At 39.3% G+C, this 72,089-nt stretch overlaps 3 protein-coding genes and 2 long non-coding RNA genes across 5 annotated transcripts; 3 read left to right on the top strand and 2 right to left on the bottom strand.

Moving 5' to 3' along the window:
- The first annotated feature begins 37,881 nt into the window (after positions 1-37,881).
- LOC145115216 (protein LNK1-like) lies at positions 37,882-40,898 on the top strand. The gene is made up of 7 exons (XM_079051460.1): positions 37,882-38,095; positions 38,618-38,737; positions 39,087-39,577; positions 39,667-40,156; positions 40,272-40,393; positions 40,486-40,576; positions 40,660-40,898. Exons 2-7 carry the CDS (start codon positions 38,714-38,716, stop codon positions 40,720-40,722), a joined length of 1,281 nt encoding a protein of 426 aa, XP_078907586.1. The 5' UTR covers positions 37,882-38,095; positions 38,618-38,713; the 3' UTR covers positions 40,723-40,898.
- Positions 40,899-40,956: 58 nt separating this feature from the next.
- Positions 40,957-42,718, bottom strand: LOC145115217 (plant/protein). The gene is made up of 4 exons (XM_079051461.1): positions 42,418-42,718; positions 41,664-41,787; positions 41,367-41,529; positions 40,957-41,288 (listed from the first exon to the last, which is right to left on the bottom strand). Exons 1-4 carry the CDS (start codon positions 42,634-42,636, stop codon positions 41,063-41,065), a joined length of 732 nt encoding a protein of 243 aa, XP_078907587.1. The 5' UTR covers positions 42,637-42,718; the 3' UTR covers positions 40,957-41,062.
- Positions 42,719-43,404: 686 nt separating this feature from the next.
- On the top strand, positions 43,405-44,618 carry LOC145117811 (uncharacterized). Its single transcript, XR_013712808.1, has 3 exons — positions 43,405-43,539; positions 43,641-43,717; positions 44,290-44,618. It is a non-coding gene; the product is annotated as an uncharacterized LOC145117811 (long non-coding RNA).
- Positions 44,619-46,272: 1,654 nt separating this feature from the next.
- LOC145112061 (uncharacterized) lies at positions 46,273-47,092 on the top strand. Its single transcript, XR_013710431.1, has 3 exons — positions 46,273-46,491; positions 46,599-46,709; positions 46,883-47,092. It is a non-coding gene; the product is annotated as an uncharacterized LOC145112061 (long non-coding RNA).
- A 464-nt stretch (positions 47,093-47,556) lies between these two features.
- LOC145112723 (RNA-binding CRS1 / YhbY (CRM) domain protein) lies at positions 47,557-49,602 on the bottom strand. Its single transcript, XM_079048858.1, has 3 exons — positions 49,333-49,602; positions 48,202-48,997; positions 47,557-48,098 (listed from the first exon to the last, which is right to left on the bottom strand). Exons 1-3 carry the CDS (start codon positions 49,401-49,403, stop codon positions 47,961-47,963), a joined length of 1,005 nt encoding a protein of 334 aa, XP_078904984.1. The 5' UTR covers positions 49,404-49,602; the 3' UTR covers positions 47,557-47,960.
- Between the last annotated feature and the right edge of the window lie 22,487 nt (positions 49,603-72,089).

The following is a 72,089-nucleotide window of genomic DNA, read 5'->3' as shown; positions in this document are numbered from 1 at the left end:
ACACATAGCACGTAATTTATATAAAATACTTCATATCTATGTGTAAGATGAAAGTAACTATGCACTCACTTGTTAAGGTGGTGACTCTGTACTCGGACAACGCTTCGTTTACTTAAAACAATTTCCGTTGACAAAACCTAGTATTATTACCACTAGAGTTTAGTCTGATATTCTCTGAGACTAAATAATCATCTTAGCATTATTACTATTACATAAGCGTTAAAACAATACTTTTCACCCAGTATATACAGACAAGGGCCAGACATGATGTCACACCCCAAAACTAGAACGACAGAAACGTTCGGGGGTGGAGGACGTCATGTTCAGTATCACAACAATGCAAAGTAGTAAACAAGCAACAACATCATCCTTTGCATTAATAATATAATTTAATACAAGTGTGTTCTGTCAACTTATAAAGACACCAAAAATATACATCAAAAATAAAAGATGAGTCTTGAACGAGCTCCATCTTCTCAAAACCTGGCACCGGTACCTGTCTACTGGTGACCTGAGAATACAAGTTATTTTGAAAGAGTTTATCAGCTTTAAAGCTGGTGAGATCATAAGTATTTTAGTGTCTGCATTTGTATGAAAGTGTTTGTAAGTCTTGTAATGTATAAGTTTTGTAAAAGTTTGTAATTGTTTGAACTCTCCTAGAATACCCTATGTTTCCTACTAAAAGTAGCCTTCTACCAAGGCATCTAGTATCTGTGTGTGCGTCTCTTGTAAGAGTGTGTATTTTCCCAAATCTGACTATCATTAACCAAAAATATAGCTTTTACATTATTGTTTATTGTGTGAATATCACAAAGTAAATGTAAAGGGAAAATGAAATAGTACTGTAGTGTTGTATTAAGTAACTACTGATGTACTAATTACTTTAAACTATTTGTTATTTAAAGTACCATGTGATCGGCCTGTATCCTGCTACCGACTCTATAGTAAAACGACGATGTAAGACGTCGTAAGAAATGACGTTTGGCACCCGTAGACTTGCAAGTCCCACTGTAGCGAGCAGCAAGGTGTAGGATAGTCAATCCAGTATAGATCTATACACAAACTCATACGCTCTCCACTTAAGGAGATTCTGGATACAAAACGGGTCATGACAGGTAATGCCATGCCCCCGTTAAGTGGCTCACATAACTGTAAGTAATGTATATGTATATGTATATGTATGTGCTAGCTGTATTGTGTGTTCTTTCTCTGTCTAGCCTGTATGTTTTGTTTCTCATCACTGTGTATTATGTTTGTTTCTCATCACTATGTATTATGTTTGTTTCTCATCACTATGTATTATGTTTGTTTCTCATCACTATGTATTATGTTTGTTTCTCATCACTATGTATTACTCATGAATGAACTGACTCATTGTATGTTTCATTGTTCTAGTAATAGTATCTTCCTAAACTATACCTATTATAGTTTACTAGTAATGTTGTTTGTGTATATGAACATGTTTGTATACCTTTGCTACCCAAAGGCATTGAACTGAATGAAAGAAGTAACCTTTTATATCTATACACATATACATGATATATAACTAGGATTCAAACGACCTTCGGACAAATAACCTGAATACCCTAAGTCCACAACCAAACAAGGAACAGGAAGTAAGGTGAGCTATCAGTCCTACGTCCTTTCAATCCTACTTATATAATTATATCCATATAGATACACAGAATATAAGTTAAAAGAGTTTAATAAAAGTATTTGATATGTAAAACAGTTTGTAAAACAGTTTGAAGTAAAACAGTATGATAACACAGTTTGAAAAGTAAGAAATCCACTTGTTTGGTAGTTATTAATCACATGTGATTGATATAATAACTATAATAGTTCAACTTGTATTCCCCCCATAAAAGCATTTAAAAACATTTAAAAGGTTAATTAAGGGGTATGAACTCACCTGTAGTGAGTGGTTTGGATGAACGGAATGTATAGAATGCTAGGTGTCAAGTGAAGACTTGTACACACACGATGATCCTAGTTAACATATAATATCACATATATGTATCCAATTAGTATTTAAACAACTAATTAACAAAGTTAAGACATCCTAGGACATGTAAAACACCTTATTTAAGTGATATAAGTCCTAAGGATTGCATCTAAGTGTTGTAGGACATTGCTATTGAGTTTAGGGTTCAAGGGAACCCTTTATTTGAGTTTACGGTTTTGTGACCATAACTCATTGAGTTTACGGTCGTAAACCCATGAGTTTACGGCCGTAAACTCATATTTCTTTGACCATCTTGTGTTTTGAAGCCTTAAAGATCACAAGAAGCATTCCTACTTCATGTTTAAGCCTTAGGAAGAGATTAGGGCACCATTTCACTCCTTTTAGGAGTTTACGGTCCTTGGACCATTTCCCTTTGGGTTTACGGCCGTAAACCCAAATGGTTTATGGTCTTTTGATGTTTTCAAGTACTAAGCACATCAAGGAATGGATCTAGGCTAGTTTCTAAGGCTTAGAAGGGACTAGGGCACACTTTGGCACCCTTTTTGGGGTTTACGGTCCAAGAACATCTTGGACCGTAAACACCCTTGATCCTTGGTTTCTTGGGTGTTTTCTTGATGTTTAGAAGTGTAACAAGCTCTATAATACTCTAGGATAGAAGTACTTGTTGGAGATAGTGTCTAAGTCCATAACTATATTTGGTATGTACTTGACCCGACCCGGCATGGTCCATTTGGGTTGCACTTCACCCGAACAATTTACGGATAATCTTTTGAGAATAGTATAAGTTATGATTTATTAATATATTATAAGTTCTAATATATTAATATAAAATCATATTATTTAATTAGTGTTGATCTATAATTAATTTAGAATTAATTTAGAGATCAAAAGTATGACTAATTAAATATGGGCTCTTGTATTTATATAGTGTGGGCTAATGCTTATTTGGAATGGGCTAGGCTTGCATGGAAAGTCCATGGATACTCCATGGAGCTTTAACCCATGGATCTCATGGAAATGAAAAGACATGGGTATTAGGGTTTACATGGATGTAACCCTAATCCACCACACTATAGAAAGGAGGCTTTGGTTCTTGAAATAACACTAGTTGATATGTGTAAACTAAGAGGACCGATTTCAAGAAGTTTGTGACTATTCTCTCAAGTTTCCAAGTTTGTGGTGATTTGTGACTTCCATTTGAGACATCCACATTATTGGTGCTAGGCTCTCAAACTCCAAGCAATCAACTACTACTACAAGGTAAGTAATTCTACTAGTTTTATTTGATTCAAGTACTCCATGCCATGCTAGTTAGGATAAGAACCTTGGAAAAATAATTATTTGCATGTATCTTAGTCAAACATAGATCTAAGGTTTCTAAGGTTGCATGTACACCATAGGAGTGTTAGAATGCAGAAAACCCATCAGTGGTATCAGAGACTGGCTTGTTTATTTGATACTTGATGCAAAAAAAAAAAAACTTGAAAATCGAAGTTTTGTTCAAAAGCTCGTATCAAAATTTCAAGTTTTGTATATGTTCTTACGATTCTTGAAATTTTTGATATGAACATTCATAAACATATGAGTTTAGAAGATCATAGAAATTATGTGCTAATAATTGATTAGATTAATTCTTGATCTTTATGTGTTTTAATGGAGTCCATAACTAGTTCTTAAGTTATGGATAACCAAAAGTCACATTTATAAATAACCATTAAAAGAACACATAGGTTACAAAAAATGAAGAGTCTTAATTTTTAATAACCATTAACTCATAAGTTATGAGAAATGAAAAGTTTTGAAAGTTTACAAAACTTGCCCTCAAGTTTTGGAACATGTAAAGTCATATTAAAAACTTTAGTTCCAACCCCTAGAATTTTAAAAGTTAAAATTCAACCCTTATACTTTATAATATTATAAGTTTAATAATATTTATATATGTATAAGATCAAGTCGTCTTACCGCTAGTACGCCTCATTCACGAAGCCGGTCTATAAGGGGGGTATAAGGTTGTTGCCTATAAAATGGCAACTTAATGGGTGTCCACTCTCACCCACCGCTTCCTTGATCGGTGGAGGGTCGTTAGCCGAACGGGTAGGACAAGGACTTATAAACTCTCATTAAAAGTATAATGATAATACTAAAGTAACTAAACTTTATTGAATTCCCAATCTTAGTTATTTTAGGAAAATGTGAATAAGGTGCTAATCCATGAAATTACACTTTACACTTTGTTTAAGTCGTTAGTGGAGCGTGTGTGGTTAACCGGCACACTAACTTGAACTTAACAAGGTAGGTAAAGTGTGACTTAATGTTTATCATAGTATCGATGGAGCGTGTGTGGTTAACCGGCACATCGATTGAGGGGTAATACATTAAGGGTACCAAGTAATTTGCATGGTTACTTCACACCTTGTTTTGTGATCCTCGGCATCCCAGTCACAAAACTTGAAGGGCACACTCGAGATTGAAACATGCCATTGAAGAAAGTTCAATGAATCTCAAAGAATATAGGAGTTTCTAAACCAATTAAAACCTAATTAAATATTTCGTTTTTCATGGTGGAAATTGGTGAATCGTCATTCACCTACCTTCAAATATCTTATAGCTTAGATTACGGCATCCCTCTTCTAAGTTATAAAATATTGTGTTGGGTCCTAGCCTTAATATTACATTTGGGTGTTTTGTTAAGGACTATCTCTATATCTAATCTAATCTATTCCCTCTTCTTTTCAAATGTCTTCCAATAACAATGCTTCTGGCTCAAACCCTACTAGCTCCTTCTCTCTCATGAATTTTTGTGGGAGAGTCATCTTTGATGGGTCCAACTTTACAGATTGGATCAGAAACATCAGGATGGTCACTCGGTATGAGAACAAAGAATATGTTCTCGACAAGGAGCTGAAGGTACCCGAGCCAACTGCTACTCCTGAAGAGCTTGCTGAATATGAGGTACATGAAAGAGATGCTACAAAAAGTGGCATGCATCATGATGGCCACCATGACAGCCGAGCTCCAAAAGTCCTATGAGGACTATTATCCTTTTGAGATGCACCAGGACTTGATGGACCGCTACCATCAAAGTGCTCGTCAAGAGCGATATGAAATAATCTCCTCCATGATAACAACCCGAATGAAGGATGGTGAACCCATCACGGGCCACATGCAGAAAATGCAAAGGTATGTGGACCGTTTACTGAAGCTGAATGTGAACTTCCCTGAGGAGTTAGCAATAGACATCATTTTGCACTCCTTGCCATCGTGTTATGATCAATTCCGCATGACATATCACATGAACAAGGAAGAAGTCACCCTCAGCAAACTTCAAGGACTCTTGAAGACCGCCCAAAGTGGTCTAAAGGGTAAGTCGGTTGTTACTACTCCTACTCCTACTCCAACTGCGGCCAATGTCTTGGCAATCGAGCATGGCAAAGGGAAGAAGAGAAAGAACCCTTCTAAGGGTACCAAGGGTAAGACCCTTGAAGGCTCCTCTTCAAGCAAAAACCAAGAAAGGTTTTGTCACTCCTTCTGCTAACCCTAATGAGGCTGAATGCTTCTATTGCCATGAAAAGTCGCACTGGAAGCGAAACTGCCCAAAGTACCAGCAAGATTTGAAGGATGGGAAAGTAAAACCCAACCATGCAGGTATATACACTATATTGTCTAATAACTCACCTCATTCTAAGTCTTGGGTCCTTGATACAGGTTGTGGTATTCACATATGTTGTGATTTGCAGGGACTAAAAAGAAGTGAGAATGTGGAGCAGGGAAAGATAAACTTGATCATGGGAAACAGGAAAGCTTCACCTGTCACCAAGATAGGAGTTTATTCCTTAGTGCTAAATAGTGGGTTTACATTAGATTTGAATAAATGTTATTATTCGCCAGAAATGGCAAGAAATGTTATTTCCTTTCATGCATTGTATAAACAAGGTTTTACCTTTTATTTTGATAATAATAATGGTAGTATTGATGCTTTCTTTAATAATGTTCTTTATTTTAAAGCATTACCTTGTGATGGCGTGTATGAAACTGTATCTGTTGTAGATAATCTAGGAAATAATGTATTGTGTATTAACTCTTCCACTAGCTTAGATAAAGCATCCTTATGGCATTGTCGTCTTGGACATGTAAGCAAGAAACGCATAGGCCAACTCCAAAAGGATGGAGTCTTGGAGTCATTTGACCTAAAGTCAGATGATAGTTGTGAATCTTGTTTGCTTGGTAAAATGACAAAGTCACCTTTTACTGGCACTTGTGCTAGGGGTGAAGGTTTGTTGGACCTCATACACACGGATGTGTGTGGACCCTTCAGAACCGCCACAAGAGATGCTAATCGGTTCTATGTGACTTTTACTGATGATTTTAGTAGATATGGATATGTCTACCTAATCAAGCATAAGTCAGAAACCTTTGAGAAATTCAAAGAGTTTAAGCAAGAAGTGGAGAATCAGTTGGGCAGGAACATTAAGATGCTTCGATCCGTTCGTGGTGGTGAGTATCTTAGTACTGAGTTCCTTGACCATCTTAAGGAATGTGGGATTGTCTCACAATTGACACCTCCTAGGACACCACAGTTGAATGGTGTAGCTGAGAGGCGCAATCGGACCTTGTTGGACATGGTTCGTTCCATGATGAGTCGAGCTTCGCTACCAATCTCATTTTGGGGGTATGCCTTAGAGACTGCCGCCCATATCCTTAATTTAGTCCCTACAAAGAAGGTTGCCAAAACACCTCACGAGTTGTGGACTGGAAAAGTTCCCAATCTAGACCACATCAAGATTTGGGGTTGCGAGGCTTTCGTGAGACGCGAGACTCACGATAAGCTCGAACCCCGAAGCGAAAGGTGTATTTTCATCGGCTACCCACAGAAATCCTTTGGTTACATCTTCTACAGACCCAGTGATAATGTGGTCTTTGTAGCAAGAAGAGGATTCTTTCGAGAGAGAGAATTCATGAGCCAAGGAGACAGTGGGAGGCAAATTGACCTTGAGGAAATTCAAGAGTCAAGTGGTGAAGGAACCTCAAACCCTAGCCCTCAACTTGAGGAGGAAACTCCTGTTGAGCCGACTGAAGAATCTATACCTCTGAGGCGTTCCACCAGAGTTAGGAATGCACCTGAGCATTATTATGGTTTTCATATTACTGCAGAAGGTGAAACACTTATCAGTGATAACACACTGGTAAATCTGGATGAGCCTAACAGCTACACGGAAGCCATGGCAGGCCCTGAGGCTGCTAAATGGAAAGAGGCTATGGATAGCGAGATACAGTCCATGTATGACAATCAAGTTTGGAACTTGGTTGACAATGTACCTGATCGTAAGATAGTTGGGTGCAAATGGATCTTCAAGAAGAAGACCAACATGGATGGTAATGTACACACTTATAAGGCACGACTGGTTGCAAAGGGTTATTCTCAAACTCCGGGAGTTGATTATGATGAGACCTTTTCACCAGTGTCCAAGATTAAGTCTATTAGGGTTCTGTTAGCCATTGCTACATTTCTTGATTATGAAATATGGCAAATGGATGTCAAAACCGCTTTCCTTAATGGAAAGTTGGCTGAAGATGTTTACATGGTTCAGCCAGAGGGTTTTGTCAGTACAGAGTACCCCAGTAGAGTGTGTAAGCTCGAGAAATCCATTTATGGATTAAAACAGGCACCTCGCAGATGGAATCTTTGCTTTGATGAGAAATTCAAAGAATTTGGCTTTCCAAGGAGTGAAGATGAATCTTGTGTCTATATCAAGGCTAGTGGGAGTATAGTCAGTTTTTTGGTACTGTATGTGGATGATATACTACTCATAGGAAATGACATCCCAACCCTGCAGGAAGTAAAGTCCTGGCTTGGGAAGTGTTTCGCTATGAAGGACCTTGGAGAAGCTGCCTCTATCCTAGGGATAAGGATTTTGAGAAACAGGAGTAAAAGACTAATTGGACTTAGTCAAAGCCCCTACGTGGACAAAGTGTTGAAAAGGTTCAACATGCATAACTCCAAGAAAGGAGAGTTACCCATCCAGAGTAACGCCAGATTGAGTAAGACACAAAGCCCTAGTACTGAGGCTGAGATAGCAGAAATGAGTCGAATACCTTATGCTTCAGCTGTAGGATCGATCATGTATGCTATGACGTGTACTCGACCTGATGTAGCCTTTGCTTTGAGCATGGTTAGCAGGTATCAGGGGAACCCTGGCAAGGCACACTGGACTGCGGTAAAGAATATCCTCAAGTACCTACGTGGGACTAAGGACTGGGTCCTTACCCTAGGTGGCAGTGAGGACTTGAGAGTTGTAGGGTACAGTGATGCTAGCTTTCAGACTGACAGGGATAATTTCCGCTCTCAGTCGGGCTGGGTCTTTACTCTAAACGGAGGGGCAATTACTTGGAAAAGTTCCAAACAGGAGACAGTGGCTGATTCCACTTGTGAATCAGAGTATATAGCAGCAATCGAGGCAGCAAAGGAGGCTATATGGCTAAAGAACTTCATCGGAGACCTTGGAGCTGTACCAGTTATAAAGGAGCCAATGGAGATTTTCTGTGACAGCAATGGTGCGGTTGCCTTAGCCAAGGAACCAAGAGATCATGGGAGATCCAGACACATTGACAGAAAATATCACTTCATCAGACATCGAATAGAAGAAGGAATCCTCGTGGCAAAGAGGGTATCATCGGATGAGAACCCAGCAGATCCCCTCACGAAGGGACTGACTCGGGCTAAGCATCTCCAGCATGCTCGGAGCATAGGGCTGAAGGATGATATTAGTTTTAGTAGTTAGATAATCTTGAAATTTGTAAAATGTAATTAACATTTGATGATAAATAAAAGCTGTTATTTATGAGTAAAGTGTTGCTATCTCTTGTCAATCGTTTACTATTATTTCTTTTTGCATGTTTTGACTTCCAGAATAATTATGTTATGGTTTATATCATATTATTCAAACTCTCCACAGTCGGTCATATGTTGGAAGTAGATATGAATCAAGACTGTCATGGGTTGGCATGTAGAGGTCTAAGATGTTAGACAAAGTGGGGCTACAGCACTCATGAGTGCTCATAAGTTCTGAGTATTGGATTCAACCCACGCTCACTTGTATCACTTCATGGAATTTATCTCGAGTGATCGTGAGACGGTAATATCATATAAGTCTTCAAACCTAGAGATATGATTTGTTGCCTATGAGTTGGTTATGCATTGATTGCACGAAAACGCATTGGTAACTCGATGTTATAAACCGTGCTTTTGTGTGTAATTCAACAAGTAGTAGAGCAAACATATGAGTCGAAGTTTATCTGTTCCTTCTAGAATTAGAAGCGATATCTGGGCCCCTCGATGATTTTGTTTTGACCTATGTACCGGGCCCGGTCAGAACTAAATTGATGTGTTCAGTTAAGTTCTATGTCAAACAAATCGGAAATCGGGAAACAAATGCTGGACAATAAGCAAGACCATGCTCCATGTATTTGTCCGGCTGATATCTAGAACAGAGGATTATATGATCACTTATCTAAAATGGCGCTTCATAGTTCAATAGAGTTTTAAGAGCTACGATTGCTGATCGGTTCCTGAAGTCATACTTGCAACTATAGTTATTAGACTTATCCAAGTGGGAGACTGTTGGAGATAGTGTCTAAGTCCATAACTATATTTGGAATGTACTTGACCCGACCCGGCATGGTCCATTTGGGTTGCACTTCACCCGAACAATTTACGGATAATCTTTTGAGAATAGTATAAGTTATGATTTATTAATATATTATAAGTTCTAATATATTAATATAAAATCATATTATTTAATTAGTGTTGATCTATAATTAATTTAGAATTAATTTAGAGATCAAAAGTATGACTAATTAAATATGGGCTCTTGTATTTATATAGTGTGGGCTAATGCTTATTTGGAATGGGCTAGGCTTGCATGGAAAGTCCACGGATACTCCATGGAGCTTTAACCCATGGATCTCATGGAAATGAAAAGACATGGGTATTAGGGTTTACATGGATGTAACCCTAATCCACCACACTATATAAAGGAGGCTTTGGTTCTTGAAATAACACTAGTTGATGTGTGTAAACTAAGAGGACCGATTTCAAGAAGTTTGTGACTATTCTCTCAAGTTTCCAAGTTTGTGGTGATTTGTGACTTCCATTTGAGGCATCCACATTATTGGTGCTAGGCTCTCAAACTCCAAGCAATCAACTACTACTACAAGGTAAGTAATTCTACTAGTTTTATTTGATTCAAGTACTCCATGCCATGCTAGTTAGGATAAGAACCTTGGAAAAATAATTATTTGCATGTATCTTAGTCAAACATAGATCCAAGGTTTCTAGGGTTGCATGTACACCATAGTAGTGTTAGAATGCAGAAAACCCATCAGTACTTACTAGGTAGAAGCTTGAAAAGGTGCTAAAAGTCCAAGAACACTAGTGTGTGTTCTTGGTGTTCTTGGTGAAACTTGAAGATCTACACTTTTGGAATGATTTCACGGATGGAATCATGTTAGATCACTAGATTAAGTAAGATATCAACTTTTTAGGGCTAGAAACACTTACAATGTTGAAGATCAAGAAGAAAAGTCGATGATACTTGAGAGATATTTGAGTTTTGGATCTTGAAATTGTGAAAAGTGATAAATAATGACTAAGTGTCATATTTATACCCTCTTTTAGGGTTTACGGCCGTAAACACCTTTGTTTAGGCCGTAAACTCCAAACTCTTGGAGTTTTGGGACATTATTGTTGCACAATAAACCCTAGGGCATCCTCTCTCATGTTATCTCCTGAAGTACTAATCTTAAAATACTCAAACTTATTCCAAAAAGCTTGAAAATTAGCAGAAACAGTTTTGACTCCTACTGAATTGAATGGTTGTACAGAATGGAAATTTCGAGTTGTCACACATGAAACACCGAGGGCAGGACCATTTTAGCATTATAGCACTTCTGAAATCCAACAACCCATGCGGCCCTTCAAATCAGATTCCCCATACCTCAAGTGGTTAAAAAGTTATTATAACGACACTTATATAACTCATAATAATAGCCCAAATATTTATTATAAGGTCTTAATAACATTACTATATTTAAACATAAGCTATACTTAAGGTAGGGTAAGTGTATCTCACTTACAACGGGTTTTTCTCAAAATCGGGCTTCGCTGAGGCAGAGTTTCCGAGCCAAAAGCTTTTCTTCTCGGAGCCTTCGGGCACTTCGGGGCTTCCTTCTCGTGCTAGGGAGGTACCCTAGGCTTTGGGGGGGGGGGGGGTTGGGGGTGTTAGAGAGATGTTAGAGAGAAGAAAGAATGGGAAATGTGTGAAGAATGAAGGGGATTTACGCGTCTATTTATAGGATGTCTGGGGCCGTTCCACATCGTGTAACTTCATTCCACGTCGTGGACTTGCGTGGGCACCAAGGCGAAGCCTGGTGCTGACACGTGGCACACGACGCAAGTAAAACAACCGATCTTCAAAAATTCATAACTTTCGCATATGAGCTCCGTTTTTGACGTTATTTATATCCACGCGTAGGTAATGACAAGATATACAACTTTCCTTTTGACTCCATCGGCTAATTCTCCACCGATTTTAAATTTAACAGTATGAGAAGATTACACTGTTAAATGATTGCGTAAAATTCATAAGTTCTACATACGGACTCCGTTTTCGTATGTCTTTTTATCGTTGAGCTCCTATTAATGAGATCTTCAATTCTCATTTAGGTTGCGTTGGCTAAAAATCGATCGATCTAAATTTCGAATTCCGGGCTGAATACTGCTGTGCCAAATCTTAGAAAAATCATAACTTCCTCATACGAAGCCAGATTTGGGCGTTCTTTTTATGAACGCTCTCAGTTTAATGTATACTACAACTTTCATTTAGATATCGTAAATTCACTATTTACGTCACACAGTGTCGTGCCAGTTTTGTCGCGAAACTTCGACAGGCCATAACTTCTTCGTTATAACTCAAATTTCGATGTTCTTTATATGTCCGGAATCATTGTCACGACCACTACAACTTTCTTCATCGATATCGGGTTTATATAACAGTTTATTTTTGACGCTTATTTTTATTATATCTTTATAAACAAGTATATAAGCACATAAAATCACATAATTCATATAATATTTGAGTAATTCATCTTTATTACTTCAAAATGAGTTACAATTGTTGACCTTGACTATTACATCATTATACTAATGCGTAGTCCAGAAACACGGGGGTTACACCAGGGGCCACGAAGATGTACATGGATTTGAGGTGGAGTTATTGGTGGCTTTGTATGAAAAGGGAGATATCTTGGTTTGTTGAGTGATGCCTAATTTGCAGGAAAGTCAAGATCGAGCATTAGAGACCCCATGGCAAGGTGCAACTGTTACCCATTCCTATGTGGAAGTGGGATGAGATCACTATGGATTTCATCACAAATTTGTCTAGGACGGCACGTGGTGTTGATTCTATTTGGGTCATTGTGAACAGATTGACCAAGAGTGCGTATTTTATCCCGATTGCCAAGTCAATATCCATAGAGAAGCTAGCTGACATATATGTAAGGGAGGTGGTAGTTCGGCACGGGGTGCCAGTTTCGGTGGTCTCTGACTGGGATGTTCGCTTCACCTCCAGGTTTTGGAGGAAGTTTCATGAGGATTTGGGTACTCAGTTGCATTTCAGTACATCATACCACCCTCAGACCGATGGCCAGAGCGAGCGGACGATCCCGACGCTCGAGGATATGCTTCGGGCTTGTGTGTTGGATTTTGGAGGGAGTTTGGATACTTACCTTCCGTTGGCCGAGTTCTCCTACAACAACAGTTATCATGCTAGTATTAACCGACCACCATTTGAGATGTTGTACGAAATGAGGTTCACGACCCCGGTTTGTTGGGGCGAGGTTGGTCATCGGGTCATAGGAAGCATTGAAGTGGTGCTTAAGACCACTGTGTTGATTCAGCAGGTTCGCGACAGGTTGCGGGTCACGCAGAGTCGACAGAAGAGCTATGATGATCGACGTCATTCAGACCTTGACTTTTAGGTGGGGGACTTGGTGCTGCTGAAGGTGTCACCTTGGAAAGATGTCATTCGGTTCCCGAAGCGGGGAAAGTTGGGCCCCCGGTTCATTGGTCCTTTCAGGATTACTACCCGACTGGGCAGAGCACAAAATTCACAAGGAACGTACCTACACAATTGAAAATATAAGGATCATAAATAAATTAACATAATATAAGGAATACATACCAACCACGACATCTGGAGCTGCACGAGCCTCCTCTGCTATCAACTGAAAGGCTCTCCCCCAAGCCCTCGGTGCCTTGGCCTTCCCCTGCCGGCCATCAGTGATACGCCATGTCGTTGGGGCAGGAGTCTAAACCGCCCTGGATGCAAGTTGTGGACAATTGGCGTTCACGTGGCCCGTCTGATTGCAGCTGAAACAAACTTAAAATCCCTTGGGGCGTTCCCTAGCCAAATGCCCCTCCATGCCACACATGTAGCAAGCCGACCCGGACCGACATGCCCCCTCATGAACCTTGTCGCACTTCCCATAAGTGCGGCCCTTCTGGCCTCCAAATCTATGATTAGCGGGCTTAGCCCGCTTAGTCGCTAGTTGCGACTGCACTAGCCTCCTATCCCTACCCTAGGCCTCCCTCTCCTCCCTCGCCCGAGTCTCCAACTCGATCTCTCTCCTCCTGACATTGATCTGAAGCTCAGCCAATGACCTATATGTGGTGTTCGCGACAAACTCCTTGATATCCCTCCTCATAACACTCAAATACTGGGCCACATGGGCCTGCTCCATCGATACCAGCTCACGGCAAAACAAAGCCCTCTCATGGAACATCTTGGTGATCTCAGTCACCGTCTCTGTCTTCTGCTTGAGAGACAGGAACTCCTGGGCTAACCTTTCCCGCTTAATCGTGGGCACAAACTCATCCCTGAAAATCGCAGTAAACCTCTCCCAAGTCATCGCAACATGCTCTGTAGGCGTGTAGTCAGCGGTCACAAACTTCCACCAGTCCTTTGCTCCCAAGCGAAGCAAGTTCAAGGCGAACCGAACCCTCAAATTCTCCTGACAGGAGCAGGTATAAAAACATCCCTTGACATCAGAGATCCATCTCATAGCATAAATCGGATCCTAGGTCCCAGCAAACTCGGTTGGCTTCGTGTTAGTGAACTCCATGTACCACAACGAATCACCCCCTATGGCCTCGCGGCAGCGAGAGTTTCGGTGGCTGCGGTAGCAGCAGCCTCAGAAACATCGGCATAGCGCTCATTAAAGGTCTTAATCAGCATGGTCTTGATAGACCCAAACATCTCTGGAATAGCCTCTTGGATTGTTGCGGCTACCTCTGCGACAATCATCCTGCAAATCTCGTCATGACAGGCACTCGATCTCTCAGGGTCGCTGGAGCTTGAACCTCGGGTAACTACCATACTGAAAAGCATAAGAAAATCATCAGCACAAGCTAAACACATATATATCGACATCTCACGTCCCTACAGGCTCCCTAGTCCCTCGAGGTTATTTCTTGAGCCACGTACGGATTCGATGTTTTTAGTAGTACAGGCTCAATACTACCTTCCACACCAATCCGTATCCGTCTCGGGTCGTACCCTCGAGACCCCAAGAACTCTACCTCCTCATAACAGCTATGGACTCGTCCTATTGGTTCCTGAGAACCTCAACATACGTCTAGATACTAGTTCTAGACCACTCCCAGCACTGCTATACCCCATGGGATCTCCGTTGCCCTCGCCATTTGCCTTGTGTATGTCAATTGTACATAGTACGAGACTCGATAGACATTCGAATAAATGTTCCTACCTCAAATATACAACCAAACAAGGAACATGAAGAAAGGCCAAATTAGGCATTCTAAGGCTATAGAATCCTAACTATGTACAAACTATAAGGTATACACCAAACAAATAATTAAGGCAGATTCGATCTCATAAGGAATGAACTCCTAGGCTAGGGCATCATTAATCATGAAACATTCATACCATCTTAGCAAGATTCCTTAGCCTACACCTAGCTAGCATGCAATTCTAACTGCTCATAATACCACACTTCTGCTCTGATATACTAAAAATAACAATGAGGTATTTTAGGAAACTGCCGCTCGATCGCTGGTCGATTGTACACACTGCTTCTCTGGGTTTTTCCTTTTGTAAAAAGTCTTCATTTCTTGTTATGTTCTTAAAAATGTTCAAACCCTCAATTTGAGTTTGGAATCAGCCAGAGGTTCATCCAAATCCCTCAAACCAAGGTGTTGAGAGAAAAACTTAGAGACACACTTGAACAAACGTTAGAACAAGTATATTGCGGAATAGTTAATCTCGAAGGATCTAAAAGCTCAACAATAATATTAATAAGTTAGAGTTAGATAGTTAGAGAGTTAGTTGTGGAAAAGTAAAGAAATAGAAATGACAACAATTGTTATATCAAGAATACACATAAGTTGATTCATAACGAGGAATGCATTCAATCCAAGTTAATAAGGAAGATCAAACTTAGTGATTAAGTCACAGAAGACTTGCTCCGAAGAGAGGTTATAATCACTTGTATTCTAGTAAGATTTGAGAGTAAGAGGTGATGCGTAATTAGATAGAGAGATAGAAAAGATAACTTGGGACAAACTCTAGTAAGATTTGGATGGCTGCGGTAGCTGAAGAGTTTGCGGTAGCTGAAGTTCAAGAGGGTCACTTTTTATGATTCAACAATTTCCCCCTAAGTGACCTCTTTAACTTTTGTTCAGCTATCAAGTTTGAGGAACTTGATCAGGATCCACCAAAACTTCCTGATGTTTTCCAGCCAGATGATTCTCCTTAAGATCTCGAACTTGACTTCTGCGGTAGTGTGCTTCGATCTTTCAACTGCGGTTCGGCAGATGTCAAGTTGCTTCTTGGTGAGGCGATGTATGGCAGTCATAGGAATGAAATATTTGACATTATCGATCTTCCTTTTGAAAATGACTCCAAGTTCAGGAAAGTTGGTTGCACCTAAGGATCTTTCTTGATAGCCTTCGGTAGGCATTGGTGCAGGGTCAAGTGGTGGCATATCAAATTTCTTGGCAATGATGGGGTAGATGTCTGCGTCGATCTTGGCAAAATCACAGACCGTTTCCTTCAAAAAAGTATTAGCCCTTTCAAGCGCAATCTTCATTTTCTGGTGCTTCTCTGACTTGTTCTGGAACACCTTGGCAATGAGAAAGATTTCTTCCGGATTCATACCAGGGAAGTCTGCTTGGGTGCGGACATAGCCATGCTCCCTTCTAGTGAGGGTATATTGGATGTAGTCAGCCTTCATGAACTTCCGAATCTTGTAGTTCTTGACTGCGGATGGTCTATCGTTAGACCATATTTTCTCAATGGGAGAGGCATGCTTAGCAAGAAAAAGACTAAGTCTCTCAAATTCCATTGGCAGTCTTTTGTGATCTGGAAGGCTGCGGTCGAATTGCTCAAATACTGTGAAGTATTTGGCATTTGGAGATATTGGGACATCCCAGTAGCCATTAGTAGGGGGTTCAGCATAGGTGAGGTGGGGTCTGTAATCTTCGTCCAGCAGTCTGCGGTGAGGATTGATCCAAGAGTTTATCAAGGATTCGTCCATCATAGTATCAAAACCGCATTCTTTCCATATGAGCTCTGCAAGTTTGGCTGCCTTCTAATCTTGTTTCCTTTGGGTGGTGGCAGGAGAGTCATTTGAGCTTGGAGATGACATGTGCTCAGCCAGGTTTTTGAAGTGAGGGGGAGTCTTTGGTTTCTCAGGAGTGACCTTCTCTTGCGGTGGAGTGTTATGAGGTGGAGTATGATGAGATGGTTGCGGTGTAGGAATTTTTTCTGTGATGATGGGGGGGATCTGATGTTGTGAGATGGAATGATTGGAGTGATGGACTTCATCTTCACTGTGATGGACTTCGTCTTCACTTCCCCCTCTTGAGGAATGCAACGGAGGAGCTTCCTCAAGCCATTTTCTAAGGCCATCAACCTTGGCAAAAACGTCTTCAAATTGGGCTTTCAGAGCGTCTACCAACTGTTGATTATTGGGAACAGTGGGGTTGAAGAGCAGCGTGTGAATGTCCTTGGTGAGCTGAAGAATTTCGGGACCATGGAAGTTGGAGAACAGGGATCGTTGCAGTCTGTTGATTGTGGCTTGAAGAACTGAGATAGTGGACTCATACGCAGTGTGAGTCTCAACTATCAGTTTTTGAGACTGTGTGGCTTGATCCGCAATGGCTGCTTGGAGATCCTTTTTGATTGCGGTCACCTCAGAGATGAGGCGTTCCGCAGCAGCCATGAAGTCCTTGTGATCTGCTTTGCGGTTGTTGTCAAGGGTCCGGATCCCCATTTCAACTTTGAGAGAAATTCTCTCAGCAGCCAAACGCTCACGTGTTTCCAGGCGTTCTATCCGTTCGATCAGTGACTGCGGTCCGGGGGAGTCTTCTGGTTGCGGTTGGGTTGGCTTGACCGCAGCTAAGATTTGATCAACTTTTGCTTGTAAGCTCAGAAACTCCTTTCTCGTGACCGCATTCTTCTTCTTTTTCTTCTTCTCTTTGGGTTTAGAAGTTGAATGGTGAGAGCCACTGGATTCCTCTTCTTCGTTGAACATCATGAGGTCATCATCAGAAGGAGAGGGCTTGTTTACTTCCTGAATGTCATCATCATCAAGACCAAAGGTGGGAGCAGAACTGACTTCTATTGTGGTTCCTTCGTCTTGTGATTCATGAACTGTTGGAGTTAGAATTGGATTTGGAGTTGGAGTAGGAGTTGGAGTTACTCTGGAGGTACCTGCACCTTCACCAGTTGCTTGAGCCTTGAGGATTGTTTCAGCCATCTCGTTCATCCAGTCTTGAACTTTTAGAATGGTGGCTACGGTATTGGCATTACTGATTACATCTGCCCAATACTTCGCCACTAACTGGATTTCTTGCTCCTTTTGTTGTTGTTGCTTGATCTGTTGTTCCTTGCGGGCTTGGAATGCCCTTCTGAAAGCGGCATATTTCTTGATTTCTGACTCAGTTACCGAAGTGTAACGTAACCATGAGTCGTTTGATTCATCTCCGTCAAATCCTTGGAAACGCACCGAAGTGTCCTTCGGGTCCACGGATCCTTGCACGTTTGTGTTCACCGTGCCTGAACCACCTACTGCGGATGTAAGCAGAGTAGGATTTCCTGAGCTTCCTTGGTCTCCTTGACCCGTGGTCAAGTTTGGCCTCGGCTCAGTTCTGGCATGGGCGGAAGAAGTGCCCTGCGGTTGGGGAGGTGTTTGAAGTGTTTGGGTGACATTCAAAAGGATGGAGTGCAACTCCTCAGGAGAAAAGAAATGCAGTCGGGAAGCCCTGGAGACCTTAGGGCGTGCACCAGTGTCATCCTCGTGGGAGTGAACTGGGGGGGAGTCTCCACGATGTGGTGAATTAGACTCACTTTCTGAGTCTGATTGGAAAATGATAGTAGTGTTGAATGGGTCTGCGGCCACCCCAAGGACTACCGGAGCCTTTTGAGAGGCTGAGGTATCAGTCCGGTCACGCATATGGCCAGTAGGATTGGTCTTTCTTTTCTTAAGGATAGCAATTGGTTGTCTATCCTCATCAGAATCACTATCAGGTGTGGTTGCGGTGGGTTTGGTTTTCCGTTTCTTTGTGGGTGCGGTTCGTTTGGGAGCATCCTTCTTGGGAGTTCTTTGTTTCTTCTTGGTGGCCAATTGCTTTCTTCTTTGAGAAATATTGGAGAGAGTAGTGGCAGAAGGGACTACGGTACCTTCAGGGTTAATGATTGCGGATGGGTTCTGAAGAGGCGGGGTAGGAAGGTATGGGGCAATACCTTCCGTAGCCTCAATATGGTCTGAGACATCAGCAGTCTCAAGACCAAGTGTGGAAAGAATGTGGGTAGGGAGTCTTTGAATTGGTCCAAAATTAGATTGATCAGAGGAGGGATTGTACCTTTTAAGATCCTTGGTGACAAAGAAATTGATGTCACTGCCCATGTCGATTCCTGCATCCGCATGAAGGTCTGAAATGCAGAGTGACCAGAACCTTGCAAAGGTGAGCTCGGTTGGGTTCTCCCTTGGGTTCTCCTTGGGAATGTATTGAATAAAGTCGTCCCATAAGATCTGCCCGTAGTTTACATCGTGTCCTGTGAATATACTCCATACCAACTCTAGAAGCTTGAGTCCCATATTGTCTGTGCCTCCGGTTCTGCCGGATAGACTGCGGATGACGAAGTGGCAAACAAATTGCCAGACCGCAGGCAATTGGTTTTTCTTGAATTCCCCAATTCCCCTTATCTTTTTCTGATAACCCATTTGGTAAAGGGCTGAAGTAACGTCTGCCATGGAAGGGGTGAAAATCTTGATGGAGGGATGAACAAGAAGGTTAATGGCATAAAGAAATTTTTCTTTGGACAGAATAACCAAAGAATCGTCAATCAGATTTAGGTGAACTTCTTGAGGGTTTTCGATTGGGCGATAAGCTGAGAAGGCACACTTGAAAAGGGTTGGGAGTGGAACAACATCTGTGAAAGCATCGAAGGGGCCAAACAGGGGGTGATTCTTCAGGAACTTGATCATCAGCTTGATCGGAGCATTATAGGATGGATGATCTTTGAACACAGCTCTGAAGTTGCTTGATGCAATCGTGGGAGAGTCTGAACCAGTAGGGTTCACTGATCCTGAAGCCTTGGATTGTTTCTTGGATGCACCAGATTTCACCATTGTAGGATCTTGAGAGAAAGAGTAGAAAAACGGAGTTCTTGAAGGATTTGAGAGTGAAGGTTCAATGTTCAGAAAGCGTAAAGTGATTTTGGGGAAGAAGAAGGGTTTATATAGGTGGTGAATTGGAACGGTAACTGTTTTTACCCTAGGTAAAAAGAAAGGATAAGGTAAATGGTCGTTTGGGGGGAATCTTTTGAATTGGCAATTAAATCTCAGCGACATAATATGAAACGGTTTATAAAAGTTTTTGAGATTTTACCAAAAAGGGATTTGCATTTAATGAAAAGTCAGACGTGCATCAACACGTCAGGTGATCGTGGGGTGAGGGGAAAGGAAGTTGTAATGGATGGGACGTTCTGGTTAAGCGGAAAAGACAAATTAAGGATGTGATTATGGAAAAACGTTCTTTTTGTCATCATACCTAAAAATAGGTCTGACACAAGGTTTATTCAGAAAGAGAAAGAGACAGTTTCTCAAGGAATGTTTTTTTTAATGTTTTATTTAATGAAGGATCATTAAATATCACACAAAGATTCAAGGGTTGATGAAACAGTTGAGAAATTATTGATGTGATCGTGGATGGAAACTTCATTGCGGATGGACACATGTCATTGCGGATGGACAAATGAATGTTTGCAGTATAGGAACTGAGGAGAGCCCTTGTACACAAAGTTAGTAACAACAAACAATAAGGACCCTTGAAAGATAAGTATGATATATGGTTGCGGTACATAGACTGCGGTACCAAAACCATCTAACATAAGTAACTTTCAGTTAGAACCGCAACGGAGACCAAGGATGGTCTGCGGTATCTATCAATTCAAAAAGAATTGCGGGTCAGGATTCATCATTCCTAACATTTGCAGGAAGGTGTTAAGTTTTGTGGAGTCAAGCGCTTTTGTGAACACATCAGCAATCTCTTCATGAGTATGGACAAAGATGAGTTCAATGTTACCTTTCAAGATGTGGTCTTTGTTGAAATGATACCGTAGTTCAATATGCTTAGTCTTGGAGTGCTGAATAGGATTATGAGAAATAGCAATATCACTTTCAGAGTCACAATATATCGGTATCCGCAACATTTTGTATCCGTAGTCCATAAGTTGTGTCTTCATCCATAGGACTTGTGAACAACAGCTGGCTGCGGCCACATATTCAGCTTCTGCGGTAGACAGAGATACGCAACTTTGTTTCCTTGATGACCAGCTGACGAGTCTTCCACCCAAAAATTGACATCCTCCTGAGGTTCTTTTGCGGTCTAATCTGCATCCGGCGTGATCCGCATCTGTGAAAGCTTGCAGGCTGAAGTCATTGCCTGCGGGGTACCATAGACCAAGAGATTTGCTTCCTTTCAGGTACCGTAGTATCTGTTTGGCTGCGGTCATATGTGACACTTTTGGGTCAGCCTGATACCTTGCACATACACCAGTTGCAAAGACAATGTCTGGTCGGCTTGCGGTGAGGTACATTAGAGAGCCAATGATACCTCTATAAGTTTTGTGATCCACAGGTTCTCCAGAGGGATCAGCAGAGATCTTATAACCGAAGGCCATGGGGACCTTAGCCAAAGAACAATTGTCCATAGAATATTTCTTTAACAGTTCGGTGGTGTATTTTTCTTGATGAATAAAAATTCCTTGTGGGATTTGTTTCACTTGAAGACCTAGAAAGAAGTTAATCTCTCTATTCATGCTCATTTGGAACTTGTTAGTCATGAGCTTAGCAAATTCATTCACCATTTCTTGATCAGTTGATCCGAAGATGATGTCGTCCACATATATTTGAACGAGCATAAGGTGGTTACCATTTGCTTTTCTAAATAACGTGGGGTAAATCACTCCTCTCTTGTACCCGAATGAGACAAGGAATTCAGAAAGAGTCTCATACCATGCTCTTGGGGCCGTAGACTGCTTTTTCAAGCTTGTAGCAGTGGTCTGGGAATTCAACATTTTCAAAACCTGGAGGTTGTTGAAGGTAAACCTCTTCTTTTAATTCCCCATTGAGAAAGGCACTTGATGTGTAAAATTCACTCTAGTCTTAAATTTATAAGGTCGAAATTACCGATGCTAGAATTTACTACACGACTTAGGCAAGTGTACCTAATTGTAATTGTAATATAGCAATGGTAAGAACGGATGTCGAACACTTGGGGAAACGAGTATGATTTACGTTTAGACTATTTGTCGCTAATTAACTTAAAAGATAAGAAACTTGGGGGGATTTTTAGTAACGAGACAAATAATGAGAATTTTAACGATTAAAGTGTAAAAACAAATATAGAACAAGAATTGGTTTTTAAGAATCAAGAATGATAAGGATGCTTTCACTTAGATTTAATTCCACCTTTTAATAATGAATGATTTATATTAAGTGCAATGGATATTATTAGTTATTTACCGATTTCTAAAATTGGTTAAAAATCATGATCTAATTTTTACCGTTTTGATAATAAAATTAATTAAAAACAATTGTCATGCAATTAACAATTTTATTAACAATATTTAATTCGTATCATGCAAACATTTTATCAAACTATTAATTTTAGTGGTCGTAAAACTAATAGGAAATCGTAAGTTGGTCGTACGATATAAAATATACATGTTAAATTTTTAGTATTTTATTTTGCCCAATTCCTAGAATATTGTCCTTTACTAGTCATAAATATCAATGGTTATGAAAAATTTATGATTCAAGATAATATAATTAAAGTGATCTTTTAAAAATATTAACTTAGTTATGGGAAAATTAATTACAAAAACTTAACATATACAAATAAATGATCAAATATGCATGATAAAATAAATAACAATTAATATCCGAATAATATAAATCAAATCATATTTTCAAGGTTTCATTATCCAAGTGAAAGCAAAGAGAATTTAGCTCATAATTAAGGTTACAACATACATAGAAAACATATTGAGAATGTTAAACATGTCGATAAAACAAACCCGATGTAGTCCCTAATGCCACTGCAATCTTCAATTCCTTAGCTTTTTGACTCTTGAATCCCCAATTGTGGTTCAAAGGTTGGATGGAATTTGGTATAGTGGTGATATGGTAAGAAATTGTATGGAGAAATTTGTGTATCAAAGTGTATGATTTAATCTCTTCTCCTTTTCTCCCTCTCATCCTCCTTTTGTGGTGAAAAATGGTGGTATTTATAGTAAAAATTGGGAGAATTAAATACCAAAAAGAAATAAATTGAGATTGGATCTAAGATCCAATCTAAATCTTATGAAAAAGAATTCAAAAGAAATAAAAAGATGGGAATAAAAGGTTGGAAAGTTTAAAGGTGGTGAATTATTGAGTATTGGTTGGAAAGGAATGGGTTTAAAATAGGAAAAAGTGGAGAAAAAATGGTTAAAAATGGAATGGAATCGGAATTGGCAAATCTGGAGCATAAAACGACGTCGTTTCAGCATTAAACAGTACCGAATCGAAATTGGGTCGAAACCGGGTCAAGGCGCGGACCTTGATGTGAGACGAAACGGATTCGAATCGGATCGATGACGTCACGGCTGACGTCATGGACGATAAAAAGCGCGGATCCAACCCGGGTCGGAGCCGGGTATGGATCGGTAATATCGGATCAGCTTGTGAGGTAAAATGGATCACGGGGCGGGGCGGATCGGGTCTCGGATTCGGCTCTTCCGGATCTGGGTGGACGGATCAGGCCTGTTTTTGGGCTCCGGGTTTGGGCTCCGATTTTGGGCTCCGGGTTTGGGCTCCTGGTTTGTTTCTTTTCTATTTTTTTTTTCTTTTTCCAAATTAAATTAAATTAAATTAATTTAATTAATGTAAATTATTTAGAAATTAAATAATTAATTCCCAATAATTTATTTTAATTAAACCTCATTAATTAATTTAAATTCTTTTTTTTATATTTTTTATTTTGTTTTCTCGTCTTTCCAACGCGGCTATTTTTTTTAATTCTTTGACTTTTTGATCTCGTTTTTCTTCGTGTAATTTCTTTCACTTCTTTTTGCGGATTTTTGCACATTTTCTTCTCCTTTTTCTTCAGAAATGATTTTTAGCTGTAAAATGGAATTTCAAACTTTATAAGTACCTTTTATCTTAAATCATACCAAAATATAGCTAAAAATACATAAATATCGCTCGAAATATATGTATAATTATTGCGATATCAAAATACCCCACACTTGAACTTTGCTTGTCCTCAAGCAATACTAACTTTAGCATGTCATCATATCAAAACCTTCATCACCAACATTGTTTAAGACAATCCAACTTGAACCCAGCCATTACATCGAAACCTCAATGCATACATTTGTGTCTGATGATTCCTAAAACTTCCCCAATCCTAAATAATCTTCAAGAACACTTGCTCACTTATTTTGAACAACATTCATTTTATGCATCCCTCCGAATATATCCTCAGAAATCTTTCTTAACCTCAAAGTATTTTTACTAAGTCCCCAAGCATACATATGGAAAAATAACCTAGAAATAAAAATTACAATAACTAATAACTTGGCAAATTGCCTTTATTCTAGAGTCTTCATTGATTTTTGGAATTTTTCTTCATGATATTTCTTGATCTTCATAGCTTTGTAGACTCTTATTCTCAAACTTTGTAATATTTTTTTTTTTTTTTTCAAACTAAAAATCCTAAAAAATAAAAACATATGCTTAAGCAAGGGAACTTAACTTCAACTCTTATTGGTTAGAGATATTAGTCTAGAGTGCAATGACTACATAAGCTCTCCTGGATATATTTCTGGTACACGATGCTAAACGTATTATGGCCCTCAAACTAAGCAAGGTTGTGTTTTTGTTCCATGATTTCACTAGGATAGGGAAGCCACAAATGTACTATAACATACTATTGGTTCAATTAAACATTTGAGTTCGCATTGAATCATCCCACACAACGTTAACAACTTAAGTTTCAACACAATAAAACTTTTTAATTTTTATCAAAAATGCTTGGTTTCCTTATTCGACCCCCTACCCCACACTTAAATCATACAATGTCCCCATTGTATGTAAAATTAAAGCACATAAAAGTAAAAAGGGAGAAAAAGGAACAGACTCCCCTGGGGTATTGCAGTGGCGAGGTCGAAATCCTGATTTGCGTAGGACAAGTGTTGAGTGCACTTTTCTGTTTGTAATGTTGAAGTGCATGTAAATTTTTTTTTTTTTTAACCAGCTGGAGATTTAGGCAAGTGTGGCATCTAAATCTTTTTCCGCATAATTTCTCTGAACAGGTGCATTTACGTGTCGCGTATAAGATTTGGACACGTCGCGTAATGCAATTATTGGGATTCTCTACGCGATTCTTGAATTTAACGCTTTGTATACTGGCCAAGTATACATTGCGTTATTAGATCAATTACTCCTTTTCGCTGAGTGAATTGGATTTGACTTGTGTCGGCCGAACACTTGCTTCATCCTTCGAATAATGCTCTCCCGTTAGTCAGTATCAGCTTCAGTTCTCCATCCTGCTCTTTGTGGGGAATCACCCCACACTTATGTGATGTCATTGCTCCAATTGTAATTTGCACTTCAGAAATTTACTTTACACCATTCTGACCATCACCTGTTTCTAAACTGAAAAGTAACTTTCACAGAAAAATAAAACCATTAAAAAGCACTTTTATTGAAAACAAAAACACAAACTAAAAAGAAAATTCACACCAAACATACTGAAAATAAACACACCAAATTCAAAAATCAAAACAAACATCGGGTTGCCTCCCGCAAGCGCTTCTTTTTAACTGAGTCATGAGCCAGACTCTACCCCTCACTTAATTGTTTTCAGTGAGTTGGAGGGGTATATCCTCTTTCCCTTTTTCTTCTAAAGGTGGAACGACAGTGAAATTTGAACTTCGAGTCATATATTAGGGAAATTCTATCTTAAATTGAATTGATTATATTGCAAAAATTATTTATTTAATTTTTGTGTAATACTTTGACTATCAAATAGAGAACAGACAAAGAAAGGCAGCCGGGAGGCAGGATCATTTCGGTGTATATTATAAATATAACTTTTCTGAAATCCAGCAACCAAAACCAACGTACCAATTCCAAACTCTGTTCTGGTAAGTAGAATTACTCGTATTACACACGAATTAAATAAGGTTATTCATGCAATATAAACATGGCTCTGATACCATTTTTTTATTTTTTTATTTTTAAATTTTTTTATTTTTAAATATATATATATTATTTTTTTTATAATATTTTTAAAATTTTTTTTTTTATAAGTAAATTTAACAATCTATAATTAACTAAGAAAATTTAACAACCTATAATTAACTTACAACTAAGGAAATTTATGCAATACTAAATTAAAAGAAAAAAAAATATAATAATTTTTTTTTTTATAAAAAAAAATTTTAAATATTTTTTTTTTTTTTTTTTTTTTAAAAAAAAATTTTAATAAGTAAACTTAATATTTTTAATCAATTTCGTTTTTTTTTTTTTTTTTTTTAAATTTTTTTTTTTTTACGTTAACTAACAAACAATAAGACTAAACCAAATAAAACCGTTTCCCCGGCAACGGCGCCAAAAACTTGATGTGTAAAATTCACTCTAGTCTTAAATTTATAAGGTCGAAATTACCGATGCTAGAATTTACTACACGACTTAGGCAAGTGTACCTAATTGTAATTGTAATATAGCAATGGTAAGAACGGATGTCGAACACTTGGGGAAACGAGTATGATTTATGTTTAGACTATTTGTCGCTAATTAACTTAAAAGATAAGAAACTTGGGGGGATTTTTAGTAACGAGACAAATAATGAGAATTTTAACGATTAAAGTGTAAAAACAAATATAGAACAAGAATTGGTTTTTAAGAATCAAGAATGATAAGGATGCTTTCACTTAGATTTAATTCCACCTTTTAATAATGAATGATTTATATTAAGTGCAATGGATATTATTAGTTATTTACCGATTTCTAAAATTGGTTAAAAATAATGATCTAATTTTTACCGTTTTGATAATAAAATTAATTAAAAACAATTGTCATGCAATTAACAATTTTATTAACAATATTTAATTCGTATCATGCAAACATTTTATCAAACTATTAATTTTAGTGGTCGTAAAACTAATAGGAAATCGTAAGTTGGTCGTACGATATAAAATATACATGTTAAATTTTTAGTATTTTATTTTGCCCAATTCCTAGAATATTGTCCTTTACTAGTCATAAATATCAATGGTTATGAAAAATTTATGATTCAAGATAATATAATTAAAGTGATCTTTTAAAAATATTAACTTAGTTATGGGAAAATTAATTACAAAAACTTAACATATACAAATAAATGATCAAATATGCATGATAAAATAAATAACAATTAATATCCGAATAATATAAATCAAATCATATTTTCAAGGTTTCATTATCCAAGTGAAAGCAAAGAGAATTTAGCTCATAATTAAGGTTACAACATACATAGAAAACATATTGAGAATGTTAAACATGTCGATAAAACAAACCCGATGTAGTCCCTAATGCCACTGCAATCTTCAATTCCTTAGCTTTTTGACTCTTGAATCCCCAATTGTGGTTCAAAGGTTGGATGGAATTTGGTATAGTGGTGATATGGTAAGAAATTGTATGGAGAAATTTGTGTATCAAAGTGTATGATTTAATCTCTTCTCCTTTTCTCCCTCTCCTCCTCCTTTTGTGGTGAAAAATGGTGGTATTTATAGTAAAAATTGGGAGAATTAAATACCAAAAAGAAATAAATTGAGATTGGATCTAAGATCCAATCTAAATCTTATGAAAAAGAATTCAAAAGAAATAAAAAGATGGGAATAAAAGGTTGGAAAGTTTAAAGGTGGTGAATTATTGAGTATTGGTTGGAAAGGAATGGGTTTAAAATAGGAAAAAGTGGAGAAAAAATGGTTAAAAATGGAATGGAATCGGAATTGGCAAATCTGGAGCATAAAACGACGTCGTTTCAGCATTAAACAGTACCGAATCGAAATTGGGTCGAAACCGGGTCAAGGCGCGGACCTTGATGTGAGACGAAACGGATTCGAATCGGATCGATGACGTCACGGCTGACGTCATGGACGATAAAAAGCGCGGATCCAACCCGGGTCGGAGCCGGGTATGGATCGGTAATATCGGATCAGCTTGTGAGGTAAAATGGATCACGGGGCGGGGCGGATCGGGTCTCGGATTCGACTCTTCCGGATCTGGGTGGACGGATCAGGCCTGTTTTTGGGCTCCGGGTTTGGGCTCCGATTTTGGGCTCCGGGTTTGGGCTCCGGGTTTGGGCTCCTGGTTTGTTTCTTTTCTATTTTTTTTTTCTTTTTCCAAATTAAATTAAATTAATTTAATTTAATTAATATAAATTATTTAGAAATTAAATAATTAATTCCCAATAATTTATTTTAATTAAACCTCATTAATTAATTTAAATTCTTTTTTTTATATTTTTTATTTTGTTTTCTCGTCTTTCCAACGCGGCTATTTTTTTTAATTCTTTGACTTTTTGATCTCGTTTTTCTTCGTGTAATTTCTTTCACTTCTTTTTGCGGATTTTTGCACATTTTCTTCTCCTTTTTCTTCAGAAATGATTTTTAGCTGTAAAATGGAATTTCAAACTTTATAAGTACCTTTTATCTTAAATCATACCAAAATATAGCTAAAAATACATAAATATCGCTCGAAATATATGTATAATTATTGCGATATCAGCACTCTTAACGTCCATTTGGTGTACCTTGACGTTCTTGTGGGCTGCGTATGCTAGGAAGATCCGGATAGCTTCCATGCGTGCTACCGGAGCATACGTTTCATCGTAGTCAATGCCTTCAAGTTGACTATACCTTTTTGCAACTAGCCTTGCCTTGTTTCTGACTACCGCACCAGATTCATCCAGCTTGTTTTTGAACACCCATCTAGTGCCAATAATGGTGTGACCACGTGGCTTCGGAACGAGCTGACAAACTTTGTTTCTTTGAAATTCTTCTAGTTCTTCTTGCATTGCATCTATCCAGTCCGGTTCGAGCAATGCTTTTTTGATCGTTCTGGGCTCTACCGAGGACATAAATGCTGCGTAGTGGCAGTGATCAGATAGGTCCTTGGAAGATCGAGTCTGGATACCTGCGGATGGGTTGCCAATGATTTGACCTGGTGGGTGGTCCTTCGTCCATACGTGTAGACGGGGCTGCAGATGATCAGCAGCTGCGGTAGAGGGAATATCTTGAATATCAGAAGAATTTGCGGTTGGAGATGGCAGTTCCCCCTGGACTTGAGAACATCCTGCTGAGTCATCTTGGTTTGTTGGAACGAGAATGGAGTTTTCTTGAGCAGTTGGGAGAGGTTCCCCCTGGATTGCTGATAGGAGTTCCTCTGGAACCTGAGAAGGTTCCCCCTGGACTGCGGATGGGAGAGTGATGATCCTTGGGTCTGTTCTTGTGTCAATGTTCTCTATGTGTTCATCATCTGAATCCGAAGATACGTTTGATGGTAATGATTCTCTCCGGATAGGAACTTGAGCAGCATCAAGTACTGGAACCTCGACGGTTGTTGCTAGATCCGGAGTAGAGCTTTCCCCCTCAACCGGAAAGGTGAAAGTATTGAGAGATGCTACTTCAGATAGAGATGGTCCAGAAACATCAGCGTGTTGTTGTTGAGCTGCGGGTGACACAAGAACTTCGGATAGTTTCGCCGTTTCAACAGGATCGAAAAGATCGTCATAATTGACTTCAACTAGATTTAAAGGACCTGAAGAGGCAGGAATATCGCTTTCCATGATTGCGGTGGTTTCAGTGGATGTAGGAGCGTTGTGGATGTGAGAATCATCAAATTTCATATCGAAGCTTTCAATGATCAGCCTTGTACGTCTGATGAGCACTCGATAAGCAACCTTGTTAGTGGAATAACCAAGGAAAATGCCTTCATCAGACTTTGGTGCAAACTTGTTAAGCTGATCTCGGTTGTTGATCACGAAACATCTACACCCAAAGATATGAAAGAAGCGAACATTTGGCTTGCGGTTGTTAAGGCCCTCATATGGTGTTTTATTAAGACGTTTGCACACAATGCTTCGGTTTTGAACAAAGCATGCGGTGGCTACAGCTTCAGCCCAGAAGTAGAGAGGAAGGTGTGCGAAGTTGAGCATAGATCTGGCTGCTTCTACTAGAGTGCGGTTCCTTCTCTCTACTACCCCATTTTGTTGCGGTGTGTAGGGAGCTGAGAAGTTGTGAGAGATGCCCTTGGACACCAAGAAACTGTTGAGGAGATGATTAGTAAACTCGGTTCCATTATCACTGCGGATCCTTCTTACTGGAAGCTTGATCTGAAGTTCGATCTCTTTGATGAAGTTGATGAAAATCTACGGTGTTTCTGACTTGAGTCTGAGGAAGAAGACCCATGTGAAGCTTGTAAAGTCATCTACAATAACCAGTATGTATTTTTTATGATGGAGACTGGCTACGGTAGATGGACCGCAGAGATCAATGTGCAATAGCTCCAGTGGTTCATAAATTGAAGAGTCCATTACCAGAGGGTGACTTGCTTTGGACTGTTTACCACATTCACAAGCCGGACAAAGAGTATCGTTGCTGAATTTGAGAATAGGGAGACCTCTGACTAGTTCTCCTGTGACCAAGTTGTTGATGTACCTGAAGTTGAGATGAGCTACCTTGCGGTGCCATAGCCAGCTGACTTCGGATACAGCTTTGGACAGGAAACACAACTGCGGTCTGCCAATGATCAGAGAGACATCCAAAGGATACATGGTACCTTCGGATCTGGATTTGATCAGACAGGTGTTTCTGTCACTAGTCATTACATAGCATAATTGATCATCAAATTCAACCCGATGTCCTGCCTTACATAGTTGGCCTACACTGATGAGATTGTGTTTAAGGCTTTCTACATAGGCAACCTTCTGAATAGAGAAATTCCCCGTAGTGAGAACACCGTAACCTCGGATGACCCCATTCGCATTGTTGCCGAATGTGACATTTCCACCATTGCATATAGGCCTGAAATCCCGAAGGTATTCTAACCTTCTGGTCATGTGCAAGGAGCAGGCACTGTCAATTAACCATTCTTCTTCTTGTTCCTCCTTGCACAAAGCCTGAGAATTATACGGTTAGTTTAGGCATCCAAACTAGTTTGGAGCCTGGGGCAATTGGTGAATTGCAGAATGATGCATGGACCGAGGTTGCAGGGACGGGTCTCTTATCAACTTTTAATCCTAGTCCTGGATGTTTGTGTAGAATTGGAGTGTTGTGAGTTTTCGAAAAAGTACGAGGTTTCTGACTCCGACTAGATTTGACATAGGATGAATTCTTTTGACAACTACACTGACATTTACAAAAAGAAATTTTGTCATTTGATCTGACACTATGCTTGGTCAGCGGTCTATAGGATGAATTGGACTTGTTACCGGTCCGAGGTTGGTAATCCCTGACATGAAAGTTGTTGGATTTTGAAAAAGTTTGTTTTTGAAAAGGTTTAGCACGTGAAAAAGTTGGTGGATTTGGTAGAATACCCTTCCATTTTTTGAAATTTTGACGTGACTTTGAAAGTGTTGGAGTAGGTAAAATACCTTTCCATTTAGGATCATTTGAGGAATAGACCTGAAAACCATTGTTTCGAAAAGACTGAACACCCTTTTGGGTTGTGTCAGAAGAAGTAGGAATGACTTTTGAAGCTGGACTTTCCCTTTTGTTTATTTTCTTGGAGGGAGAGTTTTTTGAAAAGTAGTGTGAGAAAGCAAATTTTTCTGGACTCTTGGACTTTGGAATTCTGACATGCTTCTTATTTTTTGAAAAAGTTTGTCTGTTTGTGCCTCGAGATCTAATTTCCTCTTTAAAGGCCTTTTTGGCCAAGGATTTTGGTGAACCGCAGTCATTGTTGTTCAACTGCGGTTTCCTGGAATTCTTAGAATGATTTTGAAAAAGTGGGCTTGAGTCATCCGAACTTGAAGATTCTAGGGTCTGTGAGCATTGACCCACTTCAAAGTTCTCTATAGGTAATTCATGATGAATCGCCTGAAGGGTCACGGTTCCTTTTACTAAGGACTGTGGTAGTGAAGATTTGACTACTGCAGAGTAAGTCTTAGTTGGGACTTCAGTGGGACTCTTGAGGGACTTTTGACTATAGTGTGAGACACTGTGGTCTGAGGGCAGAGATGGAAAGTCTTTTGAGACTTCGGGGCCCTCAATGATAATTTCTTCATCAACTACGGATGAGGTTTGAGAATTTGGGTAAATGGTGCCACAGATAGGAATCAGATCACTTGTGTGACCCGAAACCTCAGGCACAATTTCCTCAATGACACAATTATTGCTTAGATTATGGAGTCTACCGAAGTGAGTTTTGATGTCTTCGGGAAAGGTCTTGTCATTGACATGGAAATGAAATTCTCGGTCTGGAGGAACATACAGTCTGTCTTTGTTGAACCGGGGTGAGGAATCCATTGCGGTAAGATATCCATTTGACCAACCCCAATTGTATGTATTGTCCACGGTGCCATTATTTACCAAATTTTCAATAGCTTCACTTTCATTGAACAATTTTTCGATTAAAAGATTTAAGCGTACAATTTCACTCTGAGCTAAATCTTTCTGGTTCAAAGCTATCTCTAATTGTGTTTCACTCAACATTCTTGCATCTTTCTCTAACTCTAAGTCTTTTTCTAACATAGCCAATTTGAGTCTTTTGTTATCCAGGCGACCTCTCACATGGAACATTTCTTGGGACGCAATGTTCTTCTCATCTAAGGCTTTGTTATAGTCTGTAAGGACGGCATCACAAGTGTCATTAAGATCATCTATGTATGGTTGACAGTCATGCATGCTATAGTTTAGAGTTTGGATCATGAGTTTTACCTGTTCGACGATGCTTAGAGTTCCATCCTTTGCCATGTAGCAGTAGTTCTTTTCCAGCTTTGTAGACTCATCATCATCCGCAGTTGCCAGCATGCAGATTTTCCCTTTTCCTTTGACACTGCTGATGGCTTCATCTTCATCTCCGGATGACCAAACCTGATGGTCTCTTTTAACATGGGCTACGTATGCCCTTGCCTTTTCCTTATCTTCCAACTCTTGAGCCATTCTAAGGTAGAATGCTCTATCTTTTACTACATTGGCCTTACAATCTCTTGCAAAGTGATTCTCTTTGTTGCATTTGTGACAAATCACGACATCAGTCTTGTCTTCAGAGGTAGTACCGGAGTCAGTGGTTGGGGTAGACTGCGGTGCCTCCTTTGGTTGATTATTTTGAGATTGCGGTGGTAGATGAGAACTTTTGGGATATCGAGGATGGTTGTTCTGGGAACTGAAGTTACGGTTAAATGGAGGTTTGTTGAACTGTTGATTCTTGCGGAAGGAAGGAGGTGGTAGACGGTTGAACTGTTGGCTAACCAGAGCAATAGCCTTCTGAAATTCTTCTTCATCATCATACTCTGAATCAGCTTCGTATGACTGCGGTGGTGTGTCATACGATGGAGAGTAAGATTGACTATGTGGAGCTTGTGCTATGAGAGCAAGTGGTCCTCCGAAGTCAGCACAGTCTTTGAGTACGGTGGATTCTTGTGCTTGCATTTCTCCATAGAGCTTGTAAAGTGACAAAGAGTGAATCTTTTTATCGCCTTGGACTATCATCTTAGCCGTAGTCCAATGTCTTCCCAAACCATTAAGAAACTGAAGATTTGTTTCATGGTCACTGCGGATGGTGCCCGCATTGGATAACTTGGTGACTATCAGGTTGAACCTTTTGAAGGAATCTTCCAAGCTTTCGCCGGTATGAGCTTTGAAGTTGTTGAACTCATTGAGTGCGGTAGTAAGCTTCTTGTCTTGTGCTTGTTCTGAGCCTTCGTACAGATTCTTGAGAACTTCCCAGATCTCTTTTGTTGATTTGCACTTTATGATAATATCGAAGTTGTCAGGAGCAACTCCACAGGAGATTTCATAAAAAGCAACAGCATCATTTTCCATTTTATCGAGATCATCCTTGGTGGGACGGCTCATGACTGGTTGTCCTCCTCCTAGTCTGGTTGTAGCGCCGTCAGTTTGGACTGGTGTAAGGACTGGTGTAAGGACTGGAACATGTGGTCCTTCTTCTACGGATCACCATACATCTCTACCAAGTCTCCTTAAGTATCTTTCCATTCTTTGTGACCAGTGATGATATTCATTTGCTACCAGTATTGGGGCTCGGTTAGAACCACCAACACTGTTAGAAACATTCAGAGATAACGATTGTGCCATTTTTGAAGTTTTTTTTTTTTAAAGAAATGAGCTTTAGTGGTATAGAAGGCCCTTTGAAAATCAGAGTTCCGTTTTCAAAAAGCAACCACTATGGCTCTGATACCAATTGTTGAGAGAAAAACTTAGAGACACACTTGAACAAACGTTAGAACAAGTATATTGCGGAATAGTTAATCTCGAAGGATCTAAAAGCTCAACAATAATATTAATAAGTTAGAGTTAGATAGTTAGAGAGTTAGTTGCGGAAAAGTAAAGAAATAGAAATGACAACAATTGTTATATCAAGAATACACATAAGTTGATTCATAACGAGGAATGCATTCAATCCAAGTTAATAAGGAAGATCAAACTTAGTGATTAAGTCACAGAAGACTTGCTCCGAAGAGAGGTTATAATCACTTGTATTCTAGTAAGATTTGAGAGTAAGAGGTGATGCGTAATTAGATAGAGAGATAGAAAAGATAACTTGGGACAAGTGTATTCAGAATAGATAGATACGTGTAAGTGTGTATCGAATATAAAGAGAATGAGCTCTATTTATAGAGACTCACGATGTATACTAGATTACCTCTCTAAGAGTAGCCATGCAAGGCATATTGGACAATAGAGAGTGTTACAATAAAAGACAAGTAAAGTAATCTAGTAAACAGACTGCGGTAGGTAGAGACTCCGGTTGCTGATGAAGGAGCTTGACTGCGGGTGTTGGATGGCTGCGGTAGCTGAAGAGGTTGCGGTAGCTGAAGTTCAAGAGGGTCACTTTTTATGATTCAACACAAGTCTTTGATACCAAATTGTAACACCTCAAATTTTAGACCAAAATTTTCATTTTTAAAACTTCCAAAAACATACTTTCACAACCAAATCTCAAGTACAAGTCATTCCAAAACCACAAGTGTCATAGTTATCAGAGTACATAAATTATCATGTCCTAGTAGTAAATTCCCAGTGCATGTGTACAATTCGACATTCGCCTTCTCACGGTCCTACGGAGTACCTTCCACATATAAATCAACAACTGTAAGCATAAAGCTTAGTGAGTTCCCCAAGATACCACATATAACTCAATATAAATAAACTGGTACGAGTATCTGTAACCCTTGGACTATCAACAGTCTCGGTGAGCTAACAGCATGCTTGGGAGATTATCCGTAACCCCCGGGTGGCTAACAATAGCCCCAACTAAACAATTATCATATCAAAACATAACATAACATAGCATAACATAACATAACAACTAGACCCAGATGGTCATAATATTACAACTATCCTACCACACAGGTAAGAGTAAGTGAGGAGACTCACTTGATACTGATGACACGAAAACCTAGCACCCGAACTGTCGGATATAGACTCCGCCTATTCAACCAAATAAATTACCCTTAATTAATAATTAAGGCCCATTACTACCTCACGAGTCCAAAGTCCACAACTAATCCCACTAAGGGAAAAAGGACCATTTTGCCCCTCCCTAGGTCTAAACCCTAAATTTTGACCTAAAAGTCAAAATCATCAAAAGTCAACAAAAGTCAATCGAAGTCAACACCCAGCGAGTACGTTGGGTGTACAACTCCCTACGTTGCGCGTACCGCTGACGATGCATGCGACGGGGGATCTCAGACCTATGTTGCGCGTAGCTGGGAGTACGCACGACGTACTCCTCGAACTCCCATTTCTTACTTCTTTTGGTCTTAATCCATTAAGACAAACATTCCAACTATAGATCTGAGCTAATCAAGGTCTCTTAATCCATAAAGTCGTGGGCTTTAAGCCTTTGCATGGCTATGAGAGGCTAGAACAACATTTCATCCATTCCAAGGTACTTTACTCATGCATGGAGTCAAAGGAAGGATCAAGCAACCATTTTTATTGATCTAGAAGCCCAAAAATGCATAAAAGGACAGCCTAAACTCTCTGAAGAGTCTTAACTCGAAAAGATCTAAACTTTAGGGACTTAAGCTCATAAACCTAACACTAGAAAGATCTTGAAGAAAAATAGCCAAGGTATAAGCTTTATACCTGAAATGATACACAAAGATGGGTGGTTTCTGGATCTCTAAGCTGGATGGCACCTTCTTCTCCTTCTTCTAACTTCCTTCTTTAACTACAAGAGCCATGAATCACTTTAAGCTTGCAAAATCACACCCACAAGCACACACTCAAGATTTAGGGTTTAGGAAAGGTTGGAGGCTGATAAAGGTGGCTAGAAATGAGGCCATCATGTTCCTTAAATAGGGACATTAGAATTATTAGGGTTTGCAAACTGAGCCCCCAGCGTACCAAGGGGTACGCCCAATGTACTAGGTGGCCTCCACGATCCTGCTTAGTGCATGAGTACGTTGCGTGTACTCATGCGTACGCTCCGCGTACTGACTCGCCACCTTTGGCAATTTAAGGACTAATTTTGACATATTTAAGAAAGGTTAAGGAAAGATAATTTATACCTCATTTCGGGATGTTACAGAATATGTGAATATTATTCTTCATTATTAAAGTCTTGACTGGTTTTGTGTAGACTTGACTGAAATCTGTTATTAGCCTCCATTGTTGTTGTTCACTCAAGGTTTAAGTGATTAAACATTGTCCAGAAATATCCTCGTGATATCTCTTGTCCTACATAAACACCGTTTTTGCCAAAGCGCGATTAAACATTGTTGTTGTTCACTCAAGGGCCCAACAATCCGCCCTTTTGGCATATTTCCTTGTCTTTTTGTTTGTTTTTTAACTTGTTCCTTTTTTTTTGACTCCGTCACAGAAGGAGGGACAAAGCGCGATCGACTGAATTTCGGTTTAGCTAGGTGGATTAGGATTACAGATAAATGAATTTTCAATTTCGGGTCGGTTATTTAGAACCGAATAAACTATTATTTGGGTAACCCATATCGAAAAGTTTGAGAGTCGAATAAGCCTAGTATAGGTACCTGAAACCCAAACCGAATTGCTTATTCGGGCGTAACTCGGTTTAGTTTTCGGTTCGATTCAAGTTTTCGGTCCAAATATTCATCCTTATTTTTTACATATGAAAATAACAAAAGAAATTAATTCTTACAGATGATTTCTATGATAGATTTTAGGATTTTATAGAAGTAAGATTTTTCTTTTGTTATTTTCTATGGTAAGCTACAATATTAAACTTTTTTTTTTGCTTTGTAAGTGATTTTTTTAAGACTTCTAACACAAAAAACTTCAAAAATAATGTTTTTTTAAAATTTTCGTAGGTAAACTTTGATTTTTATAGATAATACCTGGATTTTTATAGAGGGCTTCTGATTTTTTTTTTGTTCAAATTTAGTTTTGAGACTACTTTTTCACAAATGTCATTTGCTGAAATTTTGAAACGATGTTGTTTTAGAGATTTTTTAGTAGACGAAGATTTTTGCAAATGACATCTGCAAAAAATTATAACTTATTTTTGTCGTGTAACTAATTTTTGCTTATATCTAAAAAAAATGGATAATAAAATTAGTATAACTTGTATTTTTCTCTTACAAATTCCTATTAGCAAATTATAATATGATTGCTTAAGTTCTGTTAATGCTATTTTATGAAATAATTATTTCATCAGTATGCATTAATCATATTATAAAATAACAAAAATATATCAATCAAAAGATAAAGAATCAATTAGGGAAAGAGAAGTCGGCAGGCACTTCCGAATTGAGGATATAAAAATGGTATAGTTAATGATCACGGGTTGAACTAGACCCACATAATTAGTGTATTTATCTAATTATTTATTGATTTTAAATAAACCGAAATTAACGACTGACGTGTCGGCCCATGCCTGTGCGTGGCACGTGCAAAAAGCTTATGTGGACCAATAAGGTGTAAGTAACAGATCGTCTGTCTCCCCCTCTCTCGTCCACGAATTGCAAGATACCCAACAAACTCTCTCTCCTCTCGCGCCCTCCTTTTGATCTCCATACCACGTGTCATGCGTTCGTTACCCCTAACTTTTCCCATAATTTTTTTTTTTTAATTTTTTTTATTCAAAACTCACAAAGACTCTCTCTCTCCCTCTCTCTCACACACACACACTCACCCACACTTTCTCTCTGTAGCTATCTACGAGATTTGTCTTTGTGTATACGCATCATTCAGAAATTAGGGTTTTCTCGCTGTAAGTGTTGAGTTTTGCGGCGGTATTTGGTGGAGATTGCGGATGTTTTTTTGAATTTGGCTTTTCCTGCAAGTCTTTCAGGTAGATCTTACTTGAACTGGTGATTTATCATCGTTAATTGATGTTTATTTGTTTTTTTTATCTTTATGAGTAATGATTTTGTGTTGTTTGAAATCTTCTTTTGATTCTATGTGTTGTTTGGTTGCTGAGAAGAAAACCTGTGTGAAGTTTTTCGAGGTTTATGTCTGATTTGATTGGTGATTGGCAGTTATTTCTGTGGATTGGGACTTTGAAATTACGTTCTTAGTTGTCAAGCTACTTTTAGGATATCTTTTTAATAACTTACGGCTTAATTTCCAGTAAAAAGAAGTAGAAAAATGATGATTTCAGTGGAGTTGACAAATTATCTGTTTTGTTTCATTTTGATACAAAGATTAGTCTTATCCATTGTTCTTTAATAATCTACAGAGCATAGGATGATAGCCTTGTAGAGTTCTAATTCATTTTTCTTGAAAGTATGATTGTATTAATGTAAAACAATATTGATCTTGTAATCGAGGTCTAATATTTCCTTTTTTGTTGATTTGTTTAATTGGGATAAAGGGAGGCCTTCTTTTCTATATAATCATCTTCAGCTAATTATGAAGTTGGAGATTGACTTTGCCTGCATAATCTGTGCTGGATAGAAGATTTAAAGGAATGTCAGACTTGTCTATGTATGAGGTAGGTTCTTCAGTTTCATCAATCTCTTTGTGTTGATATAATTGTAAGGGTATCAGCAATCAAATTTCTTGAAGTTAGTTGTCATTAGTATTCCATTTCTCATTGATCAACTGTAAGATGTTATATATTTCATGGAAAGCCACATCTTATTCTTATTCTGTTAGTCATATATCGGTATGAAAGAACTTACAATATTACCATTAGTAAGGAGCTCGTTAATGTGAAAAAAATCACATAAGCTTCTAGAATATGTCAAGCATACAACTAAGAACACTTTGATTCATTGACATGATTAAGTTTGAAAGCATATTGTTGTTTTAAGATTTTCTATTTGGTGTTGCACTTGCAGCTGGAAGATATTATTTGGGATGACTTTGATCAAGGTGATGATCATATAGTACCAGACCCTACTAATGCTCGAACTAGTAGAAATTCATTTGAGGGAGACATCTTTAAGAAGCCTAGGCGTGAAGCAACTTCTGTTTTGAGCAATTTTGGAAACCTTGATGCTTCCACCACTATTTGTCAAAAAAAATCAGAAAGGGACACGAAGCTGTTAGATAAGAAAAAGAACATGATGGAGAAGGAATCATCATTCAATACTTCATGTGATGTGGAGATAGTAAAAGACACATCTGATGACACTCGAATGTCAGATAAATGCTTCAAAAATTGCTATGTCACATCAGCTGCAGGTGATGATAACTCATATAGTTACCCACTAACACACATTTCCCAACCAGAGGATCTTTATAACTGTGAGGATAAGGAATCAGGTGATCTTTTATATTATGGGTGGTCTGATATAGGAAACTTTGAGGATGTTGACAACATGTTAAGGTTTGTAAACCCTTGTTTTTCCTTTTTACACTTTTGTTGGAAATAAAGCAAAAAACTTACATTACATATTCTATATCTTTCATATGCAGAAACTGTGATTCATCATTTGGACTAAACAACAATGAAGAACTTGGGTGGTTTGCATCAGACCAAATTGGGAGTGATACTGAAGAAGCATTAAAGATGGATTTCAAATTTCCATGTCCTGAACCAAGTGCTTTAAACAATGCATCTAACAAGAGTCATGTAATGGAGAGTTGTGGTGATATTTCATTTGAAGGGAATGCTACTGGAGTTGATGAACAAAAACAAGGATTTCAACCATTATTTGTTGGAAGCCCGATACAGATGAATACCATGTTTCAATCTTCAAACAGTGTTTTGGGTTGTGCTGAAAAACAAGCTCATTTATCAAAAAAGGAACTTGGAAGTGAAAATGGTGTAGGAGTTCATCAGAAAGGGATTTCATTAGAGATGGGTTCATTAAATGTTCCTGAAATCTCTTCCATTAGTTCTGAGCTGGATGAAATCTCACTTGAAGCAACTAGTTTTCACCAGCTACAACAAGTTATGGAACAGGTATATCGTTATTTTGCTTTTTCTTCCTGAAAAATTTCACTTTTTCATCTATATATAATCAATAACTAGCATTGTAGTGTTGTTGATCTTGTAAAGTTATTTATTGGTTTTTCAGTTGGATTTGAGGACAAAGTTATGCATAAGGGATAGTCTATACCGTTTGGCCAGAAGTGCTGAGCAACGACATAATAATCCAAGCCTAAGTAGCAGTGCCACAGATATTAATGATAGTAATAAGTAAGATTTTTTTTTTCTTTCTCTTTATGTTTTAATTTTATTATTCTCTAAATAAAATTTAAAAATGGGGTTATCTACTTTATTTATGGCAGTGGATTGATGGATATGGAAACCGATACAAATCCTATCGATCGATCTGTAGCACATTTATTGTTTCATAGGCCTTCAGAATCACCTAATCTGGTAAGTTTTTTTTCTGGTTGACATTATTTATGTTTGTAATAAAAAAAGATTTCTGAAACTTTTTTGATGTCCATGTTGAACAGAAGCATGGGTCGATGAATGGGGAGAAAGCTGTTTGTGAGGAAGGTGAAGCAAACGACAAGTGAAATTAGGAGAGAGTTGTGTATGTAGTTGTTGTGGAATACATAATGATAATGTATAAAGTGATCCAAAAGGTGGCCCATCGTCATGTATTAAGTTAAACGACTCGGGCTTTTACTGTTTCTTGGTGTATATTCTTGAGTCTTCATAGTAATTTTATGTCTTGATTTTTAACCCACAACTCTTGATAGTAAAAACAAACATGGCTTCTTTGTGATGACTTGAAAAATAACATGTCATTGAGTACAAAATAGTACATGCAACAAACTCCTTATATAAAAAGGTTAAACAAGTTATAATCTGATAAAAAATACATGGTTCCTTTATAGAGAAATGTGTTGTTAATCAATCAAATTGCTGTCGAAGGTGCATCTCCGTTTCACTTTTCCATGTGGCATGTGATGATTGGCCTTTCATACGCTTATTCTTTTCCTTATCTTTAATCATAGACCCTTTCTTCTTGGATGCTTCATCCGTGTTTGTGTCTGCAACAGGACGATCACCACACACAGGGCATACCATCCCCCGTGCATTAGAAAATGTCTTGGGTATCCCACACTTCACACACATCCTATGTCCGAAACACAATGACCGTATTTTAGTAAAATATATAAAGTATGTTTGCTATTTTGGGTTAAAAAAACAGTACCTTAAAAGGTCGGCAGCATCTTCTGCAGTTGGATTAGTGGCAGTTGCCACACGTTTTGCTGATCCTCCAGTTGAAGAAACCTTGGATTGAGTATTGTTTCCAGCATCACTGCTTACTCTCTCCCGGATTCCAACTAATTGAGCTTTAGCCTGCATTACAGCACCTATAAAAAAAAACATTAATTCAATTATCTCTATATAATACATGTATGATTTTGATAAAATATGATATAGTGACCACAAATTTCATTTTCAAAGTGACCAGGTTCTTAGGATATTATCAGAAAACAGAAACAACCTTCAGGCATATCATTTTTGTCTCTGCGGTTTCTCCGGCGACCATGCCGCCACAGCTGCACATCGGTATCTTTTTCTGCTGAGTCGCCAACTGTGTTGTTCAAAAACTGTGGAGGTCCTGAAATCTCCAATAATTACAGGAAAAACACTTATAATAAGCTGTTAGGTAACATAGATCTAGTAAAACAATACAATTATGGAAGCGCTGAATTTAACTAATTCATATCAAACATACTATTAAGCACAGACGAAGAAATTAATAAAGATTTGTTGCTAATCTACCACCAACAATTTCAAAGCCACACAGGTTAATTACAGGAGCCATGCCAATAGTCAACATTCAGATTTAAGATACTGGACATGTTCGTTTTCAAGTCCAAGCCATCACTCATGCCTTTGTTTGCTACGCCTATCGTTTTTCCAAATTAGTCTCGCAGATACATATAATTGAGAAGAATATGTGAGTGATTCATACACAGCATCTCTTTCCTTTATCGAGGGTTCTCCGGACTTCATGACAAGGATATAGAACATAAATACATAACCACATACATATTTTGACATCAATCCAACTGTTTGGCCTTAATTCCACCAACATTCATCAATTTGTACGCTTGCTAACCAAATTAACTTTCAAATTAAGTTAATTAATCTTCCAAAATGAAAATATTCCTATATACAGTAATGTGAGAGAGATACATGATTCAATAAATAAACGACTAATAGAGAGAGAGAGAGAGAGTTTGTGGGATTACTTCAGAAAAAGCAACCAATGCCGAAGGAAGAGAAGAAGAGGCTGAGGGATTCGGTGGATCGAACAAGGGCTTTTTTAAATTGTTGCTGGTTGTACGGTCACCAGAAATATCCTGGTTCCGGCGTTCATCTTCTTCGTCGTCGTCGGAGGAATTGAGATATCTTTGTTCATCTTCTTCCTCCTCGGGGGATGAATAGCCCTGTAAAAGTGACAAGCTCATAGCTGCGTTTGTGTGTGTGAGAGAGAGAGAACGAGGGTTTGACACTCGACAGCTCGCCGTTCCGGGAGGTTGCCGTCATAAATGGGCCTCCTTTATGGGCCTTCACAAAAGACAAATTAAAATAATGGAAATGGGATAATTCGTATTTGGAAAAAAAACACAATTAAAAGATAAATATTTTGATATATTATTATATATATATTAAAATTGTAATGTAAAGGAACAGTAAACCTAGCATAATTTTTGTCTCTTTTGGTCCCTTAAGTTACATTCCAGGTCCCTGAACTTTTTATGTTTGTGAATTTTATCACTTTTAATCATCTGATAAAAGTGTCGTCAATATCTACTGTTCCTCGGGTATCACTTTTAAGTTAGGAACAGTACCTGATCAGGGTACTGTTCCTCGGGTTACCATAGGGGTTAGGGCTTTTTGTTCCCGATCATTCCGCTCGCTTTATCTTCCTCAGCACAAAACCTCCGATCTTCTCCTATCTTCTTCTTCACCGATCCTGACTACTTCATCGACCTCTATTACAGCCTATTCTCCTCTTCTCGCCTAACCATCTTCCCTCCGCTTTTCTCTGTTTTGTGTCACCGCCAGACCATACCAGCGCATGTTTCTATACACGTGTTGGTCGGTGTGTTACAGACGTTGCTGCACGGTAGACCATGTTACCGCCTCCACTCCCTGTCACACCGCCTCGCTCTTTCTCCGATTAAATTTTATCCACCACTTCTGGTGCCTTCTACTGCTTTCATCCCGTCGATTGCTTCTCTCTCTTCTTACGACTTCGTTGCAGCTCCTCAGTCCCACCGGTCCTCCCTCTACTCAACTATCACTATCGATTCCTACTTAAACTTCGGTCGTCGTTGTTGATTTCCGATTTTCGAAGCTCCAATCCCGTAAATTCTTTTTGCGTTTTTTCCCATTTTTTGCTCTATATTGTTAAAGAGAACTGTAAATTGGCTCCAACGATACTCATTTCCATATCCGAATTTTGAAGCTCTGGCAACTACCGGTACATGCCTTTCGAAGCATACCCAAAATTTCAAGTGGCTTATGCACATCACGCGCCAATCGGTATGTTTCTTTCCTTAATTTTCATTTGATTAACCAAAAAACCCACTTGAATCAACTATTGTTGTACGATGCCAATAAACTCCAGTGTAATTAGGGTTTTGATGCGTTTATTGCATAGAGTGCTTGAATTTGATGTATAATTTGTTGTTGTACCATGTATTCTGAACAACTTTATAACAAATTTCTTCACAGAGCCAAAATTTGGTGGATATGGGTCATTTTTACCCTCACAAAAGCAGATTCCGATTCTCCATTTTCATGTCAACACATCTCAAACAGTTCAAAATTTCAACAAATCGTGTTTGCATGTATATAGGATTCTATCTGATCATTATATTAGCAGGTTGGATATGAATTTTTGAAGAAAATATGTTCAGCCACATCATCTGGTAGCTTTTTGATCAGCGATGCTTTCTCCATTAGCTTATTTATTTTCATTTTTTATCTAATTGTATAACTGTTTCAGCTGAATTTTTTGTTCACACTTTTGTTTTGTTACTTGTCTGTAAGGAGTTAGGACTTAAGGGGGCTTTATGTTATCTGATTAATCTTTCTTTTAACTATGTTTTCAGGGGTTTTGATGCTAGAAGGGAATGTAATGTCCGAGAATATAGTGACCACACGGTGGAACGAAATCTGGAATTCCAAATTCTGCTTTCAAACACACCCTAAGATTCTTAACTGATACTTTTTTTTCCTTACTCTTTTTGCAATTAATCATGACTGTTGTAGGTGACATTCTTCAACATAGGGATCAATACATTGGATGCATTTTCACACGTGGGAGGTAATTATGCAGTAGGAAATCCAGCTTAATGAACTCCAACATCAGGTATATTATTCTTTGAAATTTCAGCCAATTTCGAGCTTATCTAATATAGTTTTTCGTTTATTAACCAAAAATGTGTTGAAGGGAAATATTCAAAGAGTTAAATCTTTTATATTAAACTTATGGATGTATGATGATCACCAAGAGTAAATCCTCCAACAAGAAATCTCTGAATCAATGCAAGTTGTTATCTTTTGGAAAAATATGAAAGAATTTTTTTAATGGTTTTTTTTAATGTTGAATTAGGTTATAGTTACTAGTCAATGTGGGAAAAGTAGTGAGAAAAGAGAGAGTTCTGGTATGGTCTCCCTTATGTGCCCATAAGTAAAGGTAATTTCAGCTCTTTAAAAATTTTCTTAATACATTATTTATGCTTTGTTAACATACAAATGGTATTATCAATTATGTCTATTTGTTTCTTTTTTAATTCTGGTATGAAACTATTGGGGTAAAAAGTTGTTGTGACATTGTTCTATAGTAACATTACATGAATTTATAAATATGTTCAAAAGAATTCGGTCAATTGACAACTGCTGCAGCTCAGATTGAAATCTATTTTTTTCTTTGGCTCAAGTCAAATTTTCAGTCCTCATTCCTATCAAGCATGTGATGTTCATCATATGGATGTATGAAATTGCAAACATATCATTTTTTTTAAGCTTAATATTAGCAACTAAGTGAATGAGTTTACCTTTTTTTTATCAACTTTGTCATTCTTAAGAAAAAAAATGTTTCATAATTTGTCATACTTAAGTTGAAAAAAAAATACTGAAATGAAACGTTTAAAACATAAAGTTTGATTTTTTTAATTTGTTAGTCAAAATGACCATTTTGACCTTTTTATCCAATTTGGTAATTTTATCGGAGTTTTTTTTGTTTTTCCGTTATTTGACCCATTTAAACAGAAAATAATTTTTTTATTTTATTTTATTTTTGGTCAAAGAATTCATTTCACCATTTTTATCAATTTGCCCATTTTGTTCAATATACAGGGACCATATATGTTAATTTTGTTAAAAGGAGGGAAAATGACTCTCAATTGATGTTTGATTTGGTTATACACAAAGTCAAGCTGCCATTTTGTAGTCTAAATAAAATTGATCTACACTTTTTTTTTATTTTTTTAATATAAATTCATTAAATGGAATCTTTTAATTTTCTCAAGTTTTTTTTTCAAACTGATGCAACTCCTGCATATTGTTTTTATAATTAAAAAAATGATTTTAAGATTTTTTGACCAAACTGCCCCTGCATACTATTTTTATAGTTAAAAAATTTGACCGGTCGAATGTTTATTTATGTAATAGTGTTTCATTTTTTCCCAATTTATGCAACAATGATTTGCATTTTTACCATTTATGCAACAATGTTGTGCTTTTTTGTTTACCAATTTATGCAACATTCACGGTTTTGGTCTTATAATTGTATTGTAGCCGATGTCGGCGAGTCCGCTTCTACCCACAGAAGACTCCGACGAGTTCTCTATATCTCTTCTTTCATGGATGTTTGCCGATTGCTTCCACTTCCCAATCTGAATTTTATGTTCTGTTCAGCTCTTCAAATGTTTTCGTTTTGATTGCCGTTTATCTTCTCTGTTTCCCTTCCAGGTGTTCATCGTCCCCCCCTCCATCTTCTCAGATAGCTTAATGGCTTTTAAACCCTAATTGGTTGTAGATCTGTATTTTACCTACCAATCATATCTGTCCAACTGTCCAACATTGAAAACGGTGCAAATGGTTTATTCATTTGTGTAATTTTTATTGAAATCTGGCCACATCTCAACGTGGTTGAGTGCATCGTTTTAATTTGTGTTGGATTTTGCTTACAGATTGCAAGAGGATGAATGGCAGGAAGGAGAAATATAGGGCTTCTTCCCGACAGAGTTTAAAAGGGTGCGACGATCACACCTGCACTTATAGAGCTTACTTTGCTTACTCTCCCCATGGTATCGATTCACTCTTCCTCTCTCTGTCTACATGTTTGTACGTCAAATATGCTGTTGATCCACACCATAGTTGACCAATTTCTCATCCATTTCGATTTGGAATGTAGGATTTGTTATAGCTTCTGATGACATGAGTTGCCATTGTGTACAGTAATTGAAGACTATTTGTCTTAACCTTAATTCCAGCCACTACCACATATTTTTAGGGTTTCTTAAAGGTAACCTTGCTCTTTCAATATATGAATTTCTGTTTAAATTCTTCAGACTTTTAATCAGTATATGAATTTTCTTTTTAATTATTTCGAGGATGACTTTCACTTTGCAGTACCTTAACAACTGCACTATTGAAGGTTTGCTAAACTAAAGTTTTTTTTGTTCATCTTCTTCTTAGGAACATGTCAGAAACAAACTTGATGCAGTTTATGAAGAGGCTGTAGGAAGAAGAGAGTTGCACTAATTTAGGTTTCCCTATTTATAAGGAGTTTCTAATAAGTTAAAAATTCTGATACCACACCGAATACTTTCATTTCTTACATTAGAACATTATACTCTTCAATCTATCCAGCTGTATTGTATTTGAATGACATTATAGCATCATACTTTCGTGACCCGCCAAACACTAATAAAAAAGATCCGACCCGTGCAATGCACATGCCTCATTTCTAGTTTACACTAAAGAGATTAATGATAGGATAAAAAAAGATGCAGACGTCATTTTACTAATACATATAATATATTCTCTTAATTACTTATATCAAGCTAGATTAATGATAGGATAAAAAAAGATGCAGACGTCATTTTACTAATACATATAATATATTCTCTTAATTACTTATATCAAGCTGAAACTAATCAAAAGAAGAATTCAAATTCCATCAGGGATTAGACGTTTTAGTGTATTCTTTTATTAAAGTAGAGGAAGGATTATTTTTAACATAAAAAATCATACTAAATTAGAATCCAGAGGCTACCTTACATGAGAACTTTTCCTGATTGAATTACTTTTTAGTTGTGGTGTTTAATTGATTATAATGAAATGAAACAAATTAGAGTCTATGGTGTACCTTTTTGGTAAAATAACATTGTAAACAATGTGATAACCCTCAAGGGCAATATAATAACTTGAGCATCTTGTTACCAAACTTAGTTTATTTAACAATTTTGTTCTGATTTGTCCTAAGTTTTACCAAACGTTACATAGATAATATGTTCGGCTTTGTCTGGTCCATCAAATGGAGGTAAATCACAGAACACCAATGATATTTTTGACCATGTCATTCATTTAATAATTCACATCTCTCAACCCTTAAGATCCTATCACAAGGTGGGGCAAGAAAGTGAGCTCGACACAGAAGACGTGAATACCCTTCTAATCTTCATCATAAAAATAGCCCCAAAAAGTTTGTCCATAAACATCCACATCCTATCTTGTATCCATTCCCCATATTGAACCATGTAACATCAACAACTTAATCCTTGGGTGAACTTCCCTTCTCTTTAGAGAATCGTGCTTTATGCTTATAGTACTCTTCAAGCTCATTCTCTAGTTTCTCGATGAACTCACTTGTATGCTCAAGAGACTGTTCATACTTGTATTTTTCCAATGCCTGCAATGGAATAGAAATAAGATGCAATAATAAACAAATCAATGAAAAATTGAAAATATATTGCTATTTCTCACATTTAACCCTGTAAAACATTTTGATGTACCTTTGCTTTCGAAAGGGTGTCTGGAGGTGACATAATCTCTGGTTGCACATAATTCTTTCCACGAAAGAATATAATAACATTATTGGGTTTTATGTCAATCACAATCCCTTTACTTAATCTAGTAAGCTCATCAGCATATTCTTGAATTTGTCCAGGTTTACAAGGCTTACAAACAACCTTAACAGTCTCGTGATTCTTCCAATGAAGATGCATATTAAGAACTACTCCCCCAAATACACCTCGTCTCCCAACTGGAACATAATGTTTCTTTTTCTCACCAGTTCTTTTCAAATAAAACTTCTCTTCCTCTGTTAAAATTTCAGGATCATATACTTCAGCTGCAGCTTTTCTTACATCAAATTTCCTTAATTTCTCAATCAACCATTCCTCCTTTCTTTTCGCCTTTCCAAGCCTGTATAAGATCCTGATTTCTGGATTTGGGGATCTCATCTTTTTCTTTGCTTTCAAGCGATAAAATCTTAGTTCATTGAGTTTGGCCTTTTTCGACATTTTAACGCGTTTTTGTTTTGTTTCTCTTTGGTTAAAACCATTAGAAGATCTTTCAAGCTGTTTACTGATACAAAACCTGACAACATCTTTATCCATTGTCATCTCTACTGCTGAATTGCTTGCTGATCGAACATGTGACTTTAATGGAAGAATACTATCAAGAACATATATTGATTTTTGGTTTATCTGTTTTGCCAATGGGAAGGATGTAAGAGAACGAGTAAGTAGATTGGCATTTGGATTTATATATCTTATGTCCAGGCAATGGTTTTTGTTTATTGGATCCCTGCATTTAACAACAATACTATCAACAAAGTGTTTAATATCGCAAATCTTTATAAATGTATAATAATGGCTAACGATTCAAGATGTTTGACTAACATATACGATCATCAGGGCAACTAGAGATACAATTTAATAACTGCAATCTAATAAGTCGGTTTTCATATCTGAAATTCACATGATTTTATTCTCCATTCAAGGTTTACCCACAGTGTTTAGCTCTTATAGAATTTGCAATGGCGCCTTTTTGCTCTTAATCTTACAGTATGGCTCTAAACAGTAGTAAAACCCTAGAAACGGAAATGCATGAATAAGATAGCTAAATTGACGAAATCATACCAGATATGGTGGAGAACGGATGTGCTATGTATGAAATTGGAAATATGGCGGCGAAAGAGTTTGATTGACATAGAGTCAAGAGTAAGGTTCAGAAGGTGGCGCTGCGATGGAAATCGGTGGGTTGAATATGTGGTTTTGCTTTATCAGGTCGGTCATAGGCGTAGTAGGGCGTCAGCAGGAATGGATGGGGGGGAGCCGGCAAGTCGAAGAGGGTGAGAGACAGAGAGGTCGGAGGAAACATGTTTTGCATTCTTCGTTTGGTGTAGGAATGGGTTCGGGGGCGGGCAATGGTTTCCCAAATCCGCCCCGATATCTTTCGGGAATCTTATCGGGGCGTCCCATTGGGTTTCGGTTTTTCTGTTGGATTTTGGGTATGTTATCGGTTTTACAACAATTCATAACGAAATCTTTATTCCGTTTTAGTATACCCCAATATCTTATAAAAAATACATGTTCTAGCATCTCTTTTAAATTAAAAATATGATGCATCACTTTAATAAAATAAACTGGACGTTATATTAAAAATCAGTATTTGATTTAAGTTTAGTGTAATATGTTAAAACATAACAAAATGATCATTCACACAAGATTGTTCATAACTAAAAAAGATTGTCCACAATAAATATTTTATCTTTAAACGCGTGCAATTAACATCAAAATGTTTCGAACATATATATATATATATATATATATATATATATATATATATATATATATATATATATATATATATATATATATATATATATATATATATATATATATATATATATATAATCGGGGCGGGGCGGGGCGTTACCCGACCCGAAATGATCGGGTTTCAAGTTTCCCGATAAAAAACCCGATAACGACTCGTTACCCGACCCCGATAAAAAACCCGATAACGACTCGTTACCCGACCCGAAATGATCGGGTTTCAGGTTTCCCCGACGGGGTTCGGGCTTTTTTGCCATCCCTAGTTTGGTGACGACTGAGAAGGCTCCTTTTCGTTGGGTTGGGTTGGGTTCGAGCCTGGGTTTGGTTTCGGACGTAGATTGTCGATAAAAACTGGTTTAAATTTGAAGAAAGTGCAAATCTTGGAGCTTATTTCCTAATCCAGAATCTCCTAACCCATATGTCACCTTACTACCAACATCCGTTTTTAGTTATTCTTTTACTTTCACCTCGTTACATTTCATGCAAATTCATTAATCCCAAGGCTCCGGGGAGTGTAGTGTGCCAAGCTCCTCGCCTAAAGACACTAATGCCTAGTTCCTGAGTTTAAGAAAAGAAAAAAAAAGCCAGGAGAGAAAAAAAATCTTTTGTGTTTTTGAGTTGGAAAGAAGTGGAAGGAAAATTAATCGTTTTGTTCTTTCTTTTCAATCTGGAAGGAAAGTTAGGAGAAGAAAGCGATCCTTCCATTTCTCTCCGTTTCATTCCTTTAATGAAACTCGGGAACACCAATTTTTTTATTTCTTCTCATTTCCACTCATTTCATTTCTTTTCTCTCGTTAAGTTGAACTCGGGAACGGGGTGTAAGCTCGCCAATCACCACCCCTGGCACGTGTGAAGGGAGGCGCTAAGCAAGCTTTGTTAGCCGGACAACGAGAAGAGAGAGAAGAGAGAAATGAAATGGTGGGTTGTGATTGGTTGGCACTACTTTGTTTATTCTTCAAACATCAAATATATTTAAATGAGTTCACCACCACATCCTACATATGCAAATCAGTGGTCTGACATTGGTGCCTTTGACCCATAAGTGTGGTGAGAATATTCACCTGAACTACTCAACAGAAGCCCAACAGCTACCTCAACATCAGAACAGCCAACCCAAGTTTCCTAAAACCAAACCGAGATCAATCCTTAGTCAAATACTCAATTCTACCCAAGTTTGACCAAAAGTCAAACTGATCAAAAAGTCAACATCCAGCTTATACAAAGTCAACGTCACATCGTGACCATTCCTTGGTCACATCGTGAAATTGCAACGACAAAACAATCACACCAAAATGCATTATAATGTTTCCAACTTTATCCACTAGGATGGTCCAAACAACCAAGATCTAGTCTTTAAGTCTCAAAGGGACCAAAAATGCATCTTTCTCAACTAAATCCATTAAGTCCAAGTCTTCAACCTTTAAATCTGAATCAACATGATGTTTAGATGGATAAAGTTTCCAAGTTTATCCATAATAATGTCTCAAACTCTCAAGATCTAAACTTTAATACACCAAAATTGCATAAATGACCAAAATAACTTGCATGGCTGAAAGGGAAGACAAAAGATCAAAACGTTCCTAGCCCATGAGGTCCAAGAATACATTCTAAACTGATTAAAAAGTGTTGGAGTCCAGATTTGAAACATACAATGTTCTTAGGACCTAGGAGTAGGAGAGTAATAAAGTTGCAAACTTTTTTCCCAACTCTCACTCAAAACTCATTATAATGGACCAAAACACCAAAATACACTTAGATCCAAGATGAAATGCAATAAAGCTTGGGACTTTATAACTTATAAAGGTCTAGAAGGTAAATAAAAGTTGAGATCTTCAATTACCAAGCGTCAAGGATCAATCTTGCATAAAAACATTGCTCAAAAACCACCAAAAACGGATGAAAGAGGAGAGGGGAGGCTCAAATCTTGAAAATGGAGGCTAGGGTTTTCCTAAGGGGTTCTATATATGAAGGAGGCTAAGAAAATACCCTAAAACATGAATCCTTACCTTTAAGTACCTTGGAAACCCTAAAGATGTGTGGGCTTGGGTTGCAGAGTTCTCACGTCGTAGGAATTACTTCTCACCTCGTGAGAACAGGCTCCTCACGTCGTGAGAATTACTTCCCACCTCATGAGAGCGAGTTTTCACCAAATTCCATTCCAACTTCAAACAATCAAAACTTCTTCGTTTCAACTCCATTTTAGGTGTTCTTTATATGCATGGAAATGTATTGAGGAGCCCCATAACTCTATCTAATTACATTTGACTTAAAACACACTGAACTAAAATCCTTAATTCATGAAAAAGTTTGAAACATCACTTTTCCCATTTTACCCTTTCACTCCAAGACACAAACCAAAGGCTTAGATTACATAACCAATATTATCAACATATAATATGGTCTAAACCCTATTCCCTTGAAGCCTGAGGCCTTTACTTGATCCATTTATTGTCCTACAATGTACACCGATACCAAACCGACATATGGCGTCAGTTTTTGAAAACCGATTGGTGTCAATTTTCATTTTTTTTCGTCATAAAAGGTTATAAACTAATTCACATGATTGTTTACATGACAAATTACCGAACACGAGTCACCATTGCAAATCAGACTTCACACATTAACGTCATATTTACATAAAAAACGACAAGTAGTGAGATGGCCGAAAACGGTGGCCAAATGTCCTCTTTTATAACAAATTTTGTTATTTTATATGTACATTTACTTTGTTTCGGTTATAAAGTGAGACATAAAGTGTTGAAGTTTTGTAACACTCGGAATTCAGTATGTTACCTTTTAGCCCTTGGATTAAATTTTATTTTGCATGAGAGGCCCCTCCGTACGTTGGGCGTACATATGTGTATGCTTAGCGTACATGGGAGTTATGGACGCAGACTTCAACCACGTATGCTGGGCGTACTAAGGTGTACACGGGGCGTACATGGCCAGAGACAAAAACCCTAATCTTAGGGCATGAGCCCTATTTAAGCTCACTTATGACATTTGGACCTCACCTTATCAGCCTTCACTACTTGTTTTCGTCCCTTAAACCCTAGTTTGCTAGTGAGTGTGATACTTGAGCTTTAAAGTGTATTTAGTGGCCATTTTAGTGAGTTTTCAAGAAGAAGAGCTTGGTGTGCAAGGCTTGGACGTGGTTGAGCTTCTAGATCCTGCATCTACATCATCTTACAGAGCTTTTGGAGGTAAAAAGTTCAGACCTTGTTAATCCTTGTTCTAGTTTGAGTTAAGGTTTGGTAGTGAGTTCATTTTGGTCCATGGATCCTCTTTTGTGAGTTTGAGCACCTCCAGAGGTTAGAGATGATTAGATCTAAGTCCTTTTGTCATGTTAAAAGCATAAAATGCTATCTTGATGGTTGTTATGGCACCATGCATGGGTTTGAGTTCTTAAAGTGAGTCTTAATGGACAAAATGGGATGTTGGGCTCCCATGAAGCATGCAAAGGCATAAAGTTGCCAACTTTATGCCCTAGGACCTTTAAAATGACCAAGATCTGGAATTTGACGAAGTGGCTGCATGGATTAAGCTCTTAATGGTTGGTTATGCATAACAGCCTTGTACGTTGGGCGTATTGGGATGTACGTTGCGCGACTGCCTTAAGACCGTTTACGCTAAGCGTACTGATGGTGTACGCTGCGCGTACGTTCTTTGGGATGGTGGGGCGAGTTTTGGGCTTTTGGGGACTCTTGGGCCTTATCTAGTGTTAGGTCATGGCCTATTTAGGATAGGTAGGCTCAGTTTTCCTTCGTGGGCCTTGTGTGTCATGGATTGGGCCTTAGGTGTCATTGTTGGGCCGTTTGGGCCTTATGACCCGTTATTGATTTTGGACCAAGGGTAGTTGGGCCCATTAAAGGAGAAAGGCCTTTGGACCTTATTTGAAGAGTTTGAACTTAGGGATTTTGGGCCCATAAGTGGGTTTGTATCGTAATTCTAATTAGGGTAAATTGTATATTTACAGTGTGAGATTTTCGGACCGGTAGCCGAGCAGTTATTATTTATCAACAGTCTGAGGTGAGTCTTTTCACTATATCAATGGGTCAAAGGCACCAATGCCCGCCCATTACTTGACATGTGGAATGACAGTTGTTTATGTATTTACTTGTATGAAGACCATGGGGGTAGCCTATGGCACAGAAGACCATGGGGGTAGCCCATGACACTTGGATATCAGACCATGGGGGTAACCAATGGCATTCCAGGTAAAGACAATGGGGGTAGTCCATGACACTTGGATATCAGACCATAGGGGTAGCCCATGGCATTCCACGTAAAGACCATGGGGGTAGCCCATGGCAACTATATGTATGTCACATGGTATTTTGTGGTTGTATGTTATGTGATATTTTGGGATCTCACTAAGCTTTTACTTACAGATTATTTGGGTGTTTTCAGGTACTTCCGTTACTAAGAGGAAGAGTCCGGCTTGATGGCGTAACATACACTCTCCAGCATTTAACCGTAATTATTGATATTGATACTCTGATATTTGGACATGATATGATGTAATGAATTTTTTGTAACAACCCAATTTTTCCAAAGAAAATTTTCATTTTTAAATAATCAAAACATTTCCAATAAACCACAAAATCCCATGTACAATTGTTTTCAAATTCATAACACCAACATTTTATTTCAAATATCAGAGTGTCCCCATAAAAACGCCTCAGAGAGAGCATGTCGCGCCATCAAGCCTTGCCCTTTCCCTTAGGCTCAGAAGTACCTGAAACAAATCAACAAACTGTAAGCTAATGCTTAGTGAGTTCCCCAGAGCATACCCCACACAATCAGCATAATCACATAATCCATATTAGCTATAAAAGCTATATATACCACATAAGTCATGCATACAAACATATAAGGATGTCGTGGGCTCCTCCCAGGGTCTTACTCCAGGATGCCATGGGGTCCCCCACATGGTCTTACACCTAAGTGTCATGGGCTCCCCCATGGTCTTTAGCTGGAAAGCCATGGGCTCCCCCACATTGTATTACATCCAAGTGTCATGGGCCCCCATGGTCTTTACCTGAAAAGCCATAGGCTCCCCCACATGGTCTTACATCCAAGCGTCATGGGCTCCCCCCATGGTCTTCCCTGCAAGTATCACATATATAACTAGCATACCACTCAGCATATACCAACTAACATACCATATATCACTACATCAACTAGTGTACCGCATATAAAAAAATGGGCCGGCCTTGGTGCCTTCGACCCATTGGTATGGTGAGGAGACTCACCTCTGAAGAATGCTGAATTGATAAGATAAGCTCAGATAAGTCCCATCGTGCAGCTCCAACTCAACTGCCTACAATCATCATGTGACTAGTTTTGTCAAAATCCCGAAATACCAAAAATACCCACAAAGTCAAACTTGGTCAACCATGGTCAAAGTCAAGCTCAACAATCCATGTTGACCCAACTCGTCGAGTGCATCTAGCAACTCGTCGAGTTCCTTCAATGTTCAGAAAACCGGGGAAAACCCTAACCAACTCGCCGAGTTGTCTCATCAACTCGCCGAGTTAATCGTCAGACCGAAAACAGGAAAAACTCGATCCAACTCGTCGAGTTATCTTATCAACTCGCCGAGTTTACTCTGCAGACCGATAACGGGAAAACCCGATCCAACTCGCCGAGTTGCCAGGGAAACTCGTCGAGCTTTCCCTTGTCTTAACATAATCAGTCCTTTCAGTCGAATCCAAAGCCCCAAACTACAGATCCAATCCTTTAGGAATGAAATACCACGTAAAGTTGCAAACTTTACGTGCATGCAATGCCTCAAGAGGCTAAAACACTAAAACCAAGTCTCATACAAGGTTTAAGGCATAGAGAAGGGCCTGGACTAGATAAAGCGAGCCACTTTCTGTCCATGAAGACCTTGAGGTGTCTAGATCTGTGTCACACCCCGGGACCGGTGGCGGAAACGTTCCGGGGCGGAGTGACGTCATGTAAAGTATCACAACCAATGTATATAGGAAGCATAGTAAACACAATCCAAACATTGAATACATACATAGAAAAATTTACATTGTGTTGATACAAGGTTTATACATATCAGTTTATAACAAAAGTAAAGACGAGACTTCTATCCACTCCGTCTTCTCCAAAAGTAATGGAATACCTGTCTAATGAGAACCTGAGAATACAAGCAGTTTTAAAATGTCAGCATAAAGCTGGTGAGTTCATAAGCTGTTTAACTTTAGTAAAAGATATGTTTCTCCGATTGTTTGAAAAGTTGTTTACCAAGAAAATCCTGTATTTTCTTATGAAAAGTATTGAGTTTCACATTTGTTACACGATAGACTGCTGTTTACGAAAAGTTATGTTATCCCAAGAAAACCCTATGTTTTCTTATGAAAGATGTCGGTTGGTTATCGAGTCTGAACAGAATGGTACAAGCACCTATCCCGCTTGTATTGTTAAGTAAGATTTTCCCTGAAGAACTCTGTTACCTTCAGTGCGATGTATTAGTTTTAATATGTACGCAAAACTAATAAGTAAGTAGTGAACTAAGTCCTAAGGGTACTACCAGTGCCCTCTAGAAATCAAAACGGTTATTATTATTTTTTTAAGGTTAGTTCACTATATTCGTTATTACCAATAGTAAATTTGTGTTAGCTAGGTTGCGAGTTCCATAACCATACAATAAACTGGATATGGCATCGTAAATGGGCCAGTATCGATTTATGACTTTTGTCACCCGTAGACCTGCCGGTCCCACTATAGCTAGCAGCGAGGTGCGGGGTAGTCAGTCCCGTATAGATCTATACACAATAGTCACACTCTCCCTCCAGGAGATTCTGGTTACAGGAGTAGTCCTACACTCACGAATCCGGGGGAGTGTTACCAAGGACATGTCTCCAATCCTTAGTCTAACAAATTTACAAGTAATAATATGGAGAAAATCACGTTTACGGTTGGTATGAATCCTTTGTAAAATATCACAATTTAAGACAAGATTCATTAGTTCATGCTTTAGTTTTGAAAACAGTTTCTACGAGTTGATTTATAAATCGAGTGGTAAAACGGTTTTCCTGTGTTTGAAAGCATGCTGAACGTGTAAGTATTTCACATGAAATAATAAATTTTGAGTACAAGTTTCCTTGTACTTTTGCTTGTATTCCCCCCTGAAAACATTAAAAACTCGGTAAAAGGTGTAGGGGTATGAACTCACCAGACGAGAAATGTGCCGGATAGGATGCTAAGTGTCAATTTAGGGCTTGAACACGCGTGAGGATCCTATGTAACACGAGGAGATACATAATTTTATCTAATTATTCTTTAAACTACTAATTAGACAAGTAAACACACTCTAATGCGAGAGAACACTTCATTCCAAGTGTTAGGAATGGTAAGGGTTGCATCTAAGGAGTGTATGGCCTTGATAAAGAGTTTACTCTCCAAGTGTAAGCCCTTAGGGGTGTTTACGGTCCAAAGACCACATCCCCCATGAGTTTACGGCCGTAAACTCATGGTGAAGGCATTTTTGGGTGTTCAATGGTCTCATCTTGCACATGGGAAGGTTCTAGGGTTGAATCAAGGGCTTTGGAAGTGTTTGGAACTTGAAATGGACACCTTGTGGAGTTTACTGTCCTTGGACCACTCCATGGGGTGTTTACGGTCGTAAACACATGGGTTTACGGCCGTAAACTCATGTGTGTCCATTTTTCTTGTGTTTTGATGTTTATAGGCCATGCATGCAAGGATCTAGTCACTTAAACAAGTATTGGAAGGTGTTAAGGGCACTTTAACGCCCTTGGAAGGTGTTTACGGTTTTGGGAGATGTTCCAAAACCGTAAACTCATGTTTACACTCCTTTGGGCATTTTTTAGGGTTCTAAGATCATCCAAGCAAGTTTCAAGGCCATTAGACATGCATTGGAGGGGTTAAGGGGCATCAAAACCCCATTAAAGGGTGTTTACGGTTCTTGAACATTCAAGAACCGTAAACTCATGTTCATAGCCAAAAAGTCATGATTTTGTGGTTCAAGCTCCATGCATGTAAGTATCTAAGCATTAGAAAAGGTTTGGAAGGGTTTTGGGGCTTCAAAAACCCCCATTGAGGGAGTTTACGGTTTTGGGAGGCTCCCCCAAACCGTAAACACGAGTTCTTGATGATTTTGAGAGTTTAAGACATGGATTTGCATGCATGTTAGGATAAACAACTAGTTAGGAAGGATCACTTACCAAATTGGAGCTTGAAAGGATGATTCTTGGAGAGAGATTCCGATTTTTAGAGAGAGGTTATAGAGAGAGAAAGTGCAAGGTGGGAAAAGCTCAAAATGGGGGGCCACTCCACCTTTTTATAAGCCTAGAGTTAGTGGCCAGGTGGGGATACACCCAATAACGACATTAAACGGAGTTAAATATTTTACCCGGGTAAATAACCATTACCCGACTTAGTCGTAATTTATAAATTCTCAAAAAGATTATTAAGAGTGTTTCACTTGATATTATTTCGTTCCGACCCATAATAAAATATAATAATAATTCTAATTGAATTATTTGACTTAAAAGTTTAACGGAAAACTTTATAATAAATAAATTCTATTAACGGAACGGGTTACGGTAACGGAATAACTTTCGGGTTGTCACATCATCCCCCCGTTAAGGGAAATTTCGTCCCGAAATTTAGAATCAAGTTACAAATCATGGAATTGGAAAGAGATGCGGATATTTCTGTTTCATCGAGTCTTCGCGCTCCCAAGTGAATTCGGGTCCCCGCTTGGCATTCCAGCGAACCTTCACTATCGGGATGCGGCTTTGTTTCGTTCGTTTGATCTCTCTATCCATGATTTCGATGGGTTCTTCCACAAAGTTCAGATTTTCGTTGATTTCGATCTCATCAAGAGGAATCACAAGGGTCTCATCAGAAATACACTTTTTAAGATTTGAGACGTGGAAGACAGGATGGATATTGCTAAGTTCGTGAGGTAATTGGAGTTTGTAAGCTACGGGACCAATCCTGGCTAGGATTTCGAAAGGTCCTATGTACCTTGGGTTAAGTTTTCCGCGCTTTCCAAAGCGTATCATGCCCTTCCAGGGTGAGACTTTCAACAGGACACGGTCTCCAACCTGAAATTCCAAGGGTTTTCGTCGTTTATCGGCGTAGCTCTTTTTGTCTATCTCGGGAGGCCTTAAGTCGTTCTCGGATTTGTACGATCTTTTCGGTGGTTTCGCGGATGATTTCTGGACTGGTGAGAGTGCTGTCAGGGACTTGTCCCTTGACTAGCTGCGTGTCGCCCACCTCAGCCCAGCACAGAGGGGATCTGCACTTGCGGCCATAGAGGGTTTCGAAAGGCGCAGCCTTGATGCTGGTATGGTAACTGTTGTTATAAGAAAATTCAACCAAAGGAAGATGAGTATCCCATGATGCACCGAAGTCGATGACACATGCTCTCAACATGTCTTCCAAGGTTTGGATGGTTCTCTCACTTTGTCCATCTGTTTGAGGATGGTAAGCTGTGCTCATGCCCAGCTTAGTTCCAAGAGCTTTCTGTAGTGACTGCCAGAATCTCGAAGTGAATCTGCTATCCCGATCGGAAATGATGGACACAGGTACACCGTGCAGTCGGATTACCTCTTGGATGTAGATTCGTGTGAGTCTCTCCATTTTGAAGTTTTCTTTAATAGGAAGGAAGTGAGCGGATTTGGTTAGTCGGTCGACAATTACCCAAATGGTGTCGTACCCACTCGGAGATTTGGGTAATTTGGTAATGAAATCCATAGTAATCCTCTCCCACTTCCATTCAGGTATTTCGGGTTGATGGAGTAGACCGGAGGGTTTCTGATATTCGACCTTTACCTTGGCGCAAGTCAGGCACTTGCCCACGAAGGTAGCGATTTCTGCTTTCATGTTTGGCCACCAGTACAGTCTTTTGAGATCGAGGTACATCTTGTCCGAACCTGGGTGAACGGAGTATCTGGACTTGTGAGCTTCGTTCAGTACAACCTCACGGTAACCACCGAACTTTGGGGTCCAGATCCGGTTCATGAAGTAATAGACTCCGTCTCCCTTGACCTCTAGATTCTTTTCCATTCCTCTCAGGGCTTCACCCGGCATGTTCTCTGGTCTTAAGGCTTCCAGTTGAGCCTCTTTGATTTGTGCGGATAAATGGGAATGGATAGTCATGGTCAGTGCCTTTACTCTACGACCTGAGTACTCTTTACGGCTGAGGGCATCTGCCACCACATTGGCCTTGCCGGGATGGTAGCGGATTTCACACTCGTAATCGTTGAGTAGTTCAACCCATCGCCGTTGTCTCATGTTCAGCTCCTTTTGGTCGAGGATGTGCTGTAGGCTTTTGTGGTCAGTGAAGATAGTGCACTTAGTTCCGTAGAGATAATGTCTCCATATTTTCAATGCGAAGACCACTGCTCCCAGTTCTAGGTCGTGCGTCGTGTAGTTGGCTTCATGAGCCTTCAGTTGTCTCAAGGCATAAGCAATGACTTTTCCCCGTTGCATGAGTACACAACCTAGGCCCTGATTGGATGCATCACAGTAGACAACGAAGTCTTCTGTCCCTTCGGGCAGGGACAAGATAGGTGCGCTGCATAGGGCTTGTTTCAAGGTTTGGAACGCAGTGTCTTGTTTTTCACTCCAACAGAAGGGTATGCCTTTTTGATTTAGAGTGGTTAAGGGTTTGGCAATTCTAGAAAAATTTTGGATAAATCGGCGATAGTAGCCAGCGAGACCCACGAATTGACGGATTTCTGTGGGCGTCTTAGGTGCTGACCAGTTTTCTATGGCTTTGATTTTGGACGGGTCCACGTGTATGCCCTCCTTGCTTACCACGTGACCAAGGAAAGTTACCTTCCGAATCCAAAATTCACATTTAGGAAATTTTGCGTATAGTTTCTCCGATCTAAGAGTTTCCAACAGTAATCTCAAGTGTTGTTTGTGATCTTCTTCACTTTTGGAATAGACAAGTATGTCATCGATGAACACAATAACGAACTTGTCCAGAAAGGAACGACACACCCGGTTCATCAGATCCATGAACAATGCCGGTGCGTTGGTTAGACCGAAGGGCATAACTACGAATTCGTAGTGACCATATCGAGTCCGAAAGGCCGTTTTAGGAACATCACCCTCATGGACTCGCAGCTGATGGTACCCTGATCGTAAATCTATTTTGGAAAAGTAGCTGGCTCCTTGAAGTTGATCGAAGAGGTCGTCGATTCGAGGAAGAGGATAACGGTTTTTGATTGTGAGCTTATTCAACTCCCGATAATCGATACACATTCGAAAAGATCCATCCTTCTTTTTCACGAACAAGATCGGGGCTCCCCATGGTGAGGAACTCGGCCGGATGAATCCTTTACTGAGCAGCTCATTGAGCTGACTAGATAACTCCTGCATTTCTGCTGGCGCTAATCTGTATGGAGACTTGGCTACGGGGGTAGCTCCGGGGATTAAGTCGATACGAAACTCGACTTGGCGTTCGGGAGGGATTCCCGGGAGTTCTTCTGGAAAGACATCGGGAAAGTTGCAGACTTCGGGAATGCTCTCGAGGTCTTTAACCCCCTGCTTTTTGTTGACAACGTGGGCTAGGAATGCATAACACTCCTTCCGTAGGAGTTTCTGGGCTTTGATGCACGAAATGATGCGAAGGTTTGAACTGAGTTTATCACCGTAGATTACAAGAGTTTCGTCCGAGGGAGGATTGAGACGGATAGCCTTCTCGAAACAAAGGATATCAGCATGATTGAGGCTCAACCAATCCATGCCGATGATGACATCAAAGCTTTTTATGGAGACTGACATAAGGTCAACGGAAAATGAACGGTCGATCAGAGTGAGGGTACAGCCTACAAATATCTCGTTAGTGCTCTCTTTCTCACCGTTAGCCATCTCGACGGTAAACTTTTCGGTTAATGGTTGGGGTTCATGTTTAAGAAGATGTTTGAATGAATGGCTAACAAAACTTCGTTCCGCACCAGAATCGAAAAGGATGCATGCATAAGAGTTGTCAAGAAGGAACGTACCCGTGACAACGGTAGGGTCGGCGACTGCCTCCTCTTGCCCCATAGTTAGAACTCTTCCGGTGTTGTTGGTTGTTGCTGCTTTGGGGCAGTTTCGCTTGAAGTGCCCGACTTCAACACAACCATAGCAGGCCTGACCGACACCTGCTCCGGAAGCTTGAGTAGTTTGTTGAACTGGGTTTCTGCAGTCTCGAGCCAGGTGACCCTTTTTACCACAATTGTTGCAGAGCATCTCACGACATGGACCTGGGATGCGATGGTGGTAATTGCACTTGTTGCACCAAGGAAGGGTACCAGTATACCTGCTGGTAGGTGCTGGGGTCGCAGGAGTGGCGGTGGGAGTAGTAGCAGCGTGGACTGCCACTGTATGATGTTTCTTGGAGGATCCTTGCGAACCCTGACCCTTTCGTTTGTTCCAGGATTTCTTCTTATTTTCACTGCTCCCTTTAGCCGGCTCAGGAGCGGGGGCCACATCCTCGGGATCGTCGCTATGATCAATTAGAGCTTGCGCCAAGCATTTAGCGCTGTCGAAGGTGTCCGGCTTCGCAGACAAAACATTTCCCTTGGTTGGCTGGGTCAACCCCCAAATGAGTCGTTCGATCTTTTTGCTTTCCGGGGATATCATTCCCGGGCAAAGGAGTGCTAGGTCTTCGAACCTAGAAGTGTAGGAAGCAATGTCGGAACCCTTCATCCTTAGGGTCCAGAGTTCGTGTTTAAGTTTCTGCAACTCGCCCCGCGGGCAGTACTGGGCTATCATGAGTTCCTTTAGGTTTGTCCAACCCATGACATTTGCCACTGGTAGGGTTAAGGACTTGACCCGACCATTCCACCAAGTCAATGCTCTGTTGGAGAAAGTGCATGCAGCGAATTTCACTTTGTTGGCCTCCGAACAGGCACAGATTTCGAAAATGGACTCAATATTTTCGAACCATCGAGTCAGGGCAATAACACCTCCTGTGCCGTCGAACGGTGTGGGTTTTGCATTCATGAAATCTTTATAAGAGCATTCCTTCTGGTGCCCCTGACCACCTTCCTGGATTTGGAGAGGCACGCCACTTCCTTGTCCACCAGATCCACCAGGATTCATTTGCGACATAGCGGCGGCCACTGCAGCAGTGACAGCTGCCTGGAACATGACGGGATCAAATTGAGGGGGAGGTGGTGGTGGAGCGTCGTCGTTTCTCCTGATGGGTCTCTTTCGGGGAGGCATCTTGATCTGAAAGGATCAGGAAAGAGAGGATGGTAAGTCCTCTGGATAGAATTTAGAGATATGAAACGAGGGATATCTCATTATGTCAGTTAGAGTGTTCTACTAAGCGACAGGGCAGGAGAAGTTGCTAAAGCAAGCAAACTATCGCTATGGAAGGAACGAGTAGCGACACTCGGAACGGGTTTCTACAACATTTTCGGTTTGGGCTAAAATACTCCTATAGTATTTTGTGTTGGATGGAGATTAGGTAAGTTATAGGCCTGCTGTACACCACAGTCACTCCCAAGCACATGTTGGCCGTGTCTCGAATGAATATAGTTAATCAGGCTATATTGACCCTAGACACGGCTACATAACTGCCCAAGTTTAACCACAGTGCACAACACCCAATTACTTATGTTTTGTTCTATTCGTGATACGGATCCTGGTACTCGGGTATACTTGTATATTTTTATAAAAATACTTGTATTTTAAAAGTATACTTTTAGTTTAGAGCTCTTAGGCCCCTTAGTGTTTATAGTTGTATACCATGTATGGTTCGGTATACTTAGTTCACTATAAACAAGGGCTCTGATACCAATCTGTCACACCCCGGGACCGGTGGCGGAAACGTTCCGGGGCGGAGTGACGTCATGTAAAGTATCACAACCAATGTACATAGCAAGCATAGTAAACACAATCCAAACATTGAATACATACATAGAAAAATTTACATTATGTTGATACAAGGTTTATACATATCAGTTTATAACAAAAGTAAAGACGAGACTTCTATCCACTCCGTCTTCTCCAAAAGTAATGGAATACCTGTCTAATGAGAACCTGAGAATACAAGCAGTTTTAAAATATCAGCATAAAGCTGGTGAGTTCATAAGCTGTTTAACTTTAGTAAAAGATATGTTTCTCCGATTCTTTGAAAAGTTGTTTACCAAGAAAATCCTGTATTTTCTTATGAAAAGTATTGAGTTTCACATTTGTTACACGATAGACTGCTGTTTACGAAAAGTTATGTTATCCCAAGAAAACCCTATGTTTTCTTATGAAAGATGTCGGTTGGTTATCGAGTCTGAACAGAATGGTACAAGCACCTATCCCGCTTTTATTGTTAAGTAAGATTTTCCCTGAAGAACTCTGTTACCTTCAGTGCGATGTATTAGTTTTAATATGTACGCAAAACTAATAAGTAAGTAGTGAACTAAGTCCTAAGGGTACTACCAGTGCCCTCTAGAAATCAAAACGGTTATTATTTTTTTAAGGTTAGTTCACTATATTCGTTATTACCAATAGTAAATTTGTGTTAGCTAGGTTGCGAGTTCCATAACCATACAATAAACTGGATATGGCATCGTAAATGGGCCAGTATCGATTTATGACTTTTGTCACCCGTAGACCTGCCGGTCCCACTATAGCTAGCAGCGAGGTGCGGGGTAGTCAGTCCCGTATAGATCTATACACAATAGTCACGCTCTCCCTCCAGGAGATTCTGGTTACAGGAGTAGTCCTACACTCACGAATCCGGGGGAGTGTTACCAAGGACATGTCTCCAATCCTTAGTCTAACAAATTTGCAAGTAATAATATGGAGAAAATCACGTTTACGGTTGGTATGAATCCTTTGTAAAATATCACAATTTAAGACAAGATTCATTAGTTCATGCTTTAGTTTTGAAAACAGTTTCTACGAGTTGATTTATAAATCGAGTGGTAAAACGGTTTTCCTGTGTTTGAAAGCATGCTGAATGTGTAAGTATTTCACATGAAATAATAAATTTTGAGTACAAGTTTCCTTGTACTTTTGCTTGTATTCCCCCCCTGAAAACATTAAAAACTCGGTAAAAGGTGTAGGGGTATGAACTCACCAGACGAGAAATGTGCCGGATAGGGTGCTAAGTGTCAATTTAGGGCTTGAACACGCGTGAGGATCCTATGTAACACGAGGAGATACATAATTTTATCTAATTAGTCTTTAAACTACTAATTAGACAAGTAAACACACTCTAATGCGAGAGAACACTTCATTCCAAGTGTTAGGAATGGTAAGGGTTGCATCTAAGGAGTGTATGGCCTTGATAAAGAGTTTACTCTCCAAGTGTAAGCCCTTAGGGGTGTTTACGGTCCAAAGACCACATCCCCCATGAGTTTACGGCCGTAAACTCATGGTGAAGGCATTTTTGGGTGTTCAATGGTCTCATCTTGCACATGGGAAGGTTCTAGGGTTGAGTAAAGGGCTTTGGAAGTGTTTGGAACTTGAAATGGACACCTTGTGGAGTTTACTATCATTGGACCACTCCATGGGGTGTTTACGGTCGTAAACACATGGGTTTACGGCCGTAAACTCATGTGTGTCCATTTTTCTTGTGTTTTGATGTTTATAGGCCATGCATGCAAGGATCTAGTCACTTAAACAAGTATTGGAAGGTGTTAAGGGCACTTTAACGCCCTTGGAAGGTGTTTACGGTTTTGGGAGATGTTCCAAAACCGTAAACTCATGTTTACACTCCTTTGGGCATGTTTTAGGGTTCTAAGATCATCCAAGCAAGTTTCAAGGCCATTAGACATGCATTGGAGGGGTTAAGGGGCATCAAAACCCCATTAAAGGGTGTTTACGGTTCTTGAACATTCAAGAACCGTAAACTCATATTCATAGCCAAAAAGTCATGATTTTGTGGTTCAAGCTCCATGCATGTAAGTATCTAAGCATTAGAAAAGGTTTGGAAGGGTTTTGGGGCTTCAAAAACCCCCATTGAGGGAGTTTACGGTTTTGGGAGGCTCCCCCAAACCGTAAACACGAGTTCTTGATGATTTTGAGAGTTTAAGACATGGATTTGCATGCATGTTAGGATAAACAACTAGTTAGGAAGGATCACTTACCAAATTGGAGCTTGAAAGGATGATTCTTGGAGAGAGATTCCGATTTTTAGAGAGAGGTTATAGAGAGAGAAAGTGCAAGGTGGGAAAAGCTCAAAATGGGGGGCCACTCCACCTTTTTATAAGCCTAGAGTTAGTGGCCAGGTGGGGATACACCTAATAACGACATTAAACGGAGTTAAATATTTTACCCGGGTAAATAACCATTACCCGACTTAGTCGTAATTTATAAATTCTCAAAAAGATTATTAAGAGTGTTTCACTTGATATTATTTCGTTCCGACCCATAATAAAATATAATAATAATTCTAATTGAATTATTTGACTTAAAAGTTTAACGAAAAACTTTATAATAAATAAATTCTATTAACGGAACGGGTTACGGTAACGGAATAAGTTTCGGGTCGTCACAATCTGGAACCATATCCTCATGACAAGTCTAAATCCGAGTATGACAACATTTTGCACCAAAATTGACCATATACTTTCATCAGATGAGATATAAGCAAATAGAGATCAAGATAGCAACTTTTTACCTCCAAAAGGATGCTAACACCAGGTAGATGTCGGATCTAAGGCCCTCTCCTCACTTTAATTTCTTCAATCTTCAAGTTTCCTTCTAAAAAGCACAAGATTCACTCTCCAAAGCTCACACACACACACACACACTGAAGAAGGCACTAAAGCACGGCTAGGGTTTCTATCTGGACAGTTAGCACGATGAGGGAGGCCACAAATGACCCATAAGTTCCTTAAATAGGGTGTAAACCACTGAAAATTAGGGTTTTCGTTTACAGTGTCTACTCGTCGAGTTGGGGCCTTCTAACTCGTCGAGTAGACCCTAAGTCCCGCATCCAATATCGATCTCTACTCGTCGATTTGGGCTCCCCAACTCGTCGAGTCCCAGTGCAAAACCCTAAAAACTTAAAAAAATAAATGATACATGGAACAAGCGTTACAAATCTCCCACACTTGAACTAGACTTCGTCCTCGAAGTCCGCTGACGCAAACAAATTCAGGTAGTGATCTCGCATCTCCTCTTCCGGCTCCCATGTCCGTTTGGAGCCTCTTCGGTGCATCCATTGTACCTTCACTAACTTCACTTCTTTGTTATGAAGGACCTTGGTCTTCCTATCCAGAATCGCATTGGGCCTCTCAATGTAGTTCAGGCTCTCATCTACCTGAATGTCATCCAGAGAAACAACTACGGTCTTGTCTATGACACACTTCCGAAGCTGGGACACGTGGAAAGTGTTGTGTATCTGGCTAAGCTCGTCCGACAGATCCAAGCGATAGGCCACCTTGCCCACCCGGGCAATAATCCTGAACTGTCCAATATATCAGGGCCCTAGCTTGACCCTCTTCCGAAACCTAATGACACCCTTCCATGGTGACACTTTCAGCAAGAAGAAATCCCCCACCTGAAACTCAAGATCCGATCAGCGCCGGTCAACATAGCTTTTCTGACGGCTCTGTGCAACTCGCAGCGTGTCATGCATCTGCTGAATCAACTCAGTAGTCTTGAGCACCACCTCGGTGCTCCCCATGACTCTGTGCCCTACCTCACCTCAACAAACAGGGGTCCTACACCTCCGACCATACAACATCTCAAACGGTGGTCGGTCGATACTAGCATGATAACTATTGTTATATGAAAACTATGTAGTAGGAGGTATGTATCCCAACTCCCTCCGAAATCCAATACACATGCCCGAAGCATATCCTCCAGTGTTTGGATCGTCCTCTCACTTTGGCCATCTGTTTGGGGGTGGTAAGTCGTGCTGAAATGTAACTGAGTTGATGAGATTAGAACTCTTAAGATCGATAAGATTCTTAACAAGCAACACAAGAACACAGAGTAAATAAGAACACACGATGAATCAAACTGATGTCGAATTATTAATAGGCCACAACCTCAGAAGAACTCTATTAAGAATTGCTACTGTAGAGGTGTGGTAGGGTTACAATGATGAAATCAACAACTAGTCAATACACGATGCATGCATGCACTATATATAGATCTTATAACCCTAATAAATGACGGCTGGACAGGCCCAAAACCGTATATATAATGGACTAAAACAAAAAGCCCAATGACGCAATCTTCTATACCCAACAATCTCCTCCTTTGTTTCAATTGAGGTGAGAGAAATCTACTGTTGTGCTTGTTTTGTCTTCTTCACTGTCTTGAACAGCTTCAGAATGATAGCAAGTAGAGTATGATGAAAACTGATATACCAACAAAGCATATCATTGAAGTTCTTCTTAACATCATCGTCATTTTGTTTGCACCTGTTTGTGATATTCAAAATGTGCTCCAAACAAGTAGTGGAGAACAGGTATTTATCGAGTAAGACAAACAGACATTTTTTGGTTTTCTCCACGAGTGAACATCACTGTGAGATATTGTGTGTCTATCTTGCCCATTTGCATTTTGTTCACATCGCTTGATTTACCAATCGGTTTGACAGTTGGCTTCTTTCTCAAAGCAGAGGCGATCTCCTGATCCAGCTTCACTACTTCATGTATGTATGAGACCAACATCCGCTTTATGTGAGCAAGAATGGGTTCATACTTCTGTTCTTCGGTTAACAGGAAATTGTTGAGCAAGATCCAATCGTGGGGGTTAAGGTTCGGTAGATCAGCAAGAGAGATCTCATGAACCGAGTTTTCAGAACCTCGAGTCACCCGAAACTTCACATTGATAAAGTTTCTTGCAACGACTGGCTTTAGAACTTTGACCGATGTAATCTTCTGTGCACTCCAGGTCAAGTACTGAGGTTGAGAAAAAGCCACGTAGTAATCTATTAACGAACGATCGGTTTTCGCGTCAGGAGAGGGAATTGATGCTATCGACTTGAAGCAGTGAAAAACAAATGCCCTTTGGGTGATTGGCATATCAAACTGTGAGTCTTTAGAGTTCTCCAGGTCAAAAAAGATGACTGGCTCAAGCCAATGAGTGCTTGGAGACTCGATTGCTTCTTTCAGCAACTTTTCCAATGTCCACAATGGAAAGATAGTTTTTCTACTTTCCAAAAGGGTCATGGAATTCTTTCTCTTTTCGTTCCCTCTCTTCGGCTTCACTTGCAATTCTAAGATTTTCATCTAGAGTTTGATCACGTTGATTTCGCTTTAACAACTCTTCTTCAGTTTCTTCTTCTTCTTCGCTTTCACAGATGATTTTCTTTCCTTTGGAACTCGAAGCTGCATTACCCTTCGGTTCATTGGTGACTTTCGGTTTCGAAGGAATCTGATTTGTTTCGGTTGTTGGAGGTTGAGTAGGAGGAGGTTGAGTAGTATGTTCTTGAGTTACTTCTCCCCTTGTTTCGGAGGAGCACCTGCCTCAGAAACACCCTCAAGGCGATGCAAGATCTCAAGCGCTGGACGAAGTTTTTCTGCTAAGTGTTGACGGACACTGATGGTAACGATTGAGTTATGAGCGTCTAGCAGATTGGTGAGGAGGATACTGACATCACCCACACATGTCTTCATGATGGTCTTTTCAGACTGAAGCTCATCAATTTCCTTGTTTGCTTGTTTGAGCTTGAGAGTTTAAGTTTTGAGTTGAGTAGTGCGAAGAGCCAGTTCGTCCATGATTTTTTTCCACGACTAACTCAGTCTGGAGTTGATCAAGACGAGAATTCATAGAAGAGACGAATGCTGCATTATTAGTTTTTATCCCCGTTCTAATGCTTTCAAAATGCTTCTTCTCAGCCTGAAGCGAAGAGGTGAGATTCTCAATAGTAGCATTCACTGTGTTAGCATTCTTTTCAGCAGCCGCTTGGAGAGAGTCCAAAAACACTTGGGCATATGAGATTAGTTTTTCGACATTTTCGGTGGCTTTCAGACAAGAAGTGGTAGAAACATCCACAGCTTTGGTAGCTTTATCAATCGTTTCCTGATGCTCTTTGACCAGAGTAGAGAACAGGGCCTTGACCGCTGCTTCGGAGTATTCAGTAGTAGAAGAGGAAGATGCAGAGGCAAGCAAAGTATCGAGCTTCTCGTTAAGAGCTTTAAGATGCCGTTTAGTGACTGGGGCATCATCATCACTATCACTTTGGACGGTAAAGGGGCTATAGTGGAATGTGTCAAACTCCACATCGTTGCCACCAAGAATGGTGTCAGATTCGTCAGAGTGAAGTGGGGAAAGTGGTTTAGAAGTAACATGAATTTCAAAACCAGAAGTTTGTGCCCCCGCATCAGATGCATTGACATTAACCGGTGGTTCGGCTGTCGTGGTAGTGGTGGTGGTGGTTTCGGTGAATATGGGTGGTGGTAATGGTGTTGAAGTGGATGGTTGAGATGAAACTGGAGGTGGGCAAGGAGCTACCGAAATAGGAATGGAAGAACGAGGTGAAGGTGGTGGCGAATTACCTTGAGTTGGTGAAGGTGGAGGCGAGTTACCGCGAGGCGAACCCTCAGACAGACGATCTTCACTGTTACTTGACTCTGGTTCGGGGTGATTTAAAGGTACATAATCGGAATCTCTTGTTGAAGAGACTTTGGGCTTGAGAGTCATCTTTCGCAACTTTCGCTTCTTAGGAGCCGAAGGTTCAGCGGTTTGACCCTTTCACTTCCTAGGGGTGACAGGTTTAGAGGAGGGTCCCTCTTGAACTTCCCTCTTTTTGTCCCCTTTCTTTTCCTCCTTTCTTTGATTTGTCAGCCTCATCAAGGGAACGTTGCATCTCGGGAGTGAATACCCTTGGACCTGAAAAGGATTGTTTCTTGTATTCAGAAATAATTTTACTCGCACCAGAAACACACCTGTACATCGTCTCAGGAATTGGACCGATGAATAGAAACTTGGAAGAGTCTGCTACTATGATTTTTGTGGTGTGGAAGTAGCAATTGCAGACATTAAAGAATCCGCCATGACTGGAACTTGAAATTTCTCCATAGCCCTTTTGGTATCTATGGTCCAGAATCTACCACATGAAATCTCGGTATGGCGAGAAGAGGAATTCAAACTTTGAACCAATTGAGTCCAGAGAATAGACCCATAATCGAGATTGATGCCATGGTATAGACCATAGATGATGGTCATGTAACCCTTGCTTTCACCGTCGGATACAACTACCCGTTCAGAAAAACCCTTAAAGAGAAGAGTAAACAACCTATTCCATAGAGGAGGTAGGCAATATTTCTTGACTTTAGTGATGGTGGTGAGAAGATCAATGTACCCCATGTTGTAGAACGTCTCGAAGAGCTGAGCATTAGTGATCGAGTCAGGATTCACCATTGAGTCGACATAGGGTAGCCCTAAAAGAGAGCAAACCTAATTTTGGAGACAAAAGTTTTCTTATTGGAAATCTCGAACAGAATACGCTCATCAACCTTGACGTAGTTTGCTGAAGAATAAACTTGAGATAGGAGAGACATTGGCACGTATTCAACTTTGGAAAGAGCATGTACCAGGGGTGAGTATTTGAGGCATTCGACCATCTGCAGCATAAAAGCATCATACTTGAATGGATCCAAGTCGATGATCAGGTTCTGATTAGGCTTGATCGTGAGGAGAGTAGATTGAGCGGAGTGTTCGTGAACTGAAGATGATTCTACCATTGTTGAAGCTTGGTGAGGAAGATGAACAGTAGAGAGAGTATTTGCCGTTTGAATGCTCGAGAGAGTTTGTAAGTGATAAAAGAGAAAAAGATTTATGAGAAATCCCTTTATACGATTACCAGGAGAGAGAAAACCCTTGATGATCACGTAAGCGTGATTTTCTGAATCGACGCCTGATTAGACGTGATTTGATAACTGTTACCGTCAAAAGCGTGTCAGGCGGCATGATCATTTGGTGACGTTTCAAATTCACACGCCTTTATTTTAAAATCTTATCCATTCCCCGCCTCTTCACATTATCTTTTAACGCATCATATTCCAAGTTAACAAAGAAAGCTCATTTCGCCTGAATAATTCCATGTGGAAGGGAGATACTATAGTAACCACGAACAAGACTTTTGGAGAGTCAATAGACTTTCGTGC

This window comes from Lactuca virosa, chromosome 5 (genome assembly GCF_052849685.1).
Source record: "Lactuca virosa cultivar CGN04683 chromosome 5, Lactuca_virosa_CGN04683_v6, whole genome shotgun sequence".
Taxonomy (NCBI): Eukaryota; Viridiplantae; Streptophyta; class Magnoliopsida; order Asterales; family Asteraceae; genus Lactuca; species Lactuca virosa.
Note: the sequence above shows the minus strand (reverse complement) of the source record. Positions and strands in the feature narration are given on the sequence as shown.

Coding starts and splice junctions, on each gene's coding strand:
- LOC145115216 (XM_079051460.1), top strand. CDS start 38,714: ATGTCAGACTTGTCTATGTATGAG. Junction 39,578..39,666: donor GATGTTGACAACATGTTAAG/GTTTGTAAACCC, acceptor TTTCATATGCAG/AAACTGTGATTCATCATTTG. Junction 40,577..40,659: donor CTTCAGAATCACCTAATCTG/GTAAGTTTTTTT, acceptor CATGTTGAACAG/AAGCATGGGTCGATGAATGG.
- LOC145115217 (XM_079051461.1), bottom strand. CDS start 42,636: ATGAGCTTGTCACTTTTACAGGGCTATTCATCCCCCGAGGAGGAAGAA. Junction 41,788..42,417: donor CATTGGTTGCTTTTTCTGAA/GTAATCCCACAA, acceptor TAATTATTGGAG/ATTTCAGGACCTCCACAGTT. Junction 41,530..41,663: donor CAAAAATGATATGCCTGAAG/GTTGTTTCTGTT, acceptor TTTTTTTTATAG/GTGCTGTAATGCAGGCTAAA.
- LOC145112723 (XM_079048858.1), bottom strand. CDS start 49,403: ATGTCAATCAAACTCTTTCGCCGCCATATTTCCAATTTCATACATAGC. Junction 48,998..49,332: donor TCCGTTCTCCACCATATCTG/GTATGATTTCGT, acceptor TGTTAAATGCAG/GGATCCAATAAACAAAAACC. Junction 48,099..48,201: donor ACACCCTTTCGAAAGCAAAG/GTACATCAAAAT, acceptor ATTCCATTGCAG/GCATTGGAAAAATACAAGTA.